Source organism: Lissotriton vulgaris, chromosome 2_1, assembly GCF_964263255.1.
Source record: "Lissotriton vulgaris chromosome 2_1, aLisVul1.2, whole genome shotgun sequence".
In the NCBI taxonomy this organism is placed as follows: domain Eukaryota; kingdom Metazoa; phylum Chordata; class Amphibia; order Caudata; family Salamandridae; genus Lissotriton; species Lissotriton vulgaris.
This window is the reverse complement of record NC_141687.1, coordinates 198,355,657-198,427,745: the sequence shown is the minus strand read 5'-3', so window position 1 is coordinate 198,427,745 and position 72,089 is coordinate 198,355,657.

The window sequence follows — 72,089 nt, the reverse complement described above, 5'->3', positions numbered from 1 at the left end:
TATTACGCCTACGGTGGTCCATTGGACGTCGGTAGCCACAGTAGGGGTGCGGGCACCGCTGCAGTGGAGGTTCAATCACTCCATTACAACTTAGGCAGTTGAACAGCATTGGCAACAAGGCAACCGCCAGGGGTCAGAAATCCCTGGTGGTATAGCTGCTGTCTTGAGCCCGCAATATACTTGGCTGGGCCGCTGCGGCCTCACCAAGCATATTACAAGTTTCCTCTATGTCACGGTATTTATGGCAGTAAGCTCGCCATGGAAAATGTGGTAGAGCAGAAAGAAAGGGGTCCACTAGGGGATGCATGCAGGGTTGTGTGTCCACCTGACTGCATGCACCCACAGTTCCTGCAGGGCATGGGCTTGATAGTCCATGCACTGAAGGAGCCTGCAATGGCGTTCCCATTGCGGTTCCTGTTATAGCTCTCCTATGAGCCTTTAAACAGGCTTTGATGGTGCAGGAGCGGGTCACTGGTGTGGCGGCACACTCTTGCACCACCAAAGTCATAATAAGGCCCTAAGGCACAATGTGATTTTGATTATCTACAGCTGAGAATAGCACAGAATCCCTATACTGAGCAGATCACAAGTAGTAAGTGGCACATAACTCTGAATACAAAAGTAACATTTGCAGTTGACATACAGATTGTGTCTACACAGTCACTAAATGCGAAAGAATACTGGTTAATGAGGCAAAGCTATTATGTCAAATGAATACATGTCACCATGCCTTTCAATAGACACCTGTTCTTTCAGTAACAGGTCCTGAACTTGGAACATATCCATCAACGGCATGGAAAATATCAGCATGCACGTATAATACTGTAGATATAATATTTGTTATGGGTCAAGTCTTGTCCATAAGCAACCCAATAGCCCCAGAATGATCTACACACTTGGAGGATCTGGACGATGCATCAGACTGTCCCGGGTGGTCAATGAATCTTTGATGTAGTTCCAGTAGGTAAGGCGTATTTTGTTTACAACTGATCTACAATTGGCCCAGAGATGTTACAGTCTAAAGGCCATGAGAGAGATACATGAAGCAATAGGACATTTTGTTGGCAATTGAAGGAAGCAGTTAAGCAGAAGAACTCATCTCTCTGCTGGAATCTCCTTGTCTCTTTTAGGGAAAATTGAACAAGAGTGGACAATGTGTTCTCTTACCATAATACATACAGAGCTCCTGATCTCTTCTTCTTTTACGTTACCTCTTCAGAAAGAGAACCCATGTCACTCCTTGTTGTATTTCTTCTTCTATAGATTCATGAACGGCTTCAGAAGTCGTAGGAACCACCAAAGCCATGCTCAATTTGTAAAGCTAGATCCATAAGTTGTTGCAGAGTCTCTGGTCTTGCTAATCTGAATAACTCATCCTTTATCTCCTCTTTTATAGGGGATATTGCGTTTTAACTGGCTAACACACCTCTAGAGCAAATTGTGTTAAGTAAGTATGCTTTGTGAGTCTTGGTGATTATAAAGTAATGCTTACCCAGACTGTGCATGAATGATCAAACAAGGTCTTAAACCTCTGCATAAAAAAATCATATTTATCCAAAATGGCATCACTTCCTGTTACAAACATAGTGACATTTCCATCTAGGCTACCTAGCATAAATCCCACCTTAGAGCTATCCGTGCTAAACTGATATGTGTGAAAAGTGAACTGAATAGTTCAAGCACTAAAGAATTTCTTCAGATACCAATAGCACACATCAGGTTGAGTACCTCTTATCCTTGCTAAAGGAAGGGTAGGAGGTAATTGGATCCCTAGAGACTACTGCTGTCAGAAGGCTGCATTCTTCTCAAACAAAGTGATTTTGTGCTTGTACATCAGCAACTGAAACCACCATATGCACCACGTCCCCACTAGTATTGGTGGATGCTAACATGGGACTGCGATATAAGATGCACTGGAAGTGTTAAAGACAGAATATTTTTTTTCTAGCAAATGCATCAAGAATATTTACTGCAGTTTCTTACAGCAGTCAATGTAAATTCTTAAAGCAAAATACTACATTTACCATGACCACATATCGTTGTTATAGATCACATGTACCAATCACATAGGATTCATTCAAATAAAAGTCAATTTACTGTTTAGTTTCCCTTTTTGTTTATCCATCTGCATTGTATCCAACCATAATCAATTCAACATAAAAAACAGCCACTTTGACTGTCCAGTGTAAAGAACAAACCATGTGTCTGCTTTAAAACATGTTAACTTGAAACCACAGCTTTGGCCATCTTAAAACCTGTTGAAAATGAGTCATTACTCCAAGATGGACTGCTTCCTCTGAATGTACTTAAAACTACTCTTGGATAGACCATTTTCCCATTTGCTTGCTTTTCAGCTCAAAAGAGAAAGAAGAAAAACACTACCATAACTCCATCATCAGGAACAGTTCATGGCAAATTATACTATAAAGGGGGGGGACAATACATACAATTCAGTTTACCTCAAACACTTTAATCACTAGACTTGTAATGTATGGAATTATAAACAATAAAATAGTATCATGGCTCGGATGATCCTCACTCTCGACTCCTTAATAGATTCGAAAATTCTTCACTGGTTTGCTTGACAATTTTTTATTCTATGTCCGGACAGTACGGCCACATGATGCTTGTGGTTGTATACCACAACGACAGAAGCCACATCAAGAATCGGCTTAGGATAAAATGACTCAGAAAGCCAGTATAACAACAGCATAATATCTTCCAATTTAGAGCCAAAATCATATGCTCATTAGTCCGTTTGCTGAATAAGCCCTGGATTCAGTCACATCCATTCCTGCCTCCCCCAAGAGCCTCTAACACATCTGGCCAAAATTGTCAGTAAGTGACCAGTTGGGATCTGAATCATCTATCTTGTACTGGCTACATACTTTTCAAGCAAGATACCACACATATTTATAATTATCCGGAAAAAAAGGATAAAATATACAGTGACGTTTAGTCTTTGTATGCTTTGAAACAGTAAAGGAAACTTTGTTTGGAGAGAACACTCTACTTGTTAGATTCGGCACTCTAACATCAGAAACTCTTCTGCAGGATATCAAACATTACTGCATCATTAGTTTCTCCAATGGCTGTTTATGAGATAAATCATCATTATCTGGCTATCACTCCTAATATTTGAGCTCTACTATGACATCCCATAGCACTGTTTACAAACCAGGAAGTGTTAATCTTCTGGATAATCCTCTAGCGGGCAATGACCCATCAAGAAGGCTGGCCGAAAATTGTTTATGGATCTGTAAGCAAGTCCTGATACTGCCCTATGGGACAGGAAATGCATTACCATGTAGGATTAGCACCCTGCGGGTCAACCTAACTAACCTATCTTCCCTCATATTTTTCATGGGTACTGACAGACCAGGTTTGCCAGATAAAGTGGCTAGTCTGCTGCAAAATGTCTGGCATACACCACCATCTTAAGGAAACTTACCTGGCATGAGGTTCAGTTGCCTTGAGATAATCCAAGTGTGTAGCTGCTCCTCCAGATCCCTTAAAAGATCCCAGATGGCAGCACTGAGAACCAGGGTTGGGCTCTCCAGATTGGAGTCACTAAGACTATCTCTGCTCTCTGACACCTCCCAGAGTCAAGACCCAGTGAATCATTAGAAATAGGGGGTTGAAAAACAGAGGAACGCATGGCTGGACCACGCCTGCATGTACAACCAGGTCCCAACCATGAATGCATCTTAACCATGCATTCCCATTACCATGCATGATTTTACCACGCAATTTTGTTGTAAAGGCATTATTGGTGAATGTTAGACCTGGGAGTCGCTAGTTGGCTGAGGTAGGTACCTTAGGCCAAATAGGGACCCTTGCTTCCACATCAGGGAAAGGAAAGACACCGTCTCAGATAGCCCCTTCTCACCCCTCCCGGTAGCTTGGCACAAGCAGCCAGGCTTATCTTCAAGGCAAGCGTGTAAAGGATTTCCAACCACGCTCTCAGTAACCCAATGAGGACACCACAAATGGACGCCATAGGATTTTCATAAAAACAAATATATATATATATATATATATATATATATATATATATATATATATATATATATATATATATATATATATATATATATATATATATATATATATATATATATTCGCCACAAACACACCAGCGTGGAGCACTCGCTGACGGGTGCTTTCTAGATGCGGGGGTGCGCCCGCACAATCTATTACACTCCAGTCTCCTTCATACCCTCATTTTCATGAAAGAAGGAAAGCACTCGCGGGGATCATTTCTGTTATCTTTTCACAGAATAGCACAACTCCAACAACAGACGCGTTTCGGTATCCAACCTTCGTCAATGTTTACCGAAGTGCCTGACCACCATGTTATTTAACATACATTTCCTGTGTCAACATAGTGAAAGGACTCATTCGCGCTGCACTAATCGCGCGCCACATTGGACTTCCTAATGGCATACCATCACGCATTCAATATGCAGGTGTAAAACATAGAACATGTTATATTATGCATACATATTGCACTTGTTCAACATATCTCGCCCACAGATGGGCAAAATCGACCAAAAGTGGTCTCAACCCGGCCCTGTATTGGCCTCGTCCTCTCCTAAAAGTCAATCACTGGAACCAAAATTGGCATAGGTCCGAAATACACCCTCAAAATAAAGGAAGAAGTCAAGGTAATAGAAAAGAGAGAATAGAGTACCTCAAAAGGAGAAAAGACACATTTATACATATATACATATGTACATACTAGACAAAATCTCCCAATAGGAGATAAGTAATTAAATTACTAGATCAATCAATTCTGAAAAAACAATCCAGAAAAAGGAACAACCCTTTACCCTTTTCCCCAATTAGGCTGAGCTCCACTCTATAGAGGTGTTAGATACCAATACTGAATAAACATATATACAAATATACAAATATACCATGTAGCGAATCACAGATCTATTTACATAACGAGTCCAATTGTAACCTCACAACTTACTCTCCAAGATGTATCGCTAATTCTTCACTGCTATTTAAGCCTAGCGGAACCTTGGTTTGAAGGTCAATTATAAACCTCGATTCCAATCTCCTAAGGTTCAGCACCCTGTCTCCTCCCCGGGGATTTGGTGGAGTGCTCCACGCTGGTGTGTTCGTGGCGAGTATTGGACATTCGAGGAGCACCGGGAAGGTGGAAACTATTGGAAGGACGATACACCCTGTAACAGGCGGACGTCCGTTGGAAAATCATCGGGCGAAGGCCGGGTAAGACGCCGGCCGGCGGCTTTACTTTATATTTCCACCGCACCACGACTGGGGAGAAGTAGCGCGCCATTGGAAAATATTTGTATCATTCACAATGGATATGTACTGTGAATCGGAGCACCGGCAGGCTGCCTCCAGTATGTTTGGGAAGAAGGAAGAGAGGGGAGAAGGCAAACAGGACCAGGGGGGGTCCGGCAAAAACGAGTTTCCACACCAATTGCATAGCGCCCGAGAGCCTCTACGAGCAGGAGATTAGAAAATGGTGGGAAGGCACTTACCTACAGCAATATATTGAAGTCAACATGGTCCCAAGGGGACTTAGAATATATACTGTGCCTGCATATGAATCCTCAGACCCCCTTCTTCTCGATGAATGGGCCGAACACACAGCACAGTCGTGCAAGGGAAGTCTGCAAATTTTAGTTAAGTTTGCATGGAGCGATAGAGATAAAGCTTTAAATGATATTGAGGAGTTGGAGGAACTTCTTTAAAAGGAGGAAGATCAAGTAAAATTAACGGAATTTAAGGAACAAATGAAAAAATGTTTGAAAACATATGAAGAGAAAATCAAACAGCGTAAACAAAGTAAATTTGAAAGGGACGAGGAGGATTACGCCCAAGGAAGGGTACTAACCTTCGCAAAGTAATATGACAACCCCTGGAAGGAATTGTTGAATAAAAACAGGGCGACAGCACAAACTGGGGGTGAATCCAATATTACCACGGAATCGGAGGTTACGGAGAACGAATCTTCCGGTCATGAGAGACAAAGTACCCTACGCTCAGGACTGGTGCGTACCCCTTTTTGGCAGGAGTTCCAAATAATCCGCCAATCGTGGCAGAAAGGTGGAAGGGGCAAACCGCCGGAGCAAAGTGGAAGAGGAAGACAAGGAGGGGACAAAGGGGTAGGAAGAGGCGCTGTCTCTCCCCCGACGACCAGGAGCAAGAAGATATACAACAGGAGACGATAATGGGTGACGACAATCTTACCATTATCAACCTGACTGATAAAGAGCTCACTGACACGGAAGAGTCAGTCCTGAAGTTAGGGCTTACATTTTGTCCGCAGAGAACGATGGAATTTACCCAGACACCTATTGATTTGTTCAAATTTACACGTAAGCTGAAACTACATAAGTATTTCAAGATGGAACCCGCATCCACGAAGATGAAAGAGAGGGTCAGCAGTCACTGTGAAACCGACAATCTACAAGACACCGATCTGAATGCCATCATGGTCCTAGAAGAGTTGAGAACTGGGGCTCCAGAGAACTCACTTACCACCATAAGCAGATCACAGCAATTGGAGTTGACAGGGATTAAACAATGTGGAGGGAATACGCACTTCAAACCTGTCTCACAGTTTCTGCCACAGTCAATGCCAGATGCAATTGATCCGTTCACTGATGCAGTAGTAAAAGACCTTGGTATCTTGAGACGGAAAAATAAAATTTCTGGTAGCAACAGCAGTATTAGGAGGAAGGACAATAACTTTTCCTTCAAACAACGATTGGCCTTGCAGACTCTGAAAAATGACAAAGAGATTATTTGCAAGCCCTCTGATAAGGGCGGAAATATTGTCCTGCAAACCAGGGCGAATTACAACGAAGAAGCCCTAAGACAGGTGAATGACCAAAGAAACTATATGAAGATCGAGGCCAAGGCCATTCCAGCACAGTGGATTACCATACTTTGATCACTAAATGGCACACAAAGAATCTTCTGGATATGGATGAATTTTTGGTTCTAAGACGTCTGAACCCCACCATTCCCACTTTTTATCATCTCCCTAAAGTACACAAAGACAGATCATGCCCCCCAGGCAGGCCCATTGTGGCATCACAAGGAAGTTTGACAGAACACATGTCGATCTATGTGGATTTCTTTCTTTCACAACACGTAAAGGTTTTGAAGTCGTATATAAGGGACACTACGGACCTGTTACAACATTTGGCATCTTTAAAGTGGGAGGAGAACTACAAACTGATTGCAATTGATATAACAAGTCTCTATACCTCGATTGCACATACGGATGGTCTGAGGGCGCTCAGATACTTCCTGGAGAGACGTCCATTGAAATATGCACTACACAATACCCTGATCTTAGAGTTTGCAAACTTTTGCTTGACTAATAACATTTTTTTGTTCCAGGCACAGATGTTCAGACAAACCTCGGGCACTGCGATGGGCACCTGCTTCGCCCTCAGTTACGCAAATTTATTTGTGGGCTGGTGGGAGGAGCAGGTGGGCTGGGGCAATGCCAACGAGGAATGGACCAATCAGGTGGTGCGATGGTACCGTTTCATCGATGATCTCTTCATCCTTTGGAATGGACCATCAGAAGCTGCACAGGAGTACATTAAGATCCTGGACACCAACCAGGTCAATCTGGAATTCACTGGAGAAATTAGCTCTGACTCTGTGAATTATCTTGACTTAAACATCTATGTAGATGAGGGACAGTTAAAAACCAGACTATATCGAAAATTCTCTGCAGGCAATTCTGTCCTGCACGCCTCAAGCAGTCATCCACAGAATCTGGTAAAGAGTATTCCTTATGGGGAGCTTGTAAGAATCAAGCGGAATAGCACCGATGAGGGTGAATTTCAGAAAGCAGCTAAAGCATGCTTGGGATGTTTCAAAGCTAGAGGGTACAGTAATCAGGTGTTAGAACGAGCATACCATAGGGCGGATGCCCTTAAGAGGGAAACATTGCTGTTATCTCCAACTATTAACATCAAGAGGAACAGTGACCCAGAGAGTGAGGGAGGGAAGTTTCGTTGATGCCATCAGTGATGTCATTTGAGATGTCATCAGTGATGTAACTGACCATGTCATGAATGATGTAATATGTGACATCATCAGCAATGCATTGCCGGTGCGCGAAATATAGTTAGTACAACTAACTATATAAGAGCAATTTCAATGGTTTTGTATGAGTGAAATGTCCAGCTAACTATAACACCCCTAAAACTTATAGTTTTTTGAGTGAATTTCAAAGGTTTTTTAAAAGCTAATTCCTAACTATATAAGGCCTGAAACCTATGGTTTTTTCAGTGAATTTCAAAGGGTTTTTTAAATGCTAATTCCTAACTATATAAGTCCTGAAACCTATGTTTTTTTTCAGTGAATTTGCAAGGTTTTTTTAATGCTAATTCCTAACTATATAAGGCCTGAAACCTATGGTTTTTTCAGTGAATTTGCAAGGTTTTTTAAATGCTAATTCTATTAGCAGATAACGTTTAAATATGTTAATATCCTTGTGGGACCACCTGAGCAGCCCTGGGGGTCAGGTTGTTTCTACCCTGCCCCCTTTTTGCATTCTACACGTTTGTTTTTCTGCTTCTTTTGTGCCTCGGTCTACCTAGCACAAGATGAATGCCAACACTTCCTAGTTAGAATTGTTGACAGCCAATGAGCATGCTGCTTTCCTGCGAAAGGCATGCTGATTGGCTGCCACTGTCTGTCAACACTCCAAACCAGGAAGTGTTGGCAGCCATCTTGTGCCTCGGTAGGCAAAGGGGGCAGGGTAGAAGCACCCAGACTCCCTAGTCCTTTTTTTGGTTTTCCCCATGGTAGGCTCAGGGTACGCGTACATGGCATCGCACCCAGCGCGTACTCCGCGAAATTTAAAAAAAATTATAAAAAGTTTTTTTGACCTTCGGGGTCCTCCTAGGCCCCCCTGATAAAACCTAGGGTGTCAGGGGGTCTCTACCCTGCCCCCTTTTATAGTTTTCCCCTTTGTTTTTCATCTCTTGTGTCTCGGCGGACTCTCCGGACCATTTGGAATGTTCACAGACACCCAAGAGCCAATCAGCTTTCCGCTCGTGCACTTCCGTGTCGTGCCGGGTGCGCTCCCCGGTACGCGTACTACTACGCGCTCGAATCGCGCATATAGATATATATGTGTTTTTGAAGTTAATTTTCATAAAAATCACTGGAGCAATTTTCACCAAATATAGAAAAGGCACTTCTACATACCAGTCCCTACAATTTTGCCAAGTTTGGTGTAATTCCGTTCAGCCGTTCGGGCTGTAGCCGTGTCTAATCGTCCAAGGGAAATTAACATGGGGAAAACACGTTTTGGGACTCCCCTTTTTTCTTTGCCCCCGCATGACGAATCCCCCCAAAACTTCCAGGGAAGGAGCGGAGCGGAGCTGGCCTAAATTTTGGAAAATTATACACAAATTCCTCAACCGGCGCCAAAGTAATTCCCAATAGAATGTTGCAGATTTCCTAAGGTAGCTAGGTCCTAACTATATATACCTACTGGCTATCGCCAGTAGGCAATATATATATATAGTTACCCCCTGTGTGGCCTCTCCCTGTTCTTAATGGAGTGGGATTTCTTCGGATATTGTACGGGCCAGTTAGAGGCGTGTGAGAGGCCCCGTTACGACAAGAGGCTGGAACCATACTGACATTCGCTGCATGCAGCGACCAGACGCGTTCAAGGGATTGGATCATTTCCAGCACACCCCGAGGTGCACGCCAGCATTCTGAAACGACTGCGTGGAGCAGCTTGTCACTAACAAGGAGACGGAGTCACTATGTTACTGTCTTGAGTTTCAGCAGGCGCACACACACCCGAGGTTGTAACGTCAAAGGGGACCAGAGGAAGATGACCTTTCATCTGATGCAAAAACTCCTAATTGAATACTCTGCACCTTTCCAGAATTCAAAGCCTTCAATTACCATGAGGATTGTTTTATTCAGCAACTGCCTACGAACACTTACCCAGTTGAACAGCATTCTGGGAGCTGCAGTTGTGAGAGAGCTGCAGTCGAGTTTCATCATGTGACCTGTGGTCTGCGGATTTCCGCCAGTGGCAGTGCTTCTGGACACTAGAATGGTGAGGGTGGAGTCACTCTTTGCTCAGGCAGCAGCATCTGAAGAAGGCAAAGGAGCCGAAATGCATTATGCGCAGCTGTAATTGAATAAATATCCTCCAAAGTTACCCCCTGTGTGGCCTCTCCCTGTTCTTAACAGAGTGGGATTTCTTCGGATATTGTACGGGCCAGTCAGAGGCGCGTGAGAGGTCCCGTTACGACAAGAGGCTGGAACCTTACTGACATTCTCTGCATGCAGCGACCAGACGCGTTCAAGGGATTGAATCATTTCCAGCAGACCCCGAGGTGCACGCCAGCATTCTGAAACGACTGCGTGGAGCAGCTTGTCACTAACAAGGAGACAGAGTCTCTATGTTACTGTCTCGAGTTTCAGCAGGCGCACACACACCCGAGGTTGTAACGTCAAAGGGGACCGGAGGAAGATGACCTTTCATCTGATGCAAAAACTCCTAATTGAATACTCTGCACCTTTCCAGAATTCAAAGCCTTCAATTACCATGAGGATTGTTTTATTCAGCAACTGCCTACGAACACTTACCCAGTTGATCAGCATTCTGGGAGCTGCAGTTGTGAGAGATCTGCAGTCGAGATTCATCATGTGACCTGTGGTTTGCGGATTTCCGCCAATGGCAGTGCTTCTGGACACTAGAAAGGTGAGGGTGGAGTCACTCTTTGCTCAGACAACAGCATCTGGAGAAGGCAAAGGAGCCGAAATGCATTATGCGCAGCTGTAATTGAATAAATATTATATATATATATATATATATATATATATATATATATATATATATATATATATATATATATATATATATATATATATATATATATATATATATATATATGTATATATATATATATGTATTGTGGCACAGGTTGTGGGTTTGCTATATGGTCTGCACATCTTGGGACATTCTAAGTCTATATGTACAATGTTTCATTCAATTGGTAGGAGGTGCTCAAGAGATGGTGTCTACATACCCACCCACCAGGATTGTTGTAGATGATTTTAGGACTCTAAGAAATATTCCCGATTTCATGCCCTTATGTGGTTATATATCAAATCATACCCTTATATAGGCATAAGAATCATACCCATATTAAGACATAGCCAATACAGTCCAAATACGGCAAGGCTACTCCCATAGACTCCTAGAAAGCACAACGCGTTCTTAAACAAACCAAGCCTCCAGCAGCCCGAGAATTCCCCCTGCTTCTGTATTGATGTGTCCTAGAACTCCTGGAGTCCTGAAACAACTGCGAGTTCTTAGTGACTCGACACTTTCCAGGTATAAATATACCAGCATCCGCCTTAAGCAACACGCGGTGGTTTGGAGCACATCGGCTATCTACTTGCCCGACGCCCTGCTGATACGAGTGACAAAGGAAGCCGACCCACCCTGCTGACGCACTGAGAGAGACGCTGTCTTTTCTCCTGCCGAGAAATCCAGCTCCAGTGTTTCCCTGTCACCCTTGCAGGTTGCTGGGAGATCGAGTCCTGAGAAAGAGATACAAGACCTCCTTCATTCTATAACCAAGGTACGGAGCTGATTAGACCCATAGAGAATTCTTGATTCAGATTCTTGGCAAAAACGATAACTCATCTACTCCTTCCCTGTACTAGGCTTAGGTTAGGTACACTGGGGTAGGAGTATCTTAGAAACACCAGTTGAGTACAATTAGTCATTCTTTTATCATTGTATGTATTTTATCCATTTTAAGTATCTTATGGCTTAGAAACCATATAAATGCTTTTACAGTATTTCATAATACTCATTTTACTGTACGCACTTTACTTTATGACAAGTATTGCAATTGTGGCATTTCACTTCTCTTGCATGAGAAAGAAGACTGCTCAATAAATAACCCTTTTATTGAAAACGCCCGTCTCTCTATTTCTCTGCACTCCTGGTGAAACTAAGCATGCAAGATTGACTGAGTGAAATAGCTATCTATTGTTTCCGCGTCTCTGTAGATATACTCCTTATTCTGGGGGAGCAAAGTTGTCATGCTTATGCGGTTGTCAGAAACTAATCCCTTATTGTCTATTAAGGAAAGTTAACACCTTCTTGTTTGCTCGAGAAAGTTTCTAGTGACCTCTAAGCTATCTGGCATTTCATAATTAAGTCTAACATATTCAATAGAGACCTAGTCGACCTCAGTCCTACGTCTACACTGTCGTTTATGTTATTCCAATGCGCAGAGCCTTTTGGAAATATAGGAACTACGCTACATGGCGCCCAAAGTTTGGTAAGGCAATAATTTAACGCTAGATACTAGAGTAACTCAGTCTTGCTTTTCACACAGACCCCTTTTTCCTGTAAAAACTCCAATAGACATCTGGAGTGGGTAAAAGGTTAATATCCGCCAGAACTTAGTAGGAAGAGATTCCTATGTATTAGTTTTTGGTTTAGTCAACGTTGAAGGATACAGTGTTCCAAAATATTGTGCACCTAATCTTTGTTTCCTTGAAACTTGATCTGCAAACTTTCTGTCAGCAAAATTATAGAGAGTGACGACAAAAGGGAGAGAGCTAGAATAGCAACTCAACTTATTAGAGGAAGACACAAGTCTTCAGCAAAACAACCCGGATGCAATAATCATCCCGGTAAATGTAAGAAAGAGTGTAACTATAACACTTATAGAAAATGCTGTATCATCGGGAGGTGGTACAGTCATGTTTGTGGTAGAGGCACATGAATGTCGGCAGACAGAGGTGTTCTATTCTTGGATAAATTTTCCAGCAGCAAATGCTGTAACACATGAGTTCCACTACTACAAAACAGGGGAACCTCCAGCGGAATACGTTCCTTGCGAGGATGTTAAAATTCCACTAACTTACCAGGAGCTTCAGCTCTTGTTTAATGGCGCCCTAAAACATCAAAATCACATTACCAGGCTCGGTCGACTAGGTAGACCAGGAGACACATGGCCAGTTCTAGCCAGCTATACACCACATCCTGACATTGAAGGAATGTCAGACAGAGAACTTTTAGTTCAACTAAAACAATTAATTAAAATTCATAGACAATTGGTACAATATGTCATGCAGACTTTAACAGTCCAACCTGCTGTAAAAATTCCACAGAACACCCCTCACCAGAGGAGCACTAATAAAATTACACCACAGACTATACAATCAGTCATTGGCAAATTACCCGCAAAACGGGAACAAATTCCGTTCTGGTTAGCTCAAAAATTTACTCATATAGAGGAAGTTTTTCCTGATACTACCCCTCACGAAAAACACAGAATTCTGACAATCTGCCTTTCAATGAGGATTGCACCGCATGTGGGGGACTGTGACACTTGGGGAACAGTCTTTGCTTCAATCTACACAAAAAACACATGGTGTTCCGTCTATGGCGGTTATACCAGATGTACTAAGACAGATTCAAAATGAATACGGTCCAGAGCCTGCTTTAAATCTAGGAATGAAATTACTGAAAGACTTTAAGCAAGTCTCGGCTATACTACTAGCCAACATAAAAGGAGAAGCTGCATCCGTGGCGATCCGCCAGAAATGAAAAGAAACAGATATAGCAGAACAACCTTTTGAACTTGCCAGAATAATTGAAAAATCCTATGAAGAATTAGGTAGAGACAGTTTGGGTGGGAAACCTCTAAAACCACAACTAACAGAAAATCCTGAAAAGACTTTCATTCAAAATAACTTAATACCTCCTAAAAAAAGTGGGAGGGTAATAAGCAAACCACTACCAGGGAAAAACAGTTTCAGACCAGGGGAAGGTCTCCCCAACGGAGAGATAGATCTCCAGCCTGGGGGAGTAGGTCTCCACAACAGGAGCCCTCTGAGAAAAGATATAACCTAAGAAATAGGGAAAATTTGAGAAAACCTGACAGATATCAAGATATTGATACACGTCCCTCTCGATCTTTTCAGACTTCCTCACAGAAATCGGAAAGAAGACGACGGTCAGAACATAAAGAAGAGCGTGTCAAGACAAAGAACCTGCTCATCAAAGTAAAAAATTACAGTTTCCCCCCCCAAAAAAGTAGCCAGTATTAAAGTGAAACATGCCGAGGATTCAGAGGACACAACTCAAGAATGGACAATGGGCCCAGACAATGCTAGACAGTGCAGCAGAAGTGACCATAGCTCGCAAGATCCTGATGAATCTTCTGAAGACAGTGGACACAAATGAATACATTCAAGTGCAAACTGCAGACACCAGAGTCAGTGTACCTCATAAATTATATGAAATAACATTACGTATAGAGGGGGACAAAACTAGGAAAATAAAAGGTCTCTTCTGGGAGAACCTATCTAAAGGTTATGATATCCTTCTAGCAGAAAAGGACTGGCCACCAGAGTTTGTCAGGGAGTGCCCACATGGCGAAGAACTGATCATGCCTGCCTGCTCAAATCACATTCCAATTCATAAAAAATACACATATGCTAGAAAATGGGCAGTGGCCCAAGCTCCTGCATTATATAAAAATCATGTAGGATGGGATGAGGATTCTCCTCACCATAAAATCCAGTTAAAAAATCAACCTACTGCACAAAGGCAGTATCCTGTTAAGCAAGAAGCTAAAAAACAAGTCAGGGAGATCTTAGATCAACTTGAGTAACAGGGGGTGATTGAAACATGCACCTCACATATGAACAATCCTTTGTTTCCTGTATCCAAACCAGACAATTCATATCGTCTAGTATTGGATTACAGACACTTAGGGCCAGATGTAGGTAAATCTTATTTACCGATTCATAAATACCGAATTTTACCGATTCGGTATTCATGAATCGGTAAATAAGATGTAGGTAAAAATTCGGTAATTTTTACCGAATCGGTAGGATTTGTTATTTACGGATTCGGTAATTACCGAATCGATATTGCCCATTGATTCCTATGGGCCTTGACGCCCATAGGAATCAAAGGGCAATACCGATTCGGTATTTACCGAATTGGTAAATACCGAATCCTGCAAGGGTGCAGGGCTTGTCACTTTGACACCCTCTTGCACCCCATGTACAGGCTTGTGTGCCCTTGACACCCTCTTGCACCCCATGTACAGGCTTGTGTGCCCTTGACATGCCCAAATGTGTCACAGGTGTACATGCACAGATGTGCATGTACATCTGAATTCGGTATTTTACCACCCAATTGTATTGGGTGGTAAAATACCAAATTCTGAGGCCTGTAGCACTGTCAACAGTGCTACCTACATAGCAAATTACAGATTCGGTATTTTTACCGATCTGTAATTTTACCGAATCGGTAAAATTTACACAATCAGTAAATTTACCGATTCTGTAATTTTACCAATTCAGTAAAATTACCGATTCGGTAAAATTACCGAATCTGTAAGTTTTTCTATCCCCTACATACCAATGTCCAAATACCGGTCGGAAACGGCAGAAAATCGGTATTTTTGGCCGTTTCCAACCGGTATTTGGACACCTACATCTGGCCCTTAAACTCCTGTTGCAAAACATTTGCAGTACAAACTTCACACAGTGCAGCACTGATGAATAACATTGTGCACAAAAAATATAAAACAACATTAGATATTTCAAATGGTTTCTTCTGTCAAAACATTGCACCAGAAAGCAGGTATTTGACCGCTTTCTCTAGTATGGGGGCCCAAAAGCAATTTTGTCGTCTCCCACAGGGATTTAAGAATAGCCCAGGATTATTTTCAGCCAGAGTAACAGAGTTACTACAAATGTATGATGATGAGGCATTATCCTATGTCGACGATATCTATCTAACAGACGATGACCTGGAGACACACTTGAAAAGAGTGAACACCATAATACTTGGGTTCGCATCTGAAGGGTACAAATTTAACTTTAAAAAGTCACGAATTGCCCACCTCAATTATCAATTGAAGGCAAAAGCCTAGCAGACAACTTCTTAGAGAAGTGTGCAGTACTACAAGCTCCAAAAACGCTGAAAAACTTACAATCAATTCTAGGTTTCCAGAATTTTGGAAGAACTTACATTTTAAATTATGCAGAGAGGGTTAAACCGCTCTACGAACTAATAAAACCTGATTTCAAAGCAATTAATTGGACTCAGAAACACACAGAAATTTTACGATCATTACAAACAGACATGTTGGCTAAAACAAAACTGCAAACACGCGTAAACGAACGCAACCTTGTAATCCGAGTCATCCCAGGAAGATGCGGATTTACATACCAAACCTCTAATAAGGGAGAAACTGTACCAATAGCTTACAAATCACACTTGTACACACAAGCTGAAATGAAATTCAGTTCCACTGAAAAGATTCTAACTGTGGTACAAACTGCTGTAGCAAAAGAAAGAGCCCTTGCACAAAGTAAACGCATAATAATCGTTACACCGATACCTGCCCTAGAAGCAGTAACAAGAGCAAGCATTCCGAATGCTAAATCCTTACATCCGAGATGGATACAATGGGTTAATTCTCTTGCTGCATCAGATGTAGTATACGAATTTGATCCTAACTTAAAAACGCAAGAATTTCTCCAATACGAATACGAATGTCCTCTGCCAATTGAAATTCTACCTCTGGAACATTACGGCTGTATAATATATACAGATGGTTCAGCACAACCCTCAGTAGGGGGTAAATAAGTATATAGTGCTGCGTGCGCGATTGTTAAAGGTCGATGGCACGAAGGAAAATTTAGACCATTGGTCACTAAAGCTCAATCATTTGGAGATTGTACAGCTCAGCAAGCTGAACTACAGGCTTTTAAAATGGCACTTGAAAATACCGATCGCGAATTCCCCACACTAATAGTGTGCGATTCATATTACTGCGTCCAGTCTTACAATGAATACTTACAGAACTGGGTTCAAAATGGTTTCAAAGATGCAAAAGGTGGCACAATAAAGCATAAAATGTTCTGGGAACAAGTAGTTATTTTACAGAACGAACTAAAAAAGACTCACGTGATACATACACTGAGTCATCAGCGTGATGGCGTTCACGTTGTAGGGAATTCATTGGCTGATGAGGCCGCAAAGGTGGCTGTGCAAACGGCTTTCGTAGCTGCAATCACCCGGTCAAAAACAAAAATAGACAGCGAAATACTACAAGCTGTCAGTGCTCAGTAAAAAACAGTAATAAGACACTCACGAAAGGCTTTCTAGTAAAGTACTCATACAAAACTGATGTGAATAATGTTCCTTTTGCCGTAATCCCTGGAGTGGGGGATAGGACAATTTCAAACATGGAACACAGATTAGGACTAATTTTAGCGACACATGAAGGGCTCGCTTATGCACATGCTGTTATTTCAGCCACAATATCATTATTGAAACAGAGATATTGGTGGCCACGTATGAGAAAACAGACTAGAAATAATGTTCTAGAATGTGAAATATGACAAAGAATGAAAGTATCAACAGTAAAACGACCAGCACAGACGCCCCTTCTGATCTCAGATAAACCATTAGCGTGTGTTTACCTGGACCACTGTGGTCCCTTGCAAAGGGATGGCAATTATAGATATATCATGGTCGCAGTGAATTCCTGCACAAGATTCATTTGAATGTGGCCCCAGCACTCTGCTGACACGCGAACTGTTATAAAAGATTTGCAAGTCTTTATCGGCACATACACAATTGGCATGCTACATTCTGACAAGGGTCCTGCATTTAGCTCTCGAGCTTACAAGGAGGCCCTGACCAGCTTGGGCATTGCATTGCGGTACTCTAGTCCATTCCATCCTGAGGGAAATGCAGTAGTGGAGAGAAAAAACCGTGACATAAAGCAATCTATAACAGCGAGGGTATTAGGTTCGGGTGATGGGTGGGTCAAACATCTAATAAGTGTCCTACGTAGTCTTAATAATCTACCAAAAAATTCTCTGGGTGGAATCACTCCGTATGAACTTTTGTTTGGTACGAGAATGATAATCGAAGATCTCGATTGTTAGACTTCAGTGGTGCAACAAAAAACGTTTGATATCAAAGATTGTTTGGCTGTTTTACAGGACTTGAATGAAACAAGAAGAAGTCTAAGTAACACAAAGCTAAAGCCAACGGCCACTGAAGAAAAACCACCTGTCCCAGCAAGAACTGTCTGGATTCCAAAGATTGGTCAGAGAAAAAATTGCGGTAAAGAAGGAATTTGGGCCTTCTTACATAAAAGCAGTACCTGTCTTAGCTATCAGCGGAACAAGATCAGTCGTACTACCGCCCCTTACTGGTAAAAAAGGAAACAGAGTTGTATCAATCAACCTGGTAAAACCACAACCATGTGGCCAATCATAAGTAGTAGCCCAGTGGACTCCCAAGAAGTAGCAAAAGACCAAACCTTGCTACAATCCAAAGGTTCAAACTGAGAGACTAATCACATTCGATAAACCTGCAGTGCATAAAAAAGGACTATGCAACAAAGCCATGGAACTTGTGCCTCTTGAAACCCAAATTGCAACAGTTCGTCAAGAAACACCTGTCTACAATGATGTAGCCTCAGACTATATTAATATGAAAAAGGAAGAAGCAACTACATAGATTAATAACAATCCTGATGCCATCCAAACAATTGACAGAACTGCATCTGGTTACTTCATCAATTTTGATGACTTTTCTGATGATCCAAGTGAACATGAAGACAAGCCAGCAAACAAAACTTTCAAAGACAAAATTACAGAACTCTTTCATCAACTTGGGGAAACATATCTGATTTCACCGTGGATTGAATTGTGGATTGTATTAGGTGTACTTTTCCTCCTGCTCTAGCTCATTTTAATTCTAAGCTTGGGAGAATGATTTATGGAAAATACAGTACAATGGACACAGCAAGTCAGAATATCAACTTGGTTCTAAAACCTCACAGATCCTCACTCATTGAAAAAAGAGATCTATCATCAGTGAACATAACAGCAATTCCTATACCTGGTGGTGTAGCATGGGACGTTACTGATTACGATATCTATGGCCCGGTTAAACTCTTGAAGTATCCACATCAGTTCAAGATTTCTTTAAGTGACTTTGTATCACCCAGTACTTTCTCTGATGATTGGGACTTTGAAAATATTAACAATATGATGTCAGATTTAGAAATGTCAGCTAAATATACAGAACATGATTATTTACAAGGTTCATCAAATTATGAAGAAATGTATTGCTATAATCATTATAGGCATCACTATTTGCATAAATCGGCAAATCCTAGAAATGGTTTTATGTATAATCAATGGGAACATTGTCCAACTCCGCCAAAAGGCAGTTCAAAAACATTTTATGAGAAATTCCCATACTTTTAAGGGTTTAATATCACTGATCCAGAAACGTTTTATTTTAAAATTATAAAAAAGACAGGAATGAAAAACATGTTGACAAATACTAAACTGATTTATTCTGAAAAATGTTATGAAAAAATGTCTATGTTTGGTTTTGAATTTTAGAAAAACAACATTGAGACAAAAACTGTTTGGGGTACAAAAGACTGGCAGGTACAAGGTTTAGAATCATTATTCAGAGCCTGCATGATCCCAGAACAAATAATGTTCCTGAATGAGTCCATTAAACAAACGACATGTCTTGGCCTAGCCAGGATAAAGGACTTAAACAAACCATCTATACCAAAACCCATACCTGATAGTCAGCGACGGCTCGTGGAGGGAGTTACGGTGGGGCAGGAGGGCGGGGAGAGGGAGGGGCAGGGCGGAGGTTGCTAAAAACCGGCATATGGATAATTGCAGGTAAGTAAACAATTTAATTCATAAAACGAATTTCGTAGCTCGCACTGCATTGCATTTTGCGATGCAAGGCGCACTACGAAATTCGTTTTATTAATTAAATTGTTTACTTACCTGCAATTATCCATATGCCGGTTTTTAGCAACCTCCGCCCTGCCCCTCCCCCTCCCCGCCCTCCTGCCCCACCGTAACTCCCTCCACGAGCCGTCGCTGCTGATAGTAATAGCACTACAGAAGTGGAGATAGACGTATCCCATATTTTAAAACTTAACAGAACACTTCCTAATTGGAACAAATGGTTGATCTGGCCCACAGACACTAATAACTGTCAAGATAGATTCCTGAACAAAATACAGGGGTTCAAACAGAATAGGCCAGACCCAAGATATTCCCAGAGACAACATCCCGGGATAATAACAACCTATAGTGTCGGAAAACTATGCCTCGAATGGCTACACATATCCACACTGCCTGAAATTAAGCAACACTTGACTTTACTTAAAGAAGGTGCTGACTTGTGAGATTTCTTATTGGGACTTCGCAAACTGCATCAAAAACGTTTCATATACGCCGGTATATACGCAGCTTACAATGAAGCCTGAAAAGTAACACAAATTGAAACTGCAGAAAAAATACGAGAAATTGATCGTATTCATTTGGAAAAATCACTGTCTGTAGTGGACAATGGGTTAACGACTCTGTCCTCCAGAATTTATTCACTGGACAGCATTATATCATCTGCTATTGATATAATAGAACAGGATATGCTAATGTTACAACATGGCCAGTCCCAATTATGTTCTATTGTACAGTTAGGCTGGACGTTACAAAATCTGTGTTCAGGCTATGTGCCATGGCGTCTGATAAACACAACGTCATTATTTTCTATCTTTAACCTTACTGATAACAAATCTCTTTGGCACAAAGAGGGGAAGACTATACGGTGCTGAGCATTGAAAAACTAGAAAGATTACCATTGACAGTTTCCAAAAGACCTGTCATTGAATGGATAATACAAGGCACCATTACAATTACAATAACGATTTTTCAGTTTCAATATTGCCAAAAGTATATACCAGCAGGCCTTTATGAAAGGTTGGGTAAAGGGTACATCAAGTCAACCTGGAATTTACCTTACACACATAGATGTTGGAGTGGGGGCAAGAAAGAGGTATTCCTTAGTGGTAATAACTGTAAAAATTCCCTAAGCGGTACACTTCTGTGTCAAGGAATTAAGTTACACGGAGCCTGCGAAGGTTCATCAAATAACTTTTCATGCCACCTGCACGGCACCCCTGCTACACAGATCGAGCCTTTTTTCAGACAGTTTTCCAATGGCAGCTACGTTTTAATAAGTGACCACAGCTGTTGTGGCATGGTTCCAGGAACGGCCTATCTCGTGAGCGTTACTTCCAGGGTCACTTGTTGTATGCAAGTATTGTATCCAAATAGCAAGCCAGACATGGAGGCGGCACTATGGCCTTCTTTGAATATCTCTTCTATTCTAATTGATACTTTAAGCAGAATGAAGTCTATTCTTTTACAAACAACTTTGCCTTTAACCTCGTCTAGAGAAACGTATGATCTGCAAGTTGCAAGGACAGCAGCAGAGATACATACATTATTATCGACAAATTGCCCCGTACATTTTGTCGAAATGTTAAGCCAAATCTTAAACATGTCTGATACCAGTGGTATCGCACATGTATTTAAGACAATTTTTTCGGGACTGTTAGCACCCTTTGAAGCAGTCCTGAGCATCTTCCCGAATTTCGTGCACTCTGTGTTCGGCGGCCTGCCTCTCATCTTGGGACTCGTAGCAGTAATACTATTTTTGTTCCTTCTGCTCCTATATGGCAAGTCAAGTCACAGACAAAACTCAGGCTACCATGGAAGACATGATCCTAGCAATACAATACCGAGAGCGGATTACTAAAGTCCTCGGCTTGGCTCGGCTAAGAGATCTGAATACTACCTGGTTTCTTTCATTCAGACCAATCTGGCAAGATTGCATCTTACCTGTTCTACGATGCCTGCTATGCGGAGAAGAATGCGTGTTAGACGACTGTCTCACACTTCCATCAGCAGTACCTATGGATATCGATACTTTGCTTGGTTCGGTAACGGCTCATGCAACGTGTTGTCCCCAGCGGCTACTCATTCTGATGACGGCATTCATTGAGACCTCACCATTATGATTAGGTGGCGGAGAGGTACGAGATGAAAGCGGCACACAGGTACAACCTTCTGTGAACATTGCTGATCCAGATAACGCTGACGGTAATGCATCTCACATATGCACTATTTCCACTTTTTCGGAAATGGCCCAAATTTCACCTACTGTTGTAGACAAATTTTTTGCCAGCCTATCTGAATTAATGTTCTCTCCTAACAACTAAGTATGGGTGAAATTTATGAATTTGTGATCCGCGAATTGGTGCGAAAGCGAACTCGCAATTCGCAAAATTAGCAAATTCGTGCGAATTTGCTGTTTTTTCCAGTTTGCGAGGGTTTTTTACAAGTTTGGGAATGCAAACTTACTTGTGTGGTCGCAACAGTCGCGACCATGTGGTTTCTACGTGTCCAGCCTGTTGGCGACCCTGTGGTTCATCGCGGCCACCCTCCGGTTCATCACTGCCACCCTCTGGTTCACCAATATCACCCTCTGGATCATCACTGTCCCCCTCTGGTTTATCACAGTACCCTCTGGTTCATCACTGCCACCCTCTGGATCATCACTGCCACCCTCTGGTTGATCACTGCCATCCTCTGGTTCATCCCTGCCACCCTCTGGTTCATCACTGCCACCCTCTGGTTTGCCACTAACACCCTCTGGATCATCACTGTCCCCCTCTGGTTTATCACAGCACCCTCTGGTTCATCACTGCTACCTTCTGGTTGATCACTGCCATCCTCTGGTTCATCCCTGCAACCCTCTGGTTTATCACTTGCACCCTCTGGTTTGCCACTGCCACCCTCTGGATCATCACTGCCACCCTCTGCTTCACCAGTGCCACCCTGTGGTTCATCACTGCCACCCTCTAGTTGATCACTGCCACCCTCTGGTTCAAGGCTGTGGATTGGGGCAGGGAGGGCTGAATGAAACTAGACACTGCCTGGGGCACACAAGGTGTCCCATGCAAAGTCCAGTTCAAACCGGTGCAGGGGCTCTCCAGTCCCAGCTCTGGCACGAAACTGGACAAAGGGAAAGGGGTGTAACCACCCCCTTCCTGGGTCCCACCCATAGGACGGACCTAGCAGGAGATCCAGCCCCTAGATTTGGAATAAAGGTAGGAGCTGTGCCAATGCAAACCAGATCACCCTGACTGAAACTTTGAAATGAAACTCTGAACCCTTCGACATCCCACTCAACGTGGAAGACTAAATAATCTCCTTTGTGGTCAAGGAGTGGCCACCCTGTGCAAGCAGGCACCATCAGCGCATCAAGACTTTCTTTGCTGTTGCTCCTGCCGGAGCTCGAATGACAGAAATCAATAAGACCCAGACTCCCAGACATCCAACAGCCCGATCCACAGTCCTGGCAAAGCTGAGACCCGTGGAGGCGACGAGAGACGTGGGACCGGCCATCTTGAAGAGTCGACAAAGTGCTTCCTGTGCAGCTCCCGAGGCACCCTCGACGCTGTGCTTTGGGGTTTGAGAAGCCCAAGCCCCGAGCAGCCTTTTCTCCAAAGATCACCCCTCCACACTCACCGAGTGCTGCGTGGGGCCCTTTTGCACTTTTCCTGCTTGCCGCATTGTCCGGTCACTTACCCATTGGCTAGTGGCCTCTGTGACAATGATACATCAAAACTACACAGCTGGTCTGGTTGCTCCAGACTGGCCCTAGCTCCCCTGAAAAGGAGCCATCGATCTGACCTTCCCGGTCCGATCCAGAAGACATATTCGAGTCCTGCTTGGGTTGCATTTGCCAAGGTTTGGTGACTCCAATTCGAGAACCGACACCGCCGACTGCAAGAGGCTTTGTGGGACAGCTAGGGTCCACCAGCTAGTCATCTTCGATCCTTCCTGGTCCACGTGGCAGCGGAGACAACCTACTTGACAGCACCTAATCGCAACCCGACACTGCCTGGTTCCTTCTGTCCTGGTTCCATCCTGGTCACTGGCTAGTGACCTAGACTCTGTCCCCTCTGCTTTCAGGTACTCTACATCTTCGATCCACACTTGGATCCAACTGGACTCTTCTCTCCTGTCCACCTGCAGCATCTTTACCTCCAGGCTCCATAGAACTCCACGAAGAAACCCGACGGACTTTGGCACCTATGCACCTGCTTCCTGTGGGTGAGGAAACGAGATTACACCGGTGCTCGTATAGTGGTTTACACCTCTAGTGTCCTACTTTTTAGTGGCTAAGTTCTAGTTCAGTCGGAAGACTTCTAAACCTATAACTTTCAGATTTTTACGCACCATTGACTTGTATGGTAAATGCGGTTGCCTATAGACACTGCACCCGCATCCTGTGGGCCTCCTATGCCTAACCTTTGTTAGTCCAGTGTAGGCCCAGTGATTCCCTAGGCCCTAGGCCTGTTCATTGTTCGTGACGTGGTACTTATACCACTTTCTTAATATATGGTTTGAGTGGCCACCCGGCCTATCCATAATTGTGCATCTTATTGTATGTTATACTGTGTTCTTTGTTTAACGCTTGTGCTCCTGTGCTCATAAAGAGTGAAGGGGATTATTCTAGAAATAAATACATATATTTTATACTATATAATTTGTGAGGTGTCCTTTCATTTGGTATTTAAAGGATTGCATATGGTAAAACAGCTGGCTTCACATGCCCTTTTGAGTTTAGCCTAAGACTGCTTTTGTCCATGCTACCACTAGGATAGCTGGTCTATAAGGTTGACTTATAACCAATCACCATAAGGGTCATTTGGACTGGTGCAAGGTGCTCACTAGAATAGTGATCATCATATACCAGGCCAACTTCTCACACACAGCACCCTCTGGTTCGCCACTGCCACCCTCTGGATCATCACTGCCACCCTCTGTTTCATAACTGCCACCCTCTGGTTTTCCACTGCCACCCTCTGGTTCATCACTGCCACCCTCTGGTTTGCCACTGCCACCCTCTGGATCATCACTGTCGCCCTCTGGTTCATCACTGCCACCCTCTGTTTCACCACTGCCACCCTCTGGTTCATCACTGCCACCCTCTGGTTCATCACAGCACCCTCTGGTTCACCAGTGCCACCCTCTGGATCATCACTGTCCCCCTCTGGTTCACCACTGTCACCCTCTGGTTCATCACTGCCACCCTCTGGTTCATCACTGCCACCCACTGGTTCATCACAACACCCTCTGGTTCACCACTGCCACCCTCTGGTTCACCACTGTCACCCTCTGGTTCACCACTACCATCCTCTTGTTCACCACTGTAGATTATGGGGGGAAAGCACACCTGCCCAGCCTCAACTGAGATGAATTAATTTGGGGCTGGGTAATGTGTCACTGAATTTGTGCTTCAAGTCTGGCACCTGCTTCCTTAGCTGTAAGACCTTCCTGTTGCAGTTATTTTTTTTACTGGAGCATTGTACCATACTTGTAACTATTCTCTGACCCTGCTTTGAGGGTCAGAGCAGGGTCAGAGAATAGTTGCAAGTAGGCAACTGAACTCTGGAGGGGCCCCTCAGGAAGCACTACAGGGAATGGTTACAAATTAGCTTGAACTTTTGCACCTGCTAAGTGCTTTCAGTTTTCCAAAATTAGTTTTAATGCCATTTCGCGAGGTTCGCTGGGCACGAATTTGTGCGAAATCAAACTTGCAATCCGCAAATTCGTGCGAATTTGCTGATTTCTTTTTTTTTAACGTGCTCGCTCGGTTTTTTGCTTATTCGCGGACCGCTTGCAGCGCACCGACCCCGAGGTTACCCATGCGGTCGTGTATGGGCGCGGCCATCTTGTTTGTGTGACGTGTTTCCGTTTCCGGGCGCTAGTTGTATGGTCACATCATATGCGGCGCGCGATTACGGGTTCGTAGGCGTTTTTGCGTGCTCACGGGGGAAATATCGCGCAAACTTACCCACGCGGTCCTCTATGGGTGCGGCCATCTTGTTTTCCATTCACTGCTATGGTTTTGGGCATGCTACCTTTCTATCCATCTTACATCTTTGTAATCCTATGTTTTTCTGAACTTTTTTTGTTTTGTTTTGCTTATTATCTCTCTCTTCAATTTCCTACATCTATATTTTGTGTTTTTTTAATTTTTTTTTACTGTATTACCTACTTTATTTCTTACGCTCTCTCTCTCTTATTTTTTTCACACCTATTCTTCTTTCCTTCTTCTTGTGCCCAGGACCATGGCTAAGGGAGGCGACAAGGGCAAGGGGAAGGGCCCAGCACCCCGTACCCGGCTCCCTTGCGGGCGTTTGAGGGGGGAGGAAGTCCAGGCCAGGGAGATCTTCTCTGTGGTGGAGGTGGCTGCCTTGATGGTTTTTGTACAAGTCCACCTCCCTAAGACGGTGGCAGCAGGTGGGCGGATTGCTTCCGGTTACGGCCTCCGGGAGCGTCGCCAACTGTGGGAGAAGGTGTGCCGGCGCATGTATAAGGAGTCTGGGGTCTGGCGCACCTACCAGCAAGTGACACACCGGTGGAGTAACATCTTGGACCGGGAGCATGACTTGCTCGACCTGCTCGGTGTGGAGATCACTGGACTTGGTAAGTAGCTATTTAATAACTACTTTTTTTCCTTCTGCTCTGTTCTATTGCTAATTTATTTTTTCCTGAAGAGTACGAATGCTGCTGATTCGATTACATTGCAGGTAAGTTAATCTTTAAATAACTTCTGTCATTACAGGTGCTCGACTCGTTATTGGCGTTGCTACTATACTTTCTTGTTTGCAACTTTTTACTCATTTGAGAGCATTATTGCGTAATGCTAGAGACAGTAGACTCAAGTCTAGTCCTTCTTTGTACTCCTGCTGCTGCCACTTTGAAGAGATAGTGGTGGATTGATACGTTGAGTATATTATTTATTACTTGTTATAGGACATTTGTTAGTGGTCTACAATCACGATGACGGACTGTGTTTGTCACGAGATGTCTCGTGCTGCTGAGTGATGGCAGTCGTAGTAGAACCTTTTGTTGTTGATGTAGTTAGTGAATTACATAATTTTCCTGTTAGACGGTCTGCGAATCCTGCAATACTGTACTACTATCCTCCTAGTTGACCAGATCAGATGCAATTGATGTTAATTTGTTTCCCCGACATAATTTTAAATTGAGTGCAAAGAAATCAAATATTTCCAAAAAACAATCATCCATGTTGTGTTTCTTTATTTCATGATCACCAGGACCTCCCAGGGGCAAGGGGCCGGCGGCGACAGAGACTCCGGTGGCAGAAGGTGGACAGGAGTAGTCTCTTGCAGGCTCTTCTGCTGGCCCCAGTAAGTTGTTCTATTGTTATACTAATACTTATACTTCCCTAACTTTTACAGCTCCTATTCATTACAAACTGGTTCCTAATAATTCTATGTTTTACAAAATAGTCTTTGATCTTCTTGTAATGTAGACTACTTTCTACATTCTTATCCTACCTCTACCATCACTCTCTGTGCTACTACTATTTACAATTATGAGTCGGTCTGTGTAGGTAGCTAAGCTTGCCCATTCGGCAAACGGTGTGAAACAAAACTCTGATACAGCAATAGCTCTAGGCACTGAGTGCAGTCCTCTGGGTTGCCCTTGCTGTCTATTCCAGTCTTCTTAATGTAAGTGCTTTGACAATTTCCAACAACAAAATGTCATTGTTTACACCAAGTAAAAGGTACCAGTTGCCTTTTTGATTTGAGAGGAGCACATCCCATACCGCTAGTGTTTCAGTGACTATTCTGCACACAAAGAAGTATGGACAAGATGATGGGTGCAGTTTGACTTTCGACATACCTCAGTCCGAACAGAAGTTAAACCCCCAATCCCCTGACCGACTATCTACAATGTCTGACCAATGATTTTACGACCCAGAAGAACAGAAGAAGACTACCTCAGAGTCCCGGCCTATCTGAGTCATTGAAACATGACTGCCAAGTGCAGTAGTTCAAACCTTTCCGCTCACTCACTCGTAAACAAAAACCACACAGTGTGTGTTAGTTTTATTTTCAATTAAGAAATGAAAACATTATTTCTTTATTTTTAATAGTGTAGTATTCTGATGGATGAAGATGACGTTAAAGTTTAAACAACATTCCCATGAATGAAATTAGTATGACTCAAACTTAATAATAGTTAACAGACACATGGAATTATTAGAATAACTGTGCGGAGCCCCCACCTTCTTTAAAGTACTTAAAGTACTGCTGGTGATGACTTAGTAGTAGTTGGTGAATCGTCTGGCAGACGGGCAATGGAATCTTCTTTCTGTAATGAGAAAAATTGTGCCCGTTAAGCAAGCGTTCATCAGTTGTCATAAGAAGAAGTGTAGCATTTAATGGAATAAGCATATAAAAGGTTAACTCCCTCCCCAAAACCGTTACTTTTTTTCAATCCCAGTAATAAAAAAATGTGTTATGTAACATTTTCTTCCATTACGAGACAAAATAGAGGGTTGTGTATGGCATCTGAAAATATGACATGTTTTTCCTAGGCATCACAACATCTGATGCGGCACAGATGACCACCAGTGCCGGGGCCAGCAGTGCGGAGGGGTCCACTCTGGATGCGGCGGCGCCAACATGAGGAGCTGGGGGGAAGACTCAGCGGCGGCGGACGGTGGTAAGTTATTATACTCCTTACTTATTGAAATTTTTTTGAGGAGGCTCGCAAAGGAGTGTATGATGTACTGTACAGTAGTACACAGTACACTAGTATAAGTACACTGTACTGTCAAGAAGATTTACTAATTTAGAACTACTTTTTGGGCTATCACGGAGAAGACAGTCAACCTTTACTTTTAATAGCATTAGCGGCGGTACTTCTCTGGTAACCAATGGCCCCCTCTATTTCACTTCAACTCAGCTGGCAAATTTTTATTGTAAAGCCAAGTCATATCAGATGAAGTTTAGGGATGTGAAGAACGAAAAGTTAAAGAAGGGTGAAACGAAGGACGAGCAAGTCTTAATATTTATGACTGTAAAGAATGGTTTTGTTGAATGCAATTCAAAATTAGAAGACAGAGGTTTCCAAAATATAATGAAAAGGGTGTTAGTTGGTTTTTGACAAAAAGAAATTTTGGTACATTTGAGACATTAAGAAGAATCATAGACGTACTTTGGAAGCCTGGATTTTATCTTCTTTATCCTCCTCATCGATAGCAGTGGTGTATGATGTAGTAGAGCAGACGCTGAGTGGATGAAGTATGGCCAGTGGCAGTGCCACCCCTATGGAAAAGTAAGACATTCAGATCCCCACTTGCATGTACTGCTTAAAGTACTGCGAGTCTGCATCATCATGGCCTGTGTCTGTATTTCTTGGGTGAAAGCTGAGTGAGCTGCCATTATGGCGGCAACCACAAGTTCACATACCAGTAATTTCTTTTGCAACCCAAGAGAAAAAAAGTAAGAAAGGCCTTTTTTTAGTACTCGCTGACTATGTATGTAGTAGTGAGTCCACCCATAGTGCTGGTAGTGGAATTCCTGAAACTCCCAGTAATGTCACAGGCTTACAAGACGGTGGAAAGATACTTGCCAAAATGTTATACTGTTACCACAGGTATCTGTGCACACGTCGCCTTTCACAGAGTAAATGCTGTAGGTAATCAAACAACACAACCAATAGACAAACAATGTGGAAGTAGTCTTGATAGAAGTTTTTCTTCAATTCAGATTTTATCTACCATGCCCAGCCAACACGTGTTTCGTTAGGGCCAGTAGCCCACGACTTCATCAGGGCTCCCGCGGGCAGCGGTTCCAAAGCTATTGCCACAATGGCTATGTGCTCTCAGAATTCATGGAACCTCAGAACCTCCACAGTTCCGGTAGCCGGGTCGGAATTAGAAACGGCTGAGAGCACCTAGCCATTGTGGCAATAGCTTTGGAACTGCTGCCCGCGGGAGCCCTGATGAAGTCGTGGGCTACTAGCCCTGACGAAAAACGTGTTGGCTGGACGTGGTGAATAAAATCTGAATTGAAGAAAAACTTCCATCAAGACTACTTCCACATTGTTTGTCTATTGGTTGTGTTGTTTGATTACCTACAGCATTTACTCTCTAAAAGGCGACGTGTGCACAGATACCTGTTGTATGTTTGGATCTTGGTCCTAATTGGAGGTTTATGCCCACATGCATCAACCTATTTAGGAATGCAAACGGTGCGAATCGCAAAATTCGGCCGTTTGCGATTCCTATATAGGTTTCTGGAATGCATCAAGCATTTTTGTTGAAATCGCTATTTTTAGCGAATTCCAAAAATGCGATTGCTTTTAAGGAATCGCAAATTTGCGATTCCTTAAAAGCAATGCATGATTAATTTTAAAATTGCGAATTCGCAATTAGGGGGTGCAAATTACCACGAGGTTGAACCTCGTGGTAATTTGCGAAAATGTGTTTAAATGCTCTAATTTGCATTTGAAAACACTGTCATGTTACAGACACACATGTCCTTAGGACATGTGTGTTTGAAACATGCACTTCAAAATACATTTCAGGGGTGCAGGGGGGGGTCCTTTGGACCCCCCCTGCACCCATGGAATGCATCAACATTTTGCGAATTCTAATTTGCGAATTCGCAATTCCCATTGATTCCTATGGGCCTTTTGGCCCATAGGAATCAATGGGAATTGCGAAATCGCAAATTGGAATTTGCATATTATTTGCGATTCGGTAAAAATTGCGATTTTTACTGAATCGCAAATTTTATGCACTTTCAATCATGCATCCCGTTTTGCGATTCCTTATTTGCGATTCGGTAAAAATCGCAAATTAGGAATCGCCAAATCGGACTTTGATGCATGTGGTAATTAGGTTCTTCCTCCTATCTGGGGCACCCTCAAAATAGTGGTTTGAAATTATAAATAACATCACACACGGGAGGCGCCAGTTGTGGATTGACAATCAAAAAAAACCTGGTCTCTTATCTTCAAAATGTTATACTGTGTTTGCTACTTGCTGGTGTTACTGATGCTGGTGTTACTGAGTGTCAACTTTCTTATTTTGACTTTATGTTAAAGACTATTGGCTACAGTATTTTTCTTTCTTTCTTCATAGATGCTACTCCAAAAAAGCTCACCCGTAAGGAGATGGCTGTCCGGGCTGGAGGCTATTTGTGTAGAGTATCGCCTGTTGTGGGCTTGGGAGCATGAGGACACTACAACAACCACCAGTACATCCTCCTCCTGTGCCCCTCCAGTGCCCCCGGGTCCACCAGCCACAAGCCTCCAGCCAAACGGAGCTGTGGCCCGAAAGCCTTCCCCCGCACAGCAGCAAAACCAACAGCCCCCCCCAGAGCCTGGATGGCACATGTGCGCCGCCTCCGAAAGCGAGTTGACTACCTGGAGCGCCAGCTCCGGGACCTCCGCAAAGAGCAGCGGGACATGCAGCAACAGCTTGCCAAACTACACCATCGGAGGAAGTGACTGTCCCTTGCCCCTTTTTTAAAGACTGTTGGGGGGGTGGGAATTGGGTTTGTAGGAAAGGGGACTTTTTGATTTTTGGACATTTCTTTGGTTAGGGAGTGGGGGTGAGTTGGGGTAATTTATTTTATTTTTGTGACAACAACATCCATAATTTATATTTCTTAATAATTATATTTTTCATTCCAAAACACAGTATACGCGCTCATATTATTTTGTGTGGGGGTTGGCGGTGGTTACTGGACGTTTGGTTTTTCAAACTTACCAGCATGAATGAAACATCTTGTCCTGAAATGTACCAAAATGCAAGTAACTGAGTTAGTCAATTCAGTAGCCCTACTACTGTACTTTACTAGTAGTACTGTCAGTCTCTGCTCTCCTCCCAACTTAGTCCTAGCCCATTATTCTACTACCTCTCCAATATGCTTATCTTACCTGTGATTTGTGAATCACGGTTGGTGAATAAGGTTGGTTGTTGACTTGAATCCTCGACGGATGCAATATCATTGTTGTGCTGGTAGCAGTAGTGGTACACACTGGCAGTATCACCATATGAAAAAAAGAGGAAATTAAACATTGAGTGGCCTGAGCGTAGCATTAGAAACAGTACAATAGATAGTACGGTACAGAACAGTGCCCTAAATTGTAGCCTAAGCAGTGCTAACGTAAGGTAAGCATTAAGCATTTGATTGTTCACGTCGTGTAGGAGGAGGATGTTCTTATCAATCCACAATGGCGCACATGAACTTCTGGTTGCTTTGACCTTATCCTCCCCAGCAAGTGTGTGGAATTTATTGTTGTTGTCAGTCACACCTCAATGAAATACCAGGGAGAAGAGGGTTAGGGTTTGAAAATTGGATGGGAATGGTTTTTTTTGGAAAGTTTGGTAGAGAGGAAAAAAAATACAGCATGGACAGTCAAACAACAAATGAAGAGAAACAAATCTTTGGATTAGAAGATATTAATAAATCTTTAAAGGGACATAAAGGAGGGGCACTACTGCATGCCAGAGGTAGTAAATGGATGGTTAGGTTACTGAAAAGTAGTACTACTACTTACTGCAACTTACTAGTAACTACGAAGAAACAAGTTGACAGTACAGGGCTGCAGTCATTACGGAATTTCACTTGCCTCTCTGCCCTCAGAGAGAATAAACACTTAGAACATTAAATTAGTGTTGAACATAGCAAAGACGTATCAAATAGCTCGAGGGATGAATTTGAAGCAGAGATCAAACAAACGCACAGAGTCACACTCGTAGAAGTAAGTTCAAGTTCACAAGAATATCATTTAAAAGATAAGGAGAATTTTGGATACTGTTACTGTTACTGTTTTTGTAGTTGTCCCGTTAAATTTGTGAAGTTGATGCATCCAGCCATTCCTCTTATTCGCGGTACTCCTTCATTCCATCGGATGCTCCATCGATCAATCTTGGTGACCAGACACACTGTCCACTGCCTGCCTGATGCGGATTTGCGGATCGCTAATTGTAAGCCTGAGTAGTACATCGATGGCACAGGGTAAAAGCCTGCTTGTAATTGATGATGGAAAAACACAACAGTAAGTGTTAAAAAAACCTCGGAGAAAAAAATATGTAAGGCACGCTGTGTAGTGCAAAAATTATACTGTCACTTTCAGAGATGACAATCCCCAAAATCTAGAACACCCCACATTACCTTCCCAAAAAAGTGCAGAATACTGCTGCTACCTCGCAGAGGAATAATTTCAAATCATGTCAAAACACACTCAGAAAGTATGCCCAAAACCCCCCTTTCCCACCATGGATTATCTTCAAACCACTTGCAATCAAAATTAGACATTCGAACAAGTTTTCCAAGACCCCACCCAGTCAAAAAAATCTAGAACCCCCGCCCAAACACATGCAATACAATACTGCTAACCCTAACGAGCCCTAAGTTAAGAATAGTGGCAAACGCTTTCTTTAACTAGGCCAAATCCCCCCTTTCCCACCATGGATTTACTTCAAACCACTTGCAACCAAAATTACACATTCCCACAATTGCCAGCAGTGCTCCCAGACCCCAAAACCCACCCCCAAACACCAGGATCCCCCAAACAGCACCCCATAGTCAAGCAAGTGAGCAAAAACGCAAATACTTTTTCACCTCTGATTTTCTCCAAACCACTTTTATCCGGTATAAGACCTTCCCAGCAATGCCCCCAGACCCATCAACCCAGGCAAAAACAAGTAGAAGACCCCCAAACAGCCAAAAAGCAAAACTACAAAAATGGGGACTTACAATTTTTCAGGCAAATTTCCAAAATCACTCCACATGCGCTCTGCAGCTAGGCCCTAACTCCCCTTTGCCACCATAGATTTTCTTCACCCCACTTGCAATCAAAACTACCCATACCCAGCGATGCTCCAAGACCCCAAAACCCACCCAAAAATACAAGGAACTCCCCCAAACAGGCCCCCGAAAATGCTAAAGTGAGCGAAATTCCTGAAAATGGAATAACTTTTTCACATCCGATTTGGTCCTAAACACTTGATTCCGATATTAGACCTTCTGGGCTATGCCCCCAGACCCCTGCAGCCACCCGCCCAAAAGCAGAACACCCCCAAACAGGCAAAAAGCAAAAATGGGCCTACCTTCAATTCAGCCCAAATACAATGTGCAACTAGGTCATGAATCCACTTTTCCACCATGGATTTCCTGAAAAACAAATGCAATCAACATTAGACTGTGCCAGCAGTGCTGCCAGACCCCAAAACCCACCCACAAAAACCTAGAAGCACCCCAAACAGCACCCCAAAGACAGGCAAGTGAGCAAAAACGCAAAACCTTTTTCACCTCCGATTTGATCCATAATTTCATTCTGATATTAGACCTTCCGAGCTATGCCCTCAGACCCCTGCAGCCACCCGCCCAAAAGCAGAACACTCCCAAACAGCCAAAAAGCAAAAATGGGCCGACCTTCAATTCAGTCCAAATACGCTCTGCAGCTAGGCCCTAACTCTCCTTTTCCACCATGGATTTCATGAAAAACAAACATTAGACTGTGCCAGCAGTGCTCCCAGACCCCAAAACCCACCCACAGAAACCTAGAAGCCCCACAAACAGCCCCCCAAAAACATGCAAGACTGGTATATTCAAAAGATGGCAAATTACGCTGTTCACAAAACATTGCTGTTTTCAGCACTTCCACTACTTTGATCCTCTTGAAACTCACCTGGACAGTCACTTGTTCCAGCGATTCACAAGAATCTCAGCAAGGCAGAACAAAATCGAACCACTGCGCTCTTTGAAGAAGAAGAAGAAGAAGGAAGGTCAACGACTAGTTTTCACTTAGTTTTCACCCAAACACACGCGCCCGCAAAACACCCAAAAAGGCCAAACTTCTGCCAATTCTGGACCAAAGAACACCAAACCCCCCTAAAACATTGCCAACATCATTATGAACGAGCCAATGTTAGAAATGGGATCCCTGGCCTGCCAGGGCTTGCACCAAAGTCAGTCAGAGACCACCACTTCCACGTCAGGACAAGGGAGTTAGCCGCCAAGATAACCCCTGCTCACCCCCTTGGTAACGTAGCACGAGAAGTAAGGCTAAACTCGGAGGCAATGTGAGTTAAGTGTTTGCGCATGCAACCCCAGCAACAACACCCAAGGCCCACCACAAAGGAAACTCCACACAAGTTTATGTATTAATAAAATAGCCTTTGTATTACACCAAAACACATTAGATAAAAACACACACTATACAATGTGCCAACAGGCATGGGCAGAATTTACAGGGGATATGTACAAGACAGGGCCACCTGTACCACTGTCAGGAATCAGCACTTTTATAACTAGAAATACTGTTAGAATTAGCACTTGAAAATAGAGTATAAATCACTTTAGCACACAACCAGTAACTACTGGTAACCGGTAAGTACCACCTACGCAACCCTAACCACCTTAGGAGAATATTACACAGGGAACCAGGACCTGACAGGGAACACCTGTACTAGGAGAAAACAACCAACTAAATATCACCGTACATTTAGGGGTATAGGCCTGGGAACAAAACACATGATGCATAAACATACATTCAGTGGTGTAAGAACAAGGCACATGATGCATAAAACACATTCAGAGGTGCAGCCCAGGAAAACACATGATGCATAAACAACACATTCAGAGGTGTAAGAATAAGGCAAATGATGCATCAAAACACATTCAGAGGTGCAGCACAGGAGAATTCACAGAAATTACACATACATCAAAGTCCAGGTTGCGCCACTGCAACAAAACCTAAACGTAGCAGCTGCCCACTACTTGTTGGGCAGCTGAGGACAATGACAGAACAGGGCCTAAACGCTGAGGGAAATGGATAGGGGGAGTCTGGAGGAGGAGTATAAAGGAGCATGATTGAGTGGTGAACTTGTGAACCTCAGGAATATAAGATGAAGACAGTGCTGCTGATGGACTTGTTGTGATTAGGTGATTATAGTTTTGTTGTGGTAAAAGTTGCAAAACAAAGAAAGACACACAGGAATAAAAGTGAATAAGGACAAAAAAAAGGAAGTCATTTTCAGGGCTCGGTGTCAGGAAAGTAGAGCTCGTCCTCCAACTCCATGATTTGAGACGGGGTTAGGTCAGGTAACAGAGAAGAACTTCCGGCACCTAAGTCGGTGTCCTCTTCTTCCTGCGTGCATTCACGTACTTTGTAATCTGGTGGTATCAAGTGCTGATTCATCTTGATCAGTGTTAACCTCTCCACATTTTTGACCGAGAGCCGGGACCTTTTTGAAGTTACAATGGCACCAGCAGCACTGAAAACACGTTCAGAAGACACACTTGCGAGTGGGCAAGACAAATAATTTAGAGCCAGGTTGGCGATCAGTGGCCATAGAGCCATTTTCCTGTACCAATACAGCAATGGGTTTGTATGAACAAAGACCTGTGTTTGCTCATCCAGATAGGCCTGCACCATCAACTCAAGGTTCTCCACGGTTGCTCCACTTTGCGTACTATCTGTGGCCTTCTCAGCACTGGAACGAAAAAACCCTTGATAAGTTAGCCAATCCACTTCCGACAATATTATGGCTGGGCCTGGTGCAGGTGAGGATGATGATAGGGTTGCTGCTGGTGTCGTTAATGGCTGTGAGGGAAAGTGACTCCCTTCGGCCACAGATTCAGAGGTGGAACTTGACGCTGGATCGCCTGCTGATTCAGTTAGACTTCTGACGGCTCCTTGAATTCTCTGCCGATCTTTTTCGAATCGTCTGGCTGACACAGCTATCCAATGCTTGTACTTTGAAACATCTGCCTCATCAAAAGGAATGAATGCTTTGCTGGCCACTGCCTTTTTGTACCGTGGATCCAGAATAGTGGCACAAATGTAATGTTGTTCTGTATGTATCTTTTGAAGCCTTTCATTGGCAACTAGGCGGCTTAATAAGTTCTCCGCCAACAGATATGCAGCTTGCTTTCCACCATCACCTCTCAACGTTGAAGACACCGCCTTCTGTTGGTGCTCTAGCATGCGCAACAATGGGATAGCTTTGCTCAAGCAACAGTCCTCCCTCCTGACTTCACGTGTGAAGACCTCAAAAGGACGAAGCATGTCTGTCAGGCTTTTAACTAGCTGCCATTCCTCCAACTCTAGCCTCAGGTCAATAGAACCTACTGTAAAGATATAGTCATTGATTACCATGCACTGCTCATGCAGAATCTCAAGCATGTAAAAGGTTGATTTCCAACGTGTTGCCACCTCCTGGATGAGTCCTTTGACTGGCACTTTACGTACATGTTGAATGCTCCTCAGCTGCTTCCGGGCCTTAAAAGAATGGCTGAAATGTGTGCAGATTCTTCGGCACATAGACAGTAACTTCTTGACTTGGGGTTCAGTTTTCAAACAATCTTGAACAACCAGGTTTATACAGTGCGCCAAACACGGCACTCTGAAATAGTCACCGTCCTGCATGGCCCTAACTATATTACTGCCATTATCCGTGGAAACATAACCAACTATGAGATTTCTTGGTTCCAGCCATTCAGAGACCTTACGTTTAAACTCATCCAAAATGGTTTTTGCAGTATGACTTTTCTGCATGGCAAACATGGCTAATGTTGCATGTTTCCGAGAAGCTTGAAAAACTGTGTCCAGGTCAGCAACTGCACTTGACTTGTCTCTAACCCCTGCAAAAGACCCTGCAGAAGAGACCCAGTGTGCAGTGATGCACATGTAATCAAGGGCTTGGCAACTGGTTCACATGTCTGTTGTCAAGTGGATAGTGTGAACAGCACTCTTCTGCAAAGCTGCCCCAATCACCTCCAGCACATCTTGACGTAGTGCTGGAACCGCAACTCTGGCAAAATAGGACCGGCTAGAAACCTTCCATTTAGGGCAGACTGTTGCCACTAATTCTAGAAACCCCACCCCTTCCACGAAAGAAAAAGGGAGAAGGTCCAGCGCTAGCATTTTAGCCAGCTTTGCGTACCGTTGTGTGGTTAATAATAATAATAATAATAAAAACATTTATTAAGCGCCTGAATACACTAAAACAGTGCGTCTCCGGGCTAGGATGCATTCCCACCTAAAAACAGTCAGATATCACCTCATACTAAGGGGAAAGGACAGAGTGGGAGGGCACTGGATTGATATTAAACTAAAGGAAACAAATAGGTCTTAAGTTTCTGTCGGAACCTCGTTTCCGACGGTTCCATACGGAGCTCAACAGGAAGATGGTTCCACTGCTTACTTGACAAGAACCTAAAAGAGCGCCTGCCCATCCTTGATTTGTAGATGCGGGGAACCGAGAACTGCATGCTGCCCATAGATCTCAGAAGGCGCTTAGGACGGTATATGGTTAGTAACCTATGTAGATGAATCGGGCCCTTGCCGTGTGCAATCCGATGACTTATGCACATGGTCTTAAACCGAATGCGTTCCCTCATGGGGAGCCAGTGCAGAGTCTGTAACGCACATTTCCCCGAGGACTTCCTAGGCAACTTTAGAACCAGCCTGGCTGCCGCATTTTGAACATATTGCAGCTGGTTCAGGCACTTATTGCTAAGGCCACAGAGCAGGGAATTGCCGTAGTCGAGGTGGGACGTGACCAAGGCATGTACTAATATTTTCCTAGTTGTAATAGGTAGAAGATCCAATATTTTGCGCAGGACCTTCAATATGCCATAACACTTCCCTGCTATCTTGGCAATATTTTGGGAATATTAGAGATTGGTATCCAAAAGAACACCCAAGTCCTTCACTGTATTTAAGGGGACGGGAGTAGGACCCAATTCCATGGGCCACCATGCAGATGTCCAAATAGATGGAGAAGAACTAATCACCAAGAGTTCGGTCTTGTTGCCATTGAAGCGGAGGCAATTGCTCTTCATCCATGCTGCAAGAGATACAAAACAGGCAGAGAAATTATCGGCTGTCTCAACTTGGTTGTGTGATAGAGTAACCACTAGTTGCGTATCATCCGCATAAGATGCAATGTCCGCCCCGTAGGATTCCACCAACCTAACCAGGGGTTCCATATGTAGATTAACCCCTTCCTTGCTGCCGTCGGCCATTGGCCGACAGCAGCACTACCTCCCCAGTGCTGCCGTCTGCCAATGGCCGACGCGGCCCCGCCCGTTTTGGGGAAGTGCCGCACTGCGGGAAAATCGGGGCCGCAGTAAACGGGTTAACCCCTTCAATGCTCATGACAAGCTCAGCTCGTCATGAGGCACGGTTGAGCTGTGATGATGACGAGCTGAGCTCATCATGAACAATGGGATTTACACATGCATCAGCACAGGAGGGGAAAACCATTAGCAGCGATGGTGTTAAACAACGTAGGGCTCAGAATAGAGCCCTGCTGGACCCCTTGTTGTAAGATTCAAGGAGTGGACCTAAAGGGGGGACAGTGTATTTGGAATTTTCTGTCCGCCAGAAAGGAGACCATCCATTCATAGGCTGGCCCGTCCATCCCCAACTCACTCAGTCTGGCCAGAAGTTTAGAGTGCGACACGGTATCAAATGCCACACTTAGGTCCAGCAATATTAAGGCGACGGTCTGTCCTTCATCTACTCTCTGACAAAGCAGCTCTGTAGAAGAAAGGAGGGCAGTCTCTGTAGAATGTTTGGCCTTAAAACCAAATTGGGAGGAATGTAAGAGATGATTGTCCTCCACAAATTTGACCAGCTGGTTATTCACCAATTTTTCCACCACCTTGGCACAGAATGGAAAAAGAGAAATGGGCCGGAGGTTATCCAATTGGGAAATATTCAGGTTAGCCTTCTTTTTAATTGGCACTACCTGTGCCAGTTTCCATTCCTCAGGCACATGTCTTTCTTGAAAAGAAAGGGTGGCCAAATTGCCTATGTAGTTCCACAGGAGATGAACTTGATCCCTAAGAATTTTAGGCTGAACCACGTCCATAGGGGATCCTGACTGGATACTCATAATTAGGTTTATCAGTTCCTCCCTTGGTGGCACCATGAATTCCTTAAGATAGGCTTTCTTAAGGGGCGCAAGGCTGGTATCCCGCACAAAGTTTGCTTCGGCTGGACCCTGCTGAAAGGACATATAAATCTGTTCCACTTTACTTACAAAATGATCTGCGATAGATTTGCATATCTCAGAGGAATAGAGATATTTAGTCTCTATCCTTATAAGCACCGTGAGCTCCTTATAAATTAGAAAGAGCTCTTTGGAGAAGTTTTCAGAAGCATCGATCCTCTCTTGGATAAATTCTCTCTTAGCCTTACTAATCCCCCATGGTACTCCTTCAGACTGTTCCTATATGACTCTTTACGAGCCGTGTCATTATCTGTGCGCCACAGGCGCTCCAATCTTTTGCATCTGGCTTTAGCAGCACGCAATTCATCGTTATACCAAGGGGCAGACCTAGTCTTACGCACTGGGGCTTTCAGGGTCCATGGAGCCACCTTGTCTAGCGCCTTAGATATCCATTCTTCAACCTCCATCCGCGCATCCTTAAAAGTATTACTAAGCGGGGGTTTATCCTGCATTAGCATACATTCGAATGCCTTCTGGAAGAATTTTTTCCAATTCCTGCGTTTAGGGTGGGTGGGATTCTTACATCTTTCTCCTACGGACGTGTCTGTTATTATTAGAGGGATAAGAAAATGATCAGACCACAGAATCCTAATAGGAGTTAGCACCCTCACCCCATTCCAATTAGCAAATATGGGATCTAAAAGATGGCCCGTCTGATGGGTTGGCATCTCGCCTAAGAGTGTAAGCATCAGTGATTTCAGAGAGACAATCATAGATTGTGCCTCAGCACAATTAACATCCTCAAAATGTATATTAAGATCGCCTAATATGAGGAATTTCTTGTAGCGTAGGGCCGGTTGAACAACTGATTCCAGTAGGCTCTCAGCAAACTGCTTGACGCTCCCGGGGAGGGGGGGGCGGTATAAGAGATATCCCATAATAGTACATTCAGGGGATACCTTGATGGAAAAGAGGCCAGCTTCACAATTACTCATTTTTACTTGCTCTAATGAGCACACAAACTTAGTATTGTACACCATTGCAATGACCCCCCTCTTTGGGCCACCCTATCAATTCTCAGCAAGCTGTAAGCTGATGGAAGGGCCTCGAGAATCTCCGGCGCCGAAGCTTCATCCAACCATGTCTCTGTTAAAAACAACAGATCAGGCTGAAGGTCAGTAAGGACATCATAAATGTCTAAACTATGTTTCTTAAATGAGCGACAGTTTACTAAGAACATAGTGAGTTGGTCCCCCCTCTTAGTGTTCACCAAAGCTAATGACGGATCAAAATGGCATATCCTACATTTCTGCGCCTTATCGTCAGGTAGCAGACTATAAGAGCACGCGGTGTTAAATGTAGGGCGAAGGTAGATCAGTTGATCTCTAGTATATCTTCTACTTCCTACCGTCTCGCTAGGAGGTGGGGAAGGGGTTCTGGCCCCGGGCCAGACGGGCTTGCCTTGTGCGGCGCGGTCGCTGACTTGTCATCATTAAATGGGAAGGGAGGGGGAAAGCTAGAGCGCCAACCCTAGTGCAGAGGAGGCAGGAAGTGGTGGACTCCTCACCCTCTGCGCAAACTCCCACAATGGACGCAGCGGACCGGGGCGGGACCGAGTAGGAGAACACAGGAATATTAAAAGAGCAAACGAGCGGTAAATTATATTTTTTAAAACAGATTCTACTGATTTTAGCCACAAAGTGATTAAAAACAGCTATTCAATTCATTTGAATTGGGGCCCAAATTACAGCATGCACCTCCCCTTCATATGTGAATGGGGTAGCAAAGGTCCAGGGATTTTAAGGCTTGAACAACACTTGAACAAGTAGTATTGATGGGTGGGTGGAAACACACTCGAAGCTCTGGACCTCTTGGGCTTCAAATAAAGAAACAGTTTTGAAAAGTGGTAAGTGTGTTCTCCACAGAAAATCAGATCAGTTTTTCAAGATTAATATCCATTCTTTCCAGATCGTGGTATGGAGGACAGAGACATTTTTGTTTGCAGTGAAGTTTCTTTATTTTTATTCATAGAACAAGGACAGCCGACACGTGTTTCGCCCCCTCTTGGCGATTTGCGCCGGGGCTTTCTCAAGGCTGTTGAAGGGGATAAGAGAGAATGTTTTAGTTGTGTGGTCTGAGAGCAGTTGACCCCAAGAAGAACAGAGGAAACACCTAGTGTGAGGAAGTGGTTAAGGTGATTTTGTGATACCATGGCAAGAAAAAGGCTTATCTTCATGCTCAAAGAGAGGTGGTGATTCTTAAGTCAAATGCAGTGATTTGGAAAGTTCCAGAACCGCGCAGAAGAGAATTCAGAAAGGAACGATATAAGTGTTTTTAGAGTTTTTTTAGAAAGACGACAAGATCTAGTAAGCGTAGAAAAAGGTGTCACGATATTCAGTTTGTCAATCAAGAAAAAGGTCCCAAAGTGCCAAAACAGAAAAAGGTAAGTGGGTAGAAAAAGGTGCAGTGTGGTAAATGGAATACAATCATAATACCTAGGTTGGCTAAATCTCGTAGACAGTTGTCGTTTCCATATATTTACAGTGTCCCAAATACGAAAATATAATTCTTCAAAGGTAAAACATTTTCTGTCAATTCAAACAGAACAATTCATAAGTACGATTGTTTTGACATCCGGTCTTTTGCATAACATGTTTAAATAAAACATTGTGAGAAGTGCAGACAAGCTTGCACTATATAAAAGCATCTATCTATAAAAAAAAAATTTAAACGTGAATATCAGGGTTCGTGATATCTTTCATGAAGTTTATCTAACCCATTGGCGGTAGTGCCTATTATTCAATTAGTTTAAACATGGCTATTGTGCCTGCATCACGAGGAATGCCATCCAAAGGATCATATATTGGCAATTAGTTCAAAATGGTGATGGTCCTAGTGACTTACATTGGGTTATAACGTGCATGTAGCAAAGTCATGAGTTGCCTCTATTAAAATGAGTTTGCTTAATTTCTATATTCAGAAGACACATGCTTAAAAAATATTAGCCGATCTATACATCTTCATTACACATTTTTTCGCATTGTTTTAAAACGGAAAGTCATTCCTGTATTCTGTTGATTTCTCAAAAACGGACATTATTTACATAGCGGTACAGGTATTACTGAGTTCATTAAGTTGCTGTTATTGTGGCATAGACAAATAGACATGTGATAAGTGCTAAGCCACATTTCTGTACAAACATAAAGGTTGCTTATAAAAGGCAGTGTCGCCCTGATAAGTACGTCTGTTTGTATAGATAGTTTATAGTTGAAGGGTAGAAGTGCCGTTCGTCGTGTTAGGATTATACGAGAAATGAACAGGGGACGTGAGCAATTTAATGGGCTGGTGACACGCGGAAAAGCGGGACGGCGTGCAGCGGTAATTAAAACAAATGTACACACCAAATGAATTGGCGTGTTGTTGATGTATACAGTAATTTCGGACGCTTCCGTCCACGAAGGAGGGGGATGGTATACATCCGTGATTACAGAGAACGCATAGAGCAATTTGAACGGCATGCACAAGAGACTTACTTGTTAGGCTGATGCCCCTGATCCTAAAGTCCTTCCGACATGGTGGTTCTTGGGTTGAATCCCAGCGTTTCCCGCAGTCGCGGGAACCCGGTAATTAAAGAGAACGACCCGGAAGTGGTAACCTCAAGAGCGGGTTAACCTTTGATTAATCTACATTTTGGAGTGTTTATTTATTTATTGTGGTTAAAGGAGCAAAATAAACGTGCGAAAAATACACCATGCTAATTTTAAGTGTTTAACAGCAAAAACGTTTAAGCAAAAGGAAAAGGGGTATTTAGCTACGGGATTTGTTCGAAATGGTGTCCCAGTCGGCTCGATAAAACGGGCGCCATTTATAAGAGGTGTAGATACCTGCTGAGCAGAATGTCAAGTTTTAACAGCTTATGTACATTTTGGAGTGTTTATTTATTTATTGTGGTTAAAGGAGCAAAATAAATGTGCGAAAAATACACCATGCTAATTTTAAGTGTTTAACAGCAAAAACGTTTAAGCAAAAGAAAAAGGGGTATTTAGCTACGGGATTTGTTCGAAATGGTGTCCCAGTCGGCTCGATAAAACAGGCGCCATTTATAAGAGGTGTAGATACCTGCTGAGCAGAATGTCAAGTTTTAACAGCTTATGTAATATAGGCGGGTAACGTATGTTCACCCGTATATCTTGTTCACATTTTAAGCACAAGAAAGATAATAAAATGATTTGTTCTGAATAACAGATGTGAACTTTCAGTTTTGAATTACATTAACACCATCTGTCAAATGGCAGTTATGGCTTAGCCTCAAGGCATGCAAATACAGGGATATGAACACACATTTTTGAGCACCTAGGATTGCATCAGGCTGGGTCCACATCTAATGATCGTTTTTTAAGAGTGGTATAAACTATTATCGTTTTGTAACATCCTTAATATCTCATTTAGAATGTATTGATACATTAGGTCTCAGCATTTTCACAAAAAAACTAAATGGATTTTGTCAGAAAAGTGATCAAACATAGTGGCTATTTCTAGAGAGAGTACACAGTTTTGCAAACCCAGATGTAGTTGTACATCCCATCTGTTATGTATGCAACTTTGTCCATGGCATTGTTTCAAAAACTCACATACGGGAGAGTGAGAAAAGTTATAGTCTATAATTTCTCTCAACTGTTATAGACCTGTGTCTATATCCATGAGGTTATTGCATCATCTCACAGTAAGAAACGTGAAATCAGTTACAGCCAGTGATGCCACTCATATTCCTGGTTAAGCCCTTTTGTTACAGTTTCCATTCCAATGATTAATAAGCTCTCTTCTCGACGAAGCATTTGGTCCAAATCTCCTCCTCGTTTGGGGACACAGGTCTATAACACAGGTCTATCACAGTTGAGAGAAATTATAGACTATAACTTTTCTCACTCTCCCGTATGTGAGTTTTTGAAACAATGCCATGGACAAAGTTGCATACATAACAGATGGGATGTACAACTACATCTGGGTTTGCAAAACTGTGTACTCTCTCTAGAAATAACCACTATGTTTGATCACTTTTCTGACAAAATCCATTTAGTTTTTTTGTGAAAATGCTGAGACCTAATGTATCAATACATTCTAAATGAGATATTAAGGATGTTACAAAACGATAATAGTTTATACCACTCTTAAAAAACGATCATTAGATGTGGACCCAGCCTGATGCAATCCTAGGTGCTCAAAAATGTGTGTTCATATCCCTGCATTTGCATGCTTTGAGGCTAAGCCATAACTGCCATTTGACAGATGGTGTTAATGTAATTCAAAACTGAAAGTTCACATCTGTTATTCAGAACAAATCATTTTATTATCTTTCTTGTGCTTAAAATGTGAACAAGATATACGGGTGAACATACGTTACCCGCCTATATTACATAAGCTGTTAAAACTTGACATTCTGCTCAGCAGGTATCTACACCTCTTATAAATGGCGCCCGTTTTATCGAGCCGACTGGGACACCATTTCGAACAAATCCCGTAGCTAAATACCCCTTTTTCTTTTGCTTAAACGTTTTTGCTGTTAAACACTTAAAATTAGCATGGTGTATTTTTCGCACATTTATTTTGCTCCTTTAACCACAATAAATAAATAAACACTCCAAAATGTACATAAGCTGTTAAAACTTGACATTCTGCTCAGCAGGTATCTACACCTCTTATAAATGGCGCCCGTTTTATCGAGCCGACTGGGACACCATTTCGAACAAATCCCGTAGCTAAATACCCCTTTTCCTTTTGCTTAAACGTTTTTGCTGTTAAACACTTAAAATTAGCACGGTGTATTTTTCGTACGTTTATTTTGCTCCTTTAACCACAATAAATAAATAAACACTCCAAAATGTAGATTAATCAAAGGTTAACCCGCTCTTGAGGTTACCACTTCCGGGTCGTTCTCTTTAATTACGGGGTTCCCGCTACTGTGGGAAACGCTGGGATTGAACCCAAGAACCACCATGTCGGAAGGACTTTAGGATCAGGGGCATCAGCCTAACAAGTAAGTCTCTTGTGCATGCCGTTCAAATTGCTCTATGCGTTCTCTGTAATCACGGATGTATACCATCCCCCTCCTTCGTGGACGGAAGCGTCCGAAATTACTGTATACATCAACAACACGCCAATTCATTTGGTGTGTACATTTGTTTTAATTACCGCTGCACGCCGTCCCGCTTTTCCGCGTGTCACCAGCCCATTAAATTGCTCACGTCCCCTGTTCATTTCTCGTATAATCCTAACACGACGAACGGCACTTCTACCCTTCAACTATAAACTATCTATACAAACAGACGTACTTATCAGGGCGACACTGCCTTTTATAAGCAACCTTTATGTTTGTACAGAAATGTGGCTTAGCACTTACCACATGTCTATTTGTCTATGCCACAATAACAGCAACTTAATGAACTCAGTAATACCTGTACCGCTATGTAAATAATGTCCGGTTTTGAGAAATCAACAGAATACAGGAATGACTTTCCGTTTTAAAACAATGCGAAAAAATGTGTAATGAAGATGTATAGATCGGCTAATATTTTTTAAGCATGTGTCTTCTGAATATAGAAATTAAGCAAACTCATTTTAATAGAGGCAACTCATGACTTTGCTACATGCACGTTATAACCCAATATAAGTCACTAGGACCATCACCATTTTGAACTAATTGCCAATATATGATCCTTTGGATGGCATTCCTCGTGATGCAGGCACAATAGCCATGTTTAAACTAATTGAATAATAGGCACTAACGCCAATGGGTTAGATAAACTTCATGAAAGATATCACGAACCCTGATATTCACGTTTAAATTTTTTTTTTATAGATAGATGCTTTTATATAGTGCAAGCTTGTCTGCACTTCTCACAATGTTTTATTTAAACATGTTATGCAAAAGACCGGATGTCAAAACAATCGTACTTATGAATTGTTCTGTTTGAATTGACAGAAAATGTTTTACCTTTGAAGAATTATATTTTCGTATTTGGGACACTGTAAATATATGGAAACAACAACTGTCTACGAGATTTAGCCAACCTAGGTATTATGATTGTATTCCATTTACCACACTGCACCTTTTTCTACCCACTTACCCTTTTCTGTTTTGGCACTTTGGGACCTTTTTCTTGATTGACAAACTGAATATCGTGACACCTTTTTCTACGCTTACTAGATCTTGCCGTCTTTCTAAAAAAACTCTAAAAACACTTATATCGTTCCTTTCTGAATTCTCTTCTGCGCGGTTCTGGAACTTTCCAAATCACTGCATTTGACTTAAGAATCACCACCTCTCTTTGAGCATGAAGATAAGCCTTTTTCTTGCCATGGTATCACAAAATCACCTTAACCACTTCCTCACACTAGGTGTTTCCTCTGTTCTTCTTGGGGTCAACTGCTCTCAGACCACACAACTAAAACATTCTCTCTTATCCCCTTCAACAGCCTTGAGAAAGCCCCGGCGCAAATCGCCAAGAGGGGGCGAAACACGTGTCGGCTGTCCTTGTTCTATGAATAAAAATAAAGAAACTTCACTGCAAACAAAAATGTCTCTGTCCTCCATACCACGATCTGGAAAGAATGGATATTAATCTTGAAAAACTGATGTGATTTTCTGTGGAGAACACACTTACCACTTTTTAAAAACCTCCCCTTCATATCCCCACACTGTAGTAGTCTTCTGAATAAAGTGAAGGTAACTGTCGCTGTCACTGACAGTTTAGCATCCACAGTCTAGCATTTTAGCCAGCTTCGCGTTATACAGACGTACCGTTGGGTGGTTGCGTTCAAATGGCGCCTCCGAACAGAACATTCCACTAATGGTGGGCTGGATCATTTTACGTGATGATGATGATGATGACCTCTTCAAACCAGTTAGGCCCATTGATTTAGTTTTTTGCATTGGTGTCTCTCCTACACTCTTAGTGTGCCTCATAGATGTTTCAGGGGTAGAGGGTGTGGGCGATACCACTGCAGTGCTGCTGCCAGGGGTACTGGGTGTACCAGAAAAAATGTCTGTCGCTTCTTCACTTCCCCCCTGCACAATCAGGTTCTCGTCATCATCAGATTCAATATCAAGGGATACATTTGGATTTTTTTTTCTTTCGGCTTCCTCGATCTTCCTCATGTGTGCTTCCCACTGGATAGGGTGGTGTAACTTGAGATGACCTCTCTGGCCTCCGGTACCATAGTTGGTACCAAGCTTACCCCGACTAACCCATACTTTACAAATCAAACAAATTACCGCGTTTTCCGCCTTTGCGCTAACAGTAAAGAAGTCCCAAACTGCGGACTGGTGATGTCTGCTGGTGGTGGAGGTGCTACTTTGACTTTCAATGCCAGATGAAGTGGAGGATGGGCGTGGCTGAATTTGTTTCTGTTGTTCATTTACAGCACCACTACTTGAGGTCGAGCTGGATGGAGGTCCATGCCGCCCTTCTGACTAAAAAAGATGGAAGCTGTAGGTCGTGTTGGTGTTGTAGTTAACTCTGGTGGTACCAGTGCCACGCCGCCCATATGCCGCTCAGCAGCCTTCTGGGCTAGGTTAAAATGTCTGTCTTCTGCATGCCTGCTGGGGCTGGAGTGACGACTGTGATGACTGGGTCATCGTCAGACTGATGTTCATCAGCAGCAGAACATACCACTTCTTGTTCGTCGTCATCACCCATAAGTGGAAGCTTTGTTGGAGCCTTCCTTTTAGGCTTAGCTACCTTTGTCGGCTCATCATGGGGTGACTCACTCTCAGACTGCCTTGGTGGGTTCCAATCAACATCAGCATTATCAGAAGGAAGGGGGCTTGAAGAAGAACTTCTAGTATCCCTCCTTGAACTTTTTCTTGCTGGGGATCTGGAAGACAATGGATAATCATCATCAGGAGGAGTGGCTTCGTCGGATACCTCCTCTTGCACAGCAATTTCCTGATGTGCCCCTACTTCTGGAGGAACAAGCGTTGTAGGCAGTTGTGCCGCTCCATGAACCTCTATTCGCACCTCTCCATGCACCTGTCCATGCTCCTCTCCTTGCGGCTCTCCTTACGGCTATACTTGCGCCTCTCCTTGCGGCTGTACTTGCGCCTCTCCTTGCCCATGTACTTGCGCGTGTACTACTTGCACCTGTGTTTGTGGCTGTGGTTGTTGAACACTCGTCAGCTGAGTTACACCCGGAGTTGGTTGGATGGTACTTTCTTGTGATGAGCCAAGATCACTGGCCAATGGTGATTCAACAACCAAAGTGGCTGCCGCAGCAGCACTCATTTTTGTTTTCGTAAAATAGTTTTTATTGCAGGGTTATGATTCATACATTGCATTTATACATGTATTACAACCTTGACCTTCTCTCGAATCTATCGATATTCGGTTCCTTACACAGCCTTGGTGCCCACAACCCTGAGGTCGGGCGGCGTTAGACAAGAAGGTGTCATAATCAATGTTTCAAAGCATAGTTGCAAATTTCGCAAGTAGTTCACATGTCTGCATTTGTTTTTATAACCGAACTCCCTTCTGCTTCCAACTGAAAATACCCTACCCCCCCCTTAAACTTCCACCACCCATGCTCGGAGCTGTGCAATTTATACCCGTTGGTGTTATCAGGAATTGTTAGCTGTTTAGGTGTGTGATGCGCCTGGTGATTCTTGAGTGTTAATCTCATCTGAATCGTGCTGCCCCTCAGTGTCTTGCAATGTGCTATCTCGCAGCGCCTGCACTAATGTTTCCCATGCCGCCGCAGCAGCCATTGCTCTATCATTTAGTTTCCGGCGTGCCATTTGGTATCATAGTGTGCTTTCAGCAGCCGCCCACTTCAAGAACTCGTTCGCCCATCTCTTATGTGTAGGGCCTATTCTCGATTTCCAATGTCTCGTGAATCGTGATTTCTCTCTTGGCTAGGAGATGGCCCATTTCAATAAATTTGCTATTATCTCTATTTTTGGGAGCGTGTGGGAACCAGTGTAGTATACTGACGGCTATGTCAAAGTGCAGGCCCCTCTCAATCACTACATTTAGCGTACTGCCTATCTCCCGCCAGTAGTCTCCTAATTCTGCGCAGGACCAAAACATGTGTTCCATTTATGCCCCCTCTGTGGTACATCTGGGGCATACCGCCTCTGCCACTCCGAAATATTTTCTGATTTTTCCGGGTGTCAAGTAGGCCCGATGTAGGATATAGAAGTGTATTTGCTGGAAGCGTGCATTTCTCGTACTCTTCCGTGGCCGCCGCATTATTTGTACCCAAGCTATTTCTGGGATCTCTTTATGCAAGTCAGCTTCCCATTTGGCTTTCAGCGCAGCTAGGGGCGGCAAGTTTTCTCTTAACATCCTGGATTACAGTCATGTTACTGCTTTATATGTCCCCGCCACCATCATAACATATTGGCAGGCCATGGTCGTCGTGGGTTCCGAAAGTCCACCTCTCCAATGTGCCTGCATGGCTCTGGTCACCGCTGCGTGCAATAGGTAGCCTCCCCGCGGAAGATCAAATCTTTCTTGTAATGTTTGATACGGTATTAGTGCTCCATCCTCATATAGATCTCCCAGGACCTGCAGACCCGCATCCTCCCAGGTCTGTAACTGCGACCAATCTCCCCCATGTGGGAGTGCCGTTATCATCCCTAGGTGATCAGGTGCGTATGGGTGCTTAACCCCCACCCGACGTTGGGATCGGTTCCAGCAGAGCCTAAACGTCTGCTCTTCAAGAGTTAAATCGCTCAAGGTCAGCTTCTGTTGCAAGGAAATATAAGCTAGAACGTGTCTCGGCGTGCCTCCCTGTCTCTCTTGTTTCGGGCCTCGGTATAACCTCGCCACCTCCTGCATGTAAAGCTGCAGTTGGGCCGCGAGGTAGTAGAGTTCGAAGTCCGGCACCGCTAGCCCTCCCTCATCTTTTGGACGGTGGAGTGTTTTGAGCGCAACCCTGCATCTGCCCAATCCCCATAAGAACGATGTTAATTGCCATTTTAAGCTTCGGAAAACGGGGTTGGGAATCCACACGGGGAGCGTACGAAATAATAAAGAAGGCGCAGGAGCACGACCATTTTCAATAGTGAAATGCGGCCAGTCACCGAGAGCTGTAGAGTGGCCCAAAAGGCCACACTTCCTTTCAGTGCTCGCATACAACGGCCTATATTGCAGTCTTGCATATCTGTTGCCGTGTGATATACGTAGACCCCTAAGTATTTCAGGAATGTGGGTTCCCAGGTAAGCAAAGGGCAATGGAGAGGTCGTGTTCCTCCTTTCTGCACAGGGAATATACATGTCTTGGACCAGTTGACCCTTAGGCCCGATATCTCACCATAGCGCGCGAGAAGCCTTTCTGCGCCTTTCAGCGCCTCTTCTGCGTCTTCAAGGAATAGTAAAAGATCGTCTGCGTATAGGGAGATAAAGTGTCTGTCTCCTCTGCTATCTATCCCCCTGTAATGTTTACCCATTCGGATTTCGGCTGTGAGTGGTTCCATCACCAAGGCGAATAACAGGGGGGATAAGGAACAACCCTGCCGAGTTCCGAGTTCCACCGGGTATTGTCGTGAGATGAGGGGCCCCACCCGCACTCTGGCCACCGCAGATGTGTATAGTATTTTGGTCCATTGGATATAGCCTTTTCCCAGCCCAAAGCATTCCATGACCTCGTACAGGTATTTCCATTCTAGACTATCGAATGCTTTCTCGATATCTATGGACAGAATCATGGGTGCTTGCTCCTCTGGGTGAGCGTCATCTAGCAGTCTTATGAGCCTTCTGATATTTGTGGTTGTGTTGCGTGTAGGAATGAATCCAGACTGGTCTTTGTGGACCAAGCCAGATATGTGTTGCAACAATCTGGCAGCTAGTATACTACTTTTGTAGTCCGTGGTGAGCATAGATAATGGCCGATAAGAAGCCGTATTGCTGCTCTCCCTTCCTGGTTTCAAAAGTGGAATCACCAGTGCCTCTCGCATGGATTGAGGCAAGTGGCCCACCGTTCTAGCCTCGTTATACACCGTTTGGAGTCGCAGGGCTAATAGGTCTAGATATTTGCTAGAGAATTCGATGGGCAATCCGTCTGTGCCTGGTGTTTTATTGCGGGCCATCTTTTGTACGGCCCCTCTAAACTCGCTCAGCTCAATGTCCCTACCCAGGTCATCTGCTTGTTCTTGATCTAATTGCGGCAGTTGTAGCCCCTCGAGGAAAGCGCCGATGTCTTCCTTTTGTCCTTCCAGTGCACTCTTGTAAAGCGTTTCATAATAGCCCTGAAATCTGCTGAGAATGTCTGTCTGGGTATAGAGCACCTGACCCATTCCATCATCCAGAGATAGAATCGGGGATCCACACTTAGTGGGGTTAGCCAACCATGCCAGCAGCGTCCCAGCCTTATCGCCCTCAGAGTGCGCCCTCATTGTATAGGCCTTATGATCAAAACTGCGGAGTCGCTCCACTTCCGCCGCTACTGCCTTCCTCCAAGAGGCACATCGCCTCTTGGAGCTCTGGATGACCCGGGCGTTCCCTCTCTACCTCGCGCAGTTTGTCTTCCGCTTAATCTAGGTCTGCCAGCAGCACTCTTCGCAGTCCTGCGTATTTACCGATACACTGGCCCCGAATGACTACCTTGAAGGCGTTCCATTCCATTGCCCTGGATGTCGTGGTGCCGTAATTTTCCTCAAAGTATTGCGTTATCCCTGTCTCCAATGCTGCTTGCAACATTGGATCATCCAGCGTCTCCGGCCTCAGTCTCCACGTTGGGATACTTGAGATCTTGGTCATCCAGTCTACCGTAATCAATAAGGGGTTATGGTCTGAAATCGTTCTGGCGAGATATTCCGCTTTCGCAACCGTCGTTATTTCTGACGGCGAGCACAGCACTGCATCCAGTCGGACAATGAGGTCATGCAGGCTAGGGTACTATGAGTAATCCCTTTCCGCTGGGTGTTGTGTTCTCCAAGCATCTTTCAATTCCCATCTCTCCTGCCACTCTAACCTACCTTTGGCTAGTCGGCGTACAGGAGATTCTCTAAGTGGTGGGTGAGACCTATCTAGTGTGACATCCGCCACTGAGTTAAAGTCCCCGCCTATCAGTACAGGGCCGCCAGACAGTGTGCCAGCGCTCCAGAGAGTCGGGTCAAAAAGGACAGCTGGTCAGTGTTTGGTGCATATATACTGCACAAGGCTATACCTTTCCCTCTCAGTTTCCCCTCTATTGCTACGTATCTACCCTCTGGATCTATGATCTGTCTTGTCAACTGGAAGGGAGTGCCCGCTCTGATCCAGATCAGTGCTCCCCTAGCGAATGCGGAGTACGTTGTGTTAAACAACTGCCCCTTCCATCTATGCTGTAATGCTATCCCTTCCTGTTTCGTCAAGCGCGTTTCTTGGAGCAATGCAATCTAAATCCCCCTACGGTTCAAATAGGTGTGAATTTTGTGTCGTCTCGCCATTGTGTGCAGCCCTCTCACATTCCAGGTCATGCATTTCACTGTACCCTTTTTAGCCATAATCCCATGCAAACTGATGCAATGTGCCATAGTTCCTTGCCCCTGCATGAGTGGTGGTGTCCCCATAACAATTCTTCAGCATTATTCTCGTCCCCCCCACAACAAAACCAAAAACAATTAGAGCCTCGGAGGAAACATTTCCGGCTTTCTTCCCCCCCCAGGACATGTCCCAATATTGTGCTATTAGTTCCCATCCAATCTCGATGAAAACAGTTTAACTTCCCTTTAATTCACAGTCGTCACTGTGATAGCCTTAAGGGCCAACAGGGTGTGGCTCTAGTCCGAAAGGCTGCTACGCCAGCCCAGACCCCGCCTCTAGGATCCCCCCAGAAATAGCTGCGGTGACCCATTGCGTTTAGTGATGATTAATTGTGCTTTTAGTTTAGGCCCTCCCCATTTACCAGATGTAGCCTCCTCCTTGCGTTTTCATGTCAGGTCTCTATAATTTCTTCCGACGTCTGAGGCGTCACTATCGGGCCTTTGGTACTGTTGATTTCCGACAGGTCCGTTTCTGAGCCGGTGATGTGTCCTTCTGAGTCCGTACCTCGCTGCGACGGGGCTTTAGTAGTTCCGGATAATTCTACCACCGCCTCTCCTCATCCGTTTGAGACATTGTAGGTGTCCGAGAACCCTGCCATCACCTACGGATTCTTTGTGTTTTCCAGGTTTGCGGTGGGTTCTTTGCTTCCTCCATCCTTTGTCTAGCCCCTTCCGTGCCCTCCTTGTATAATTACCACCACGCCCAGGCAGCCGCCGATGTGGGGAAGAAGTGCGTCTTGTCATCTACCACCACTCTGAGCTTGGCCGGGAACAGCAGGGATTATTGTATGCCTTCAGTTCTGAGTTCACGTTTGATGGACAGGAAGGATGTCCCTAGTCTCTGTGTCTCATAGGTGTAGTCAGGGAATAGCGTCACTCTGCTGTTATCCACTTGGAATGGTCCTGCCTTGCGGGCCCTTTGGAGCAACAAGTCCCTGTCTTTGTAATGCAGTAACTTGATAACCACTGGTCGGGGCAGTTGGCCCGGCCTAGGAGCCCCAGCGGGGACACGATGTGCCTGTTCTAGCATGAAAAAGGGTGAGAGCCCCTCCAGTGCTATTTCGGTCCTAATCCAGTTGTCCAGATATCCAACCATGTCTCCCCCTTCTTTTTTCTCCGGCAGGCCCACCAGGCGTACGTTGTTGCACCTACTTCTGTTTTCTGCGTCCTCTGCCCTTCTCTCCAATGATTGTATGCGGTCTAGGGCTCCCGCCAATTTCACCTCCATCCCCTTGTGAGCCGGGGTCAGCTCCTGCAGGGTGTCTTCTGTGTTCTTGACTCTGTCTTTGAGTTTGGCATGGTCTGCCCGCAGGAGCCCCAGCCCTGTCGCTACTTGTGCGATATCCCGCTATAAAGTGTCTTTCGTGGTTTCGATGGCCTCAAGGATCCGATCTTGCAGTTGTTGGAGGCCCACGGGTCCCGGGGCTGCTTCCTCCAGTGTCACTGAGGCTGTGGACCCTTCTCCCTTTCCCTTGTTCTTCACCATTGTTGCTCCTAAACCCAGTGAGTCTTACCTTGATCCAGTGCGCGGGGAGGAGTTCTCAATCGCCTGGGCGTGCTGTGATGGTCTTCGTAAGTTGTCGGTCATCTGTCCATGGGCACGATTATCTTTACAGTTCCAGAGGTTCTGCTACCCAGAGGGTCGATCAGATCCACTGCCGTTGTAGGCGCTTAATGCTCAGGCGTTTCCGTCTCAAGCAAAGTTTTCCCCCGCTGCAATCGTGAATGAGAATCACGTAGCGCTTCACTACAGGCCAGCCCCAGGGTTGGGTTGACGCCTAGTTCTGTGTTCGCTTTTTGGGGTAGGTTCCAACTTCCGTGCACTACTAAAGTGTCCCTAGGTGCAAGTGCCTCTCCATCTGGCCCGCTCATCTGCTACTTGCGACTTGTGTTGTCCCTTGGTTAGTGCTTTGTAGCCGTCTGTGGAGCCCAGGTCTGCGGGGCTCTTCCGGCTCCTCTGTCCCAGGCCCTTGCCGAGTTATTCTGCGTTATCCCGCTTTTCTATCGCTGCTGCATCTCCAGGGGACGGTCTCCTTCTGTGATTTATCGCAAGGGCAAGTTCTTGCGATGGGCATCAATTGTCTGACCCCTACCAGGCTGGTGCCGCTCTCCAGAGGGGTGACTCCGTTAGGAGTTCGGGGGTCGTTTATGGGCCTTCTCCCAGTGGCAATACCTCTCGCTAATTAGGTTCCGCTACTTTGCCACTCCCAGAGCCTCACTAGGCTGTACACCGCCCTTTGCGCAATGTGCCACTTTGCTAAGTCCCCGACACTTCGTAGGGGCTTAGATGCATTGTCCCACTGCTTTACCCCGCTTCAGTGGCAATTGCACTCGCAGTGTCCCCCTTTTGTGCCGCCGTGCTCTCTGTGGCACTCCGCCCATCTTCTGCCCCCGGCCCTCTCTCTCTTCCGGGGTCGTGCTGTTTCGTTTTGCTCGCGCTCTCCCCCCAACTCCGCAGGCTCTTTCACCAACCGTGTCAGCCGCCCCTGTCTGTTGCTCCTGGGTGCTGCTGGTGGTCTGGCTTTTCGTCGCTCGGGGATTCAAATCCAATGCTGATGTGTCAGCCTCTCCTTTGTTCTCCTCCTCTCGCGACTTAGTTCCCGGCCGCCATCTTTCGTACCCCTGGCGGTTGCAGATGGTTGTGGGGGCGGGTGTCAGTGCGCTCGTCTCCGACCGCTACTCTTCTCCGCTCCCCTTGCCGATTGCGCCGCCTTCGCCTCCTCAAGTCTTCCATGTGGGCCCTTCCTTGCTGCCCCTTAATGCGCTGGGGATTAGCTTTCGCGAGCTCCGGCCGCACCCAGGTCCGCCATTTTGGGGCCGCCTCCGTTCGCAGTCTTAAGCGATTCCGCAGTCGAGGCGGCGTGACTCAGCCCGGGGGGTTTCTCTTGTCATCCGGGTGCCGCTCGTGCTTCTCTGTACCATCAGTGCGCTGATGATCGCGTTCTTGCGGGTCACCGCTGTGTATTTCAGGATGAATTAGGGGATCAGGCGTGGAGCTCCGGGCTCACGCCGCCATTCCCTCCGGCGTCCAAGCCACGCCCGCCGCAGCAGCACTCATGGTGGTCTTGGACCTAACTTGGCGTAGTGGAACTGAGCCCAATGAAGCGGAGGTGCTGCTTCCAGCTTGGTCCCCGGCGGACACCGCTGCTGCTGTAGGCGTAGTTTTTTTTTTCCAAAAGGTGGGCACACCAGTCTCCTTGGTAGGTAGTGCCACTTGCTTCTTCTGCTCCTTCTTACTGGCAGTGGCACTGGCAACTTTTGTCGCTGAGGCGCTATGGCCAACTTTCTTTGGGGCCATCTTTTTGAGATGTCAGAACAGCAGGCCGCAGTTGCACGAGTTGCAGAGTTGTCTTGTCTGTGGCCACACGTGACGTTGTGCTGCACACACCGCTGCAGGACTTCCTCCTGGCAATGGTGGTTCTCTTGTGCACCTAAAACCAGAGTAACATTAGTTATACACCCCCAAAAATCGAAAAACACTCATAAATCACCACAATCCCATGCCATCCATACCCTCAATGATGTTTAAATTCAAGACACCCCAGAGAAAGACTAGGCCTATGCACCACTGAGTAGCCCTTGGGCATAATCATTGAAAGCAAGGCAAAGTGGGTGCAGGTCTGAGCACACTGCCTGGCTTCAAAATGGCCCCTTGACCCCTACCCCATGGCCAGGCCATGCCTGTACCAGGCCTCAAGATGGCCCCCACCCACATGGCCAGGCCCTAACAACCCCCCAAAAATCAAAAAACACTCAAAAATCACCACAATCCCATGCCATACATGCCCTCAATTATGTTTAACTTCAAGACACCCCAGAGAAAGACTAGGCCCATGCACCACTGAGTAGCCCTTGGGCATAATGGTTGAAAGCAAGGCAAAGTGGGTGCAGGCCTGAGCACACTGCCTGCCTTCAAAATGGCCCCTTGACCACCACCATATGGCCAGGCCCTGCCTGCACCAGGCCTCAAGATGGCCCCCACCCACATGGCCAGGCCCCAACAACCCCCCAAAAAATCGAAAAACACTCAAAAATCACCACAATCCCATGCCATCCATGCCCTCAATGATGTTTAAATTCAAGACACCCCAGAGAAAGACTAGGCCCATGCACCACTGAGTAGCCCTTGGGCATAATGATTGAAAGCAAGGCAAAGTGGGTGCAGGCCTGAGCACACTGCCTGGCTTCAAAATGGTCCCTTGACCCCCACCACATGGCCAGGCCCTGCCTGTACCAGGCCTCAAGATGGCCCCCACCCACATGGCCAGGCCCCAACAACACCCCCAAAATTTGAAAAACACTCAAAAATCACCACAATCCCATGCCATCCTTGCCCTCAATGCTGTTTAAATTCAAGACACCCCAGAGAAAGACTAGGCCCATGCACCACTGAGTACCCCTGGGCCTACTGGCTAGTGAGGCTTTACAGGCACCCCAAAATTAAAACAAAAAACAACATATAACAGTGAGCTAAAATCTCATGACATAAATAAGAATTAAGTTAAAAAATATCACAGAAACAGTTGTATCATGCACCCATGACTAACACTGGGACTACTGGATACTGTGGCTAGCTACCCACCACAATATATATTTTCTTAAAGTTGTGAAAAAAGTTTTTGAACTGGAGTTGCCTCAACTGCAATGCCCCAAACAAACAACAGCAACTTACTTGTAAAATCTCAAGTCCAAAAGTGATCCAAACTCTAAAGTCCAAAAAGTCCTCAAATACAAATATCCAGCAGCAGCCACAAAGAGTAATCCTTCCAGCTCCAGATCCAAATGAAAAGTGACCAGGACATGGACAAAGCACTGGGAGGAGCCTGCTGGACAGGAACAGGAAGTTGGAGACTCTGGGGCACTTCCTTCCTCTCACCCCCCCAAAAAAAATGGACTCCTGCACCAAAAAGTGCAGCCAAAAGTCAATCTCAAGAGTTATTCTGATCAAAATCATCATTTTCACAAGGTTTATGCTTCCTGCTGTGGATTTCTTGTGCAGAATTGCAATTTTTGCAATTTCGGGAACGCGATCTGTTCAAACCTACCACCGGAAGTCAGCTGCGCGCCGTCGCGGGTCTTTATGACGTACTCGCGTTATCAAACTCTCGCCGTGCAAGATGGCAAGATGGCAAGCCGCGATGACGTAATTGCGTTCGAAAAACTCTCGCGCGATCATGCAGCAAGATCGAAAATGGCGCTGCACACGCAAAACCGGGAGAAAAACAACATGGCAGGCTCAGAGTCAACGCCGCCCGTGCAATATTGTATTTTTCAAGCGCGACCAAGCAAAATAATTCGCAGCTTTCGAATTTGCAGATTATTGGGTAAATTTGCCTGATTCGCGAATCGCGAAATCGTCAATAATCAGCAAATTCGCCCGCGAAACGGATTTTACGCCCACGCTTACTAACAACGAGAATAACTGTTGAAAAAGCAAGCACATGGCGTTCCCTGAAATCTGAATTCGGCCTTCAGTTTTCGTAAACAGAACCTACAAAACTTTGGAACTATTATTTTTTTCCCCAGAGAGCGAAATTGATTTTTTTTTAGTTCCCAAAATATTTACTTTTTTGGCACATGATACTCTGCTTAAAGTAGAGCTATTCTTAGAGAACAAGATTTCTATTTTTAGACACTCTAGAGACAATATTTTTACTTTGTCTCTAGCACATGTACAGTCTTGTATAACTATGTGATGAAATGGTCTCGACCTTCTCTTCTGTATTAAGAGCCATTTCATAAATGTAAATTTCGTGATTCATTCAGTCAACATTTTAAATGTACAATATATGCATTATCTGAATGACACCACTGCATACAAAAACGTACAGTATAATACTTATTTTCGTGTATATACCATTTCAAATGCATTTTAATGTATTTCGGGGTGGGATGGAAAACACATGCATAGATATGCTTAACCCTTTCGATGCTGATGACGAGCTCAGCTCGTCATCACCCACGGGTGGCGTGTGCTGATGAAGAGCTGAGCTCGTCATGTAATGCGGCTTTTGAAAAAAAGCCGCACAGCGCAAAAATCGCCGCAGCAGCGATGCGGTTAAACATTGCTTAGTATTTAGTAATGATGGACATTATACGTGGAGTGGATGTTGTAGATGATTCTAGGACTCTAATAAATATTCTCGATTTCATGCCCTAATGTGGTTATATCAAATCATACCCTTGTATAGGCATAAGAATCATACCCATATTAAGACATAGCCAATGCAGTCCAAATACGGCAAGGCTACTCCCATAGACTTCAAGAAAGCACAACCCGTTCTTAAACAAACCAAGCCTCCAGCAGCCCGGGAATTCCCCCTGCTTCTGTATTGATTTGTCCTGGAGTCCTGAAAGAACTGCGAGTTCTTAGTGACGTCTTATGTCCAACCTTACGTCAAACTCGGCACCTTTCAGGTATAGATATACCAGCATCTGCCTTAAGCAGCACACAGTGGTTTGGAGCAGATCGGCTATCTACTTGCTCAACCCCCTGCTGATGCGAGTGCCAAAGAAAGCCGACCCTCCCTGCTGACGCACTGAGAGAGACGCTGTCTTTTCTCCTCCCGAGAAATCCAGCTCCAGTGTTTCCCTGTCACCCTTGCGGGTTGCTGGGAGATCGAGTCCTGAGAAAGAGATACAAGACCGCCTTCATTCTCTAACCAAGGTACGGAGCTGATTAGACCCACAGAGAATTCTTGATTCAGATTCTTGGCAAAAACGAGAACTCATCTACTCCTTCCCTGTACTAGGCTTAGGTTAGGTACATCGGGGTAGGCATATCTTAGAAACACCAGTTGAGTACGTTTAGTCATTATTTTATCATTGTATGTATTTTATACATTTTAAGTATCTTATGGCTTAGAAACCATATAAATGCTTTTACAGTATTATTTCATAATACTCATTTTACTGTACGCACTTTACTTTATGACAAGTATTGCAATTGTGGCAATTCACTTCTCATGCATGAGAAAGAAGACTGCTCAATAAATAACCCTTTTATTGAAAACACCCATCTCTCTATTTCTATGCACTCCTGGGGACACTAAGTATGCATGATTGACTGAGTGAAATAGCTATCTATTGTTTCCGCGACTCTGGAGATATACTCCTTATTCTGGGGTAGCAAAGTTGTCATGTTTATGCGGTTGTCAGAAACTAATCCCTTCTTGTCTATTCAGGAAAGTTAACACCTTCTTGTTTACTCTAGAATGTTTCTAGTGACCTCTGAGCTATCTGGTATTTCTTAATTAAGTCTAACATATTCAATAGAGACCTAGTCGACCTCAGTCCTACGTCTACACTGTCGTTTATGTTATTCCAATGCGCAGAGCCTTTTGGGAATATAGGAACTACACTACAGGATAGCAATAGTTCTCGAGACCAAAATGGCCCAGAGCACACAATTAATGAAGCTGCACCAGAGCACACTTTATCACTATATCTATAATCCCAAAAACAACAGAGGTTATTGAAAGAACAAAGATCACTGTGGGACAGTCTCCCACCAATGTGCTTCCAACAGTTGATTGTTCCAATATTCCAAGATTAAGGCTCCAAAAAGTGCTTCAATCACAGTCCCAACAATCAGGTCTTTTATTGCAACTTTTCACTTTCTTTTCAGAATATACAGCAGCAGCCGACGCGCGTTTCGCCCGCAGGGCTTTTTCAAGGCTGCAGAGGAATACATGTACATCCATTGTTGAAAGAATTAAATTCTAAAACAATAACAAGATACAAGGTGCTCAATTCTTTTCATTCCTTTTATGTGTATGATGTTATAAGCAAGCACATTAATTAATGGGAAGGTGAAATCCAGCACTTGTTAGCTAGATACAATAACACTCCATACCCAGAAAGAGGCAAGGAAATGTGAGTGTATTGATTATTAGTATAAAAAACCGAGCAAGAAGAAAGGAAGTGGGGCAGAGGTACATAGTGTACCGTGAACCATAATGAGCAGGATTTATTGATATTAGAATAGACCTGTGTTTAGACAAGAAAGAAAGAATCTAATCTGAATGAAAACAACACATTGTACTGAACAACTGTAGGTTTTAATAATAACTGTGCACGACACCCAGCACCACATGTAAACACAAAACTGGGGGTGAGTACAAATAATCCCACCTCAAAAAAATGTTTTATTCTGTTTAAAGTTCACAAGTATGCTTATGAAAAAGCAAACGAGTTGTTGTGGAAAAGCTTCTATGGTAGTAATATTGGACCAGAGTTTCTGAAAATATCAATAAGAATATGAAGGAGATATTAAAGAATTTGCATCATTTAATCAATCATTAATATGCATCTATTTCAGAAAAGGTTAAAAAAGCATATCAGCGCTATTCTTGGTATGCGCACTAATGGTAATCAGGCAAGATATCTTTTTTTGAAATTCCATATTGTAAAGAGTCAGAGTCAAAATCAATGAGAGAAATGAACAATATTTTAAAATCGCACGCTGTAATTCCGAAGGATCATGTATTTTTGGTGCCTTTTAAAACTCCCTATAGGCAAATTTCAGTAAACTCTAATAGCGCATGCAACTTACAGGCAATACAACCAAGTTTTGAAGCGGTATAAATGTGAAAGTCTTACCACATCATTAGGCATACAGTGTTGCGCCAAAATTATAATTATAAGGATCAGAAATAACAAATCCCTAAGCGTTATCTCCCTGTTACTCCAACTTTCATATCTATTACTCCTCTTTCATGACTTGAAGTGTTCATTCCCCTTGACCACATGTTTTCACCCTGTGACTCTTCATCTTCTTGCTGCAGCTAAAGGACACCATCCAGTGATTCTGAGATTTTCTGTTGCTGCCCCAGACTATGCGAGTCTTGGACATGTGCTACCAAACTGAGGATATATTTCTATGACCCACCTTTGACATGTATTTGAAATGCAAGAAGGTTTCTCTCTGCACATCAGAAATTTCTTATTTTGCCTGTGCAACACAACACTGAATCAAAAGTAGTATTGAAGTTACAATTTAAACCTAAATTGGCTAGTCAATTAACATAGATTTGGGTGGTATCGCAATTGTTATGTTATGCTGTGGATAGCACTGTCACTCGTCAGAGTATCCTGTCTCTGATCAGATGTGAGTTTAGCAAAACCCATGGGAGTACTCAAAACGCCACATCTTCAGCTTCTTGCTGAATTCAAGAAGTGAGGAGGAGGCTTTTATGTGCAGCAATGGATCGTCCCATGCATTAGGAGCGATGTAGGAGAAGGCTTGACTGCCAGATCTGGTTTTTCATATGTGTGGGATGTGTGTGATAGGGCGCTATTAGCACTCTACATTGTATTGGTTCATTATATTCATAATCAAATGTATCTACATGTGTTTTTATTGTTTGCACTGTATTGTGTTTATTAAATGCATTTATGCTACATCTTAAACATAGAATTGTAATGTGTAGTTTTAATTAGGATTCATATGTATTAGAGACATTTTCATTCCTGTATGCATAATGTGCAGGATGACATTATATTCATATTAATGTAATTGTGTGTGTTTAAGTTGCCTGCACTGTAGGCCCAGAGCTACAAGTTGTAGACAGTTTCGAAGCTCTGGTTGCTGAAGAAATAATTAATGTATCTCTTGTGTGTGCCAGAACAGTATGCTCTCACCCCATTGCAGGTACAGGTATTCAACCAAGGTTATTCTTAGTTTAAGGAGATAACTGGAATGTCTTTGAAGAGTTTGAGAAGTGGGAAGAGAGGATATCTTCTGTGCCTCGCCTATCTGAACCTCGAGGCCACTAGAAGACAAGAAAATGTAATTAAAGAAGTAATGGAAATCTACTGGGGAACCCTGCAAGTAAAATAGTTTGTCATGCGATGCATTTCGGAGAGGCTGAATCTTGTCTTTTACAGAACAGAAAATCATATTTCTAGATTTTCTGAGGAAAAGGAGCATCTTAAGAGCGAGCTCCATAGCCTTCAGCTATTTGACCCATTTTGACGTAAGTGCTTCTTAGGAAGTCCAAAAAGTTCAAAAACAAGAAATGGGAGCGACCCCGCATCCAAGAGAAGGGGTACCACAGGTAAATAAAGAACACATTTCTCCTGGGAAAACTTAAAATGTACTAAAAATAGTACTGTTAAAGGATCTCAACCTAACAGGCTTTTTCTCTAGTCTGCATTCATTCACAACACTTGTGATGTTAACATTTGCCACCACTAGGGTCCCCGACAGTCAATTATGTAAAAAAATACTCCAAAGCAACTGGTATACAAAAGTAAACAAATACATTTTTAATAAAAATACAATACATATATGTCATACAGTGATAAAAAACCTTTTCTCAGCAAATTTATAATGTACACACATAATTAAAAAGCACAAATTTGTTGACAAATAGAAGATAAAAACTAGAGAGCCGCAAACACAGTGCAAAAGTATGGGCGAAAATTGCGAATTCGCGTTCCGCGAATTCACGCGAAATCGAATTCGCAATCCGCAAAATCAGCGAATTCGTGCAAATTTGCGGATTTTGGTTTTTTGCGTGTTCGCTGGGTTTTTTGCGTGTTCGCTGGGTTTTTTGCGTGTTCGCGGGGCTTTTTGCGTGTTCGCGGGCCGCTTGCATGGCGAAGTTACCGATGCGGTCGTAAATGGGCACAGCACCCTCTGGTTCACCACTGCCACCCTCTGGTCTCATCACTGCCACCCTCTGGTTCACCACTGCCACCCTCTGGTTCACCCCTGCCACCCTCTGGTTCACTACTGCCACCCTCTGGCTCAGCACTACCACTCTCTGGTTCACCCCTGCCACCCTCTGGTTCAGCACTGTCACCCTCTGGTTCACCACTGCCACCCTCTGGTTCATGACTGCCACACTCTGGTTCATCACAGCATCTCTGGTTCACCACTGCCACCCTCTGGTTAACCACTGTCACCCTCTGGTTCACCACTGCCACCCTCTGGTTCACCCCTGCCACCCTCTGGTTCACCACTGCCCTCCTCTGGTTCATCACAGCACCCTCTGGTTTACCCCTGCCACCCTCTGGTTCAGCACTGTCACCCTCTGGTCCACCACTGCGGCCCTCCGGTTTACAACTGCCACCCTCAGGTTAATCACAGAAGCTCTGGTTCACCACTGCCACCCTCTGGTTAACCACTGTCACCCTCTGATTCAGCACTGCCACCCTCTGGGCCACCACTGCCACTCTCTGGTTCACCACTGCCACCCTCTGGTTCACCCATGCCACCCTCTGGTTCACCACTGCCACCTTCTGTTTCACCCCTGCCACCATCTGGTTCATCATTGCCACCCTCTGGTTCACCCCTGCCACCCTCTGGTTCACCCCTGCCACCCTCTGGTTCAGCACTGCCACCCTCTGGTTCAGCACTGTCACCCTCTGGTTCATCACTGCCACCCTCTGGTTCATCACTGCCACCCTCTGGTTCACCACTGCCACACTCTACCAAGACCTTTTGTGACGCAGCGGCAGCACAAAAGATGCGCCATGGTGCTGGGTATTAACAACGTGACAATTCTGAGAGATGCGTCACGTTGTAAAGCCCTGCGCCATCAGGAGGCGTTCCGGCGCAGGGGAGGGCGTTCATGCACAAAAAATCACATTCCCAGCTAGCATCAATTACATACAAACTGACCAATGAAAGAACGACATTTCAAACATATCACATGACGACAATCCCACTTTCCGTTGTCCAGCCCACCAGAAATGACCAAGCAAAATCCAACATTCCAGACAAACCCATCATAAAGACCTCAACCCAAATCAATAATTAAGCCATAAAGGAAGGAACAGAAGCAGATGAGAAGCAAGATAGAAGGGTGTGTGCATGTACCATAAACTCAGCAATGTCCTGCTCTTTGATCTCTATCTGACCAGCTGCTCAACAAGGTACTGGCTCAGCGAGGTCAGCCTCGGGCAAGGGAGTCAGTTCGGCCAGGTCACACAGAAGTCAGCTAAGGTGTACGTGTCCCAAGGACTCGTTTGGCCATAGTCATCGGCCTATGTGAGGGCAACAACACAAAATGGCTGCCGCACACAAAATGGAACCAGAGGGTTCAAACAAAATCCCTGAATACGTAGTGTTTTCATTTATCGGTTGTGACGAAAACACTCGTACACACCGCACGCGTCATTTGCGGTCTGCTGATACCAAAATCGTCTATATCCGACGACCTTCATTGAACGGGTACGGAACCTCCGAACCACGGGCCCTCAAAGTCACAGAACCACAGACCCTCCTTTTGCCCTTACATAGGCAATAAACCCAAACCCATGTCAGTCTGAATCCAGGTCTATATTCATCAGATCATCAAGATGTTGCTGTAGCATCATCCTAGTACTTAGCAACTCTCTCTGGACAGGTCTCCTCGCACACAAAGTAGCACAGAGGCCACATATAGCAGGAGCACACTGTACACAGAGACAGAACAGGAAAAGGATAGCTAAGACCATCCCAATGACCATCAGAATTCTCCATCCCCACGTGGATAACAATCCCCAAAACCATCCCATCAACGACCAAACTCCCTCATCTATATGTACAGACTCGGGGATCTTATGTAGCTTGGAAATGGCCTGGAAGACTGTCAGAGCGTTTTCTGGAATGAAAACGCAGCAGCTCGATTGAATCAGTTTACACACTCCACCTCTATCTGAAAGTATGACATCAAGAGCAACTCTATTCTGAAGTGTCATAAGTCGATCCGACTGGAGCTCAGCAGTCAAGTTACTAAGGGCACCGGCAGTTTCGACTATGGTGGACTCAACCACTCTCGTCAACTGGCGAATGTTCCTGCTGTTAGCCATCGGTCCCCATAACGGCAGAAAACCCTTAAAGAAATCTCCCAATGCTTGCCCTGCGGTATCTTCCTTACTGAAGACACCTCTAGCAACTCTCGTCTTATGGTAATCTGCCGCAGCTGTAAAAGTGGGAGGCAACAGGAAAGAAACAAAACATGTGCCCGAAAAGTCAGGGGGCAACCATGTGTACGCTTTATGGTAACAGATGAAATAGGTACCCTTAGCTGCTAGGAACGCTGGGGAAGTCTGAGACGCAAATACATACGTCTCAGTGCAAACACTCTTACCTAACTGCGCTCTCGGATTCTTGCCATTACCTTGCAGTCAATAATGACCCTGATGGGGCACTATCCAAATCGGTGGAGAACTTTTCGCTCGCTGGTTAACACTCAGACTAACTCCATATCCAGTAACGTTCCAACCAATGTATGCTTGTGTCTCATCTCTCGGAATAGTCTCATAGGAACTAATTCCTCTAATCATGCCGACTATGCCCTTGACCAGAGCACTAGTCTTCGGACTATCTTTCACAGAACGTTGGGGATAGACTCCATGAGCATAAATGAACATCGTTCTATATGCCCGAATAGAACCATTGTAGCTGAAAGGCAAAACCAGGTACGGAATACCTTTATCGGTCGTGTGGGGCATAAGGCCACAAACCCAACAATTTGTCGTGTTCATTACTAGCTGGTGTTGGTGCAGGAGTTGAACAAAGGAATTATTAGCAAGTCGTCTAACGATTTCATGTTCGGGCATAGGGTGAAAAGAATGAGTAGAAACAGTAGGAGGAGGTATAGGTTGCGAAGTGGGCATGAACGTCACTTGAAAAGAGAATGTCACATATCCAATTAAAAACACCATTAAGCTAAGCAACATAAACAAACACAATATTAAAAAATCTTTTCCGGCTCATCAATTTACAGATTTTGCTCTTAAAGCTTATTCTTTCAACAGACCTCTCTAACTGCTGCTCGCGGTGGTAGGGTGTTCTATGCTAAGGAACGCTTCTGTCAGTCCAGGGCAACTCCCTTAGACCAACCAGAACCGTTGACCTAACGTCTTCGGCTTACACTCCAAAGACTTGGCAACCGCGACCCTACAGCTGAACCCGGATGGTGGTTCGAAAAACAAAAATCAAAGTATTTCCTCGGAGGAGAGTTAACCTTCAAAAATCAGAAAAAGAAAGAATTTCACTTTATGAGTCCAGCGACTCTCGGTCGTAAATTATAACGCTCTTTGCCAGGCAATGTCTGTTCTCGGAAAAGTAAATCAGGTTCAACAGTGTTCAAATTGTTCAATGGAGGCACAGCTTCTTGAAGAAGATCCTCACTTTCTTACTCAGTGTTCGTTCCAATCAAACGGGCATCACTGAATGGCAGAAAACGAGGCACGGTCTCAGTCTCAGAATCAGGTAGTCTTTTCTGGACCCACCGGTCGTACGGCAGAGGCAAAGGGGCCCTCTTACAATGTACACCGTGGATCCAGTTCTTTTTACCGTGCACTCGTACTGCAGACCGGGTAGATAATAACACTATATATGGTCCGGTCCAGCGGGGCTGCTCGTTCTTGCTCCCCTGAAAATTTTTCACGAGCACCCATGTGCCTGGTTCAATGGCGTGTCCTGGATCTTCAGAAGCCTGTGGTAACGAATCGTGAACCTGTTGATGCAAAACACGCAATTTAGCCGTCAATTCATACAGGTAGTCCAGCAACACAGGATGTTCTATTTCGCTAAACTTTGTGGGCGGCGGCAATCCCCAAATATTTGCCGGGCGACCAAAAACGACCTCGTACGGACTCAAACCCATTTGTGAATGCACAGTCATTCTAGTGGACAAAAGGGCTAGAGGCAAGGCATCTGGCCATTTGTAAACTAGAGCTCGCTTGAATTTTGGCTAACTTCAATTTGAGAGTGCCATTATAGCACTCGACTACACCAGCTGATTGGGGGTGATTTGCAGCGTGAAATTTCTGCCGAATACCTAATCCATCACATACTCTCTTCATCACTTGACCCACAAATTCACTCCCATTGTCACTCCAGATCATTCTCGGCAAACCATACCTAGGGAAGAATTCCTTAATAAGGGCTTTCGCTGTGGACTAGGCAGTATTGTCCTTCAAAGGGTAGGCTTCCACCCATCTAGAAAAAGAGCAAACAACCACTAACACATACTTTAGGTTGTTGCACCTCTCCATGTGGATGAAATCTAGCTGCAAAGCCTCAAACGGATACGTTGGAGGAGCAAAATGACCAGCTGGAGTTGGAATTCCCTTACCAGGATTGTGCATCAAAAACACCATACAGTTCTTAACCAGATTCTCTGCACATTCAGGAATTCCAGCATTCTGCCAAACCGGAGCCAACAACTTGCAGATCCCTTTCACGCTGATATGAGCCAATCCACGAGCCATTGTGACCACTAGAAGCACATACGCATCAGGTAACAACCATCTCTGATGCTCTGACAAATCAATTCAACAACCATTCGAATCCAATTTACCCTTGCTCTCTATCCATTCATTCAACTCTTTCTCCGTAGCTTCAGCTTGGATGGATTTCACAGTCTCAATCGTATCCTCACACATACTTCCATCTGGAACCCATCTCGCCGGACCTGCAACATACATTCGACTCATCACATTTCTCGCAGTTTCTTTCGCGTCTTCATCTGCAAACGCATTACCACGACCAACATCATCCATACCTTTCTTATGTGCACTGCATTTCACAATCGCTACTTGCAATGGCAAAGTAAGAGATTCAAGAAGTTCATTCACCAACTGACCATGCTGGATCTTGGTCCCATGCGAAGTCAGGAACCCACGTTCTCTCCACAAACTTCCAAAACTATGAGCCACACCAAATGCATACTGGCTGTCGGTGAACACAGTCACTCTCTTTCCTTTCGCCAACACACACGCTCTCGTTAATGCAATCAACTCTGCTGCTTGCGTTGAATTATGTAGGATACGTGCAGCTTCAACAATCGTATGCAAAGTCGTAACAGCATATGCAGCAGTCGTATCACCATTCGGAAGCTTGAAGCACGAACCATCAACCCATAAAGTACCATCACACTCTGGAAGAGGAGTATCCCTAAAGTCTATCCTCCCTTTCGTTTCTTCCTCAGTCCTAAGAAAACAATCATGTTGTTCGGTATCGTCTGTCTCAGTTGAAATCGGCAACAACGTAGCTGGATTCAACGTGTTGCATCTCTTTATTTGCACATGACTCGCTAACAAGGTCAATTCGTAACCCGACAACCGAGCACTAGTTAAGTGCTGTGTCTTGGTACGATTCAACAAGGTATCCACTGCATGTGGAACCATCACAATCAGTGTATTGTCCATCACAAAACCAGCAGACTGTAGAATTGAAACAGCCGCTGCCGCTGTAGCTCTCAAACAACTCGGCAACGCTCTAGCTACCGGATCCAAAGTCGACGAAAAATAAGCACATGGACGCTGCTTATCGCCAAATTGTTGAGTCAAAACTGACAATGCACATCCCTCTCTCGTGTGGACATACAATGTGAAAGGCTTACTGTAGTCGGGGGTACCCAACACAGGAGCCGAACACAACGCATCGCGTAATTCTGAAAAGCTCTTCTGACATTCGTCAGTCCAAGGAATAGGATTTGGAGTATCCTTAACAGTAAGAGCTATCAAAGGTTTCGCGAGCAACGAAAAATTAGGGATCCAATGTCTACAGTACGACGTAATACCTAAGAAAGCATGTACTACTCTCTGTGTCGTAGGCACACTCATTTTCGCAATCGCTTGAATTCTTTCTGGGGTCAGTTTCCTTCCCTCCTTCGATAAGAGGTGACCTAAGTAGTTAACTTCTTGTCGACAATATTGCAACTTCGAAAGAGAAACCTTAAGATGGAAATCAGACAAATGACATAACAACGACAAAGTAACCTCTCTACAGATCTCTTCATTGTCAGCAGCAACTAACAGATCATCAACGTACTGAATAAGAGCAGCACCATCAGGTAAAACCAACAAATCAAGTTGCGTCTTCAAAGCTTGGCTATAGATCGATGGACTCTCACAATAGCCTTGAGGAGCACGTTTAAAGCGGAAACTTCGTCCTCCTAAAGAGAAGCCAAAGATATCTCTACTCTCCACGGCAATCGGGATGCTGAAGAAAGCATTTTTCAAGTCAATCACCAAAAACCACGTGTCTGTAGCCGGGATCAAAGTCAGTAAAGCGGTGATATCAGGCACAACAGGAAATTGCGGAACAACGATCTTATTCACCTCGCGAAGATCGATCACGAACCTATATACAGGAGGCTGTGAAGAATCAGTTCTCTTCAAAACAGGCAAAACCGGACTATTGCACACATTACCTCTCGTTTCCTCAATCACACCTTTCTCAATCAGATCATAGATGATCGCCAAAAGTGCTCTTTCACCATAACTGGAAATGCGATATTGCGGAATGCGTGGTAATCTAGCATTCGCTTTCAACGTCGCAACATATGGCGGAATCTCTAAGAGACCCACATCATTCGGACCAGTAGCCCAAAGAGAATCAGGGAGAGAAGACAATTCAGGTGGAAGTCGATCTTTAGACAAATACATCGGAGAGATCACTCTCTTACCCAATGTAAGATGTACTCCTGATGGAGAACAATATAGCGTTGCATACAATCTCTTTAACAAGTCCAATCCCAACAAGTTCTCACCACAACCAGTCGTCAGAATGAGGGGTGCTTCAAACTCACAAGGTCCAACAGAAATAGACAACGGACTAGAAATCGGATTCGTAACCGGGACGCCAGAAAAACCTACTGAAACATTCTTTAAGCCAGACAAAGGTGCGCCTGGGAGTTTAGAGTGCATAATAGAACTCTTCGCAGCACCAGTATCCAACAGAAAAGGCTTTGACACACCTGATGCAATCACTTCAACATAGGGTCCACTCTGATCTACTGGAACTGAAACAACTCCCTCTCTTTGTCTATGGCTGTCCTAGCAATCATTACCATCCACATTCTCACCTTCAACATAGTAATCGTCCGCATAGTACTGTGCCGTCCTACCAGACGCACCATTCTGCTGATCAAAGCTATTCATAGAATTCTGTGGAGGCAAAGGACGCGCATTCTGACCTCGACCTCTACCTCTAGGAGCTTGTTGAACACCTCGACCTCTCACACCAGAAGCACCATTCATGCGCTGTAACAGAACTGGACAACTACTCTTGAAATGGCCCTCTTCTTTGCAATACGCACATTGATTAGGACCTACAGGAAAACGCTGTTGAGAAGACTTGAACCTCTGCGAGTTTCTCTGATATTGCTGAGGTTGCTGATAATCACGTTGATTATTACGAGGCGGATAAGCTTGCTGTAGAAGAACTTTAGTCTTCAATTCCTTAGTCTTCTTATTCGCTTTCTCTATCTCATCCTTGTTCCTATTCTCATAGTACTGGGCAGTAGCTAAAATCTGCGCTGACGTAGAAACAGCCCAAGCACTCTCAAATCCTTCAACCTATTGCATAATTCTGGAAGCAAATTATGAACAAATTTGTCAACGAACAACCGTTGACCACCTTCTGTGCTCATGTCCTGACCACTGTGGTCTACAAAGGTCTCTTCGAACCTAGTGAAAAAGTCAGACACAGTTTCGTCGTTCTTCTGCTTGCACGCAGACAACTTGTCCCAATTAACACGCAAAGCAGGCATCAAAGTCTTCATATAATCAATAATCCTACCAGGGAGATCCGCAATTATATCTTCAGGCTTAGCGCCACCTACTTGTCTAGCATCTGCAGCTCTAAGATTATTCCATGTATCACCTAATTCCTGCGCATGATCCGAATGACGAATCTTTCCCCAAACAACATATCTATATCTGCCAGATTCATAATACATGAATCCGCAGTTTGAGATAGCTCCTTATAAAACCCTGCTGGATTTTTGCGCAGATCAGGCAAAGTCTGCTTAAGAGCTAAAACTTCAGCACGCTTCCAAGGAACATGCACCCAGACTCGCT